Consider the following 71,039-nt stretch of genomic DNA (forward strand, 5'->3'; position numbering starts at 1 on the left):
CAATAGACATATCCACATCAGGCAGAAAAATCTGATGATTGCGAGCAGATGGCTGATATGAGATAGCGGAGTGAAGTTTGATCAGCCGCATTACCCATGGGGCGTAGAACTTCAAGCCAAACAGATCAGAGCCTGATGCAGCAAGTTGGCGAATGAAGAAGTCCTGTGCATTGAAGCATTTTCCATGAAGAATATAGAAGACCAAAGTCTTCATTGCACCTTCCAGCTTGGCATGTGGAGAGTGCCCTTTGATGGACCAGAGAGTTCGCCGTATGATGTGATAAATAGTCCTTGGCAGATACTCTAGGTCTTCAACAAAGAACTCTTTGGGATATTCAGCATCTTGGGGCAATGGCTTCATCATACTGAGCATCTGACTCATGTTAGGTTTAGGCTTCTGAAAGATGCTCTCCACAGCTTCACTGTGAAGTTGACAGCCAGATTCGTAGAGATCGCCGGGAGTGGGTAGACCAGTGAGCTCAATGATGTCAAAGGCTTTGGCTTCGTGATGAACATTTCCTGTCATCCACTCCAGGACCCAAGTCTTCGGATCTCTGTTATACCCGCGGATGTGAAGTGTGGCATAGAATTGGAGCAGCAACTCTTCATTCCAATGCTCTTGGTCAGTGACGAACGGCAGCAACCCAACCTCTTTGAAGCAATCCAGAGCTTCTTCCAGACAGGGCAGACCAGCTATTGCTTTAATGTCAAGACGCTTGTGTGGGAAGATGCAACCTTGATTGTAAAGAATGCAGGAGTAATAGCTTCGCTGCGGATAGCTCCAGAACCGATCAGATGATATTCCTTCCCTTGAGTAGGGGTTCCTGGAGCTATTGAAGAATGTGTTGTCTGCTCTGAAGCCATTGATATTGAAGGATCCAGGTGCTGATGCAGGACCTGGGAACCTGGGCAATCTGGGGATTGGCTTCTGTACCTGAGGCCTGTGCTCAACATGATAGTCGAACTGAGGACCGGCAATAGGTGCAGGAACAGAAGCAGTGGGAGCAGTGGCTTCGCTGACTTCTGGTGCTTTGGTTGGTGAAGGCTCCACATTAGCTTCAGCCATGACAGCGTCAGTGGCTTCAGTGGTGTTGGTGGTGGCAGCCTCAAGATTTTCAACCTCCACTTGATGAGCTGGAGGGTCGGTCACAATCACGTTCTCCTCGAGAACCGCTTCTTGGTGGGACAGTGGAGTAGCAGCTTGTGGGACTTCTTCTTCATCGGCTGATGCAGCCGGAATGTCTTCAGCAGTTTCAGCTTCAGACGCAGAGACTGGAGGCCTTGGTCCTTTGCAAAGCCTGCGCAACGCAGGCGACGCCTGTGTAGTTAGAGTTGGCTGGGCCTCAAAGTCTTCTTCCTCTTGTGGGCGATCAGCCCATGAAGCATCCTGAGCGATTGGCGTCAGAGGACGACCAATGCTGATGAGTTCGCTGTGCTCGAGCTGAGGAAGGACTGCACCATCTTCTACATGGTCATGGTGACCAATGTCTTCAACAGCGATGGGATCAGCTGCTGGAAAGTCTTTAGCTTCATGAGCCTCTGTGAAAGCAGGCTCATGGATTGTCAGTTGGCATTCAGCGTCAGGACGAACCATGGAAATGGGTTCAACAATCAAAGGCTCTGTGGGAGCAGCCCGTTCTTTCTTGGTCTTCCTCTTCTTCTTGGAGGGGGCAGTAGGAGAGGCTTCAGGATGTTTCCTCTTCCTAGCTTCAGCCTCAGCAGTCCTCGTCTTCTTCAGCTCTGAAGCAGTTGACCGGGCTTTTGGCTTCGAGCCAGTCATTCTAGTTGGGAAGACAATGGGATCTGCTTCCTGCCTTGGTGCGAGAGGTTCGGTCACAATGGGCTTCTTCTTCTACTTAGCAGCCATCCTGGGATCAATGCCCGGACGCCCAAGGGCCTTGCGCTTCTCAGCTTCGTTGTAGCCTTGCACACACTTGTCATCCAGGCTCTTCATGCGCTCCCAAGAACCCTGAGCTTCTGCACGTTTCTTGAGAAAGGCTTCTTTGAGCTCGTGCAGCATAATCTTGAAGTTTTTCACCTCTTGCACGCTGAGCTTGGCCATATGCTTCTTGAACTGAGCCTTTTCATAGTCAATCTTTTGCTTCAGTTCGACGATGCGCTGAGCGAGAGCTAGCTCTGAAGCAATGGCGCCATGGAAGGCGACACTGAGGCCAATGGGTAGCTGCAGATCTTCGAAGCTGATGTTTGGCGTGTCAAACCACTCATCAATGAAGTTGTGGATGATTGTCACGTCAAAGAGAGGCAGCTCATTAAAGATTTCTACTTCTTCTTTGCTCTTGATGAGTTGCTCAAGAGCGTCATCTGCAAGATCTTCATCACTTGACAGATCAATGGCGTCTTTGCGTAGAATGGCAGCAGCTGTCAGCTCGTGGCCGGTGTGTGGTAGAGGCATCTTGACCTTCTGGGGCTTGGAGATGCGTGACAAATCTTCAGACTGCACACTGTCTTCAGGAGGTGCAGTTGCCAGTGGCTTCGCCCGTGAGATTTTTGGTGCAGAGGCCGGCTTTGAAGCTTTTGGCTGCTTCAGCTTCTTTGGCTTCGGCGCTGCAGGCGCTTCATCTGATTCAGCGTCATCTACAGGCTCATTCACGGCTGTCCCTTGAACCACGATGTGAGTTATGAGACCTTCAAGATTGTAGAAGGGCCCAAGAAGATTGGGTTCAGCTTTGCGAGTTCCATCGGCACGGGGAGCAGAGGGACCAGGGTTGAAATCTAAACCCAAAGTCTTCTTGTTCTGCTTTGCTGAGTTCTGGGCAAACTGGAAGTTGCGCTTAAACAGATTGTCGTCACGACACCATAGCAGGGACGATGGGTCAGCATCCGCAGGTTGTGGTCCACGGACCATGCAGGGATAGAAGCCTTGTTCAATGGCTTCATCTCTGGTCCTGGGTTGAAGATTTTTGTAGAGGATGTCTCCCCATGGTCGCTTGATGGCATTCTTTTCAGCATATTCCTTAGTCACAAATCTGTACTTGAACCACTGTTCTGCCCAATAGCGTCGAATCCATTGGATTCGTGTCTTGCGCTGATTGTAATCCTCTTCAGGATCTGTCTTGTACAGCTCTGAGAGGTCATCGGGCAGATCTCTTAATGTTTCTCCTCGACGCTTTCTGCCACCCTTCCTTGCTGATTTTTCTGAAGCCATGAACTTTAAACTGAAAGGCTTCAATACGTTCAAAGGCTTCAAAGGTTTTCGCTTGCTGGACAAACAGGAACTGGCTTCGGGAGAATTTATGTGATACTGTAAGAATTCTGCAAATGAATGCAGACTATGAGAACCAAGGGATTCTCCCACGGACATGTACCTATGACAGCATTAAGGTGCGAGGGAAGGGGAAGAGGTCATATGCATTCTCAGAAGATTTTGAAGATAAATCAGTTTAGAAGACATTGACCTCATCGTGCGAAGACATTCACTCATAGATAAGGAGTTGGTTCCAGATTTGTACGAATCCACGGATCAGCACAAGTGAGGAATCTAACTACTTTGTGAAGCATAAGTGAATATAGTAGGCATGTTATGAGATGCAGTATGAAAGAGATCCAACTTGTGTGAATAGAAACTGCTTGTGGTAGAAAGTGATAAAGCTATAGGATCAAAGGGGCCGTAAAAAGGAGGTTTTATTTACCACACGAAGAACTGCTAGACGGAGTGGAAGAGGAGGCCGAGCAGTTTGATCATCCATGCCCTAACTTGGCGACGGAGGACACCTACGGCGACGGCGGAGAAGACGATGTACGCGGTCGGCGTGAAGACGGTGTTGCAGAGGTTGCGGCAGCAAAGCGCTTCATCGACGGCGTCATCGAGGGCTAGCGGTGGCGCTAGGTTTCGTGCGAGAGTGGAAGAAGAGATAATGACTGCTGTGAGGTGTGTATTTATAGGTACAGGGGCGGCACTGCATTATTACACAGGTGCCCCTGGCGATTCACATCTGAGGAACACATGGCCATCATGCAGCATGTCGGGGGTTGTTCCACGTCCCACGCACGCCTGGATTGTCGGGTGGTCGTTCCCACTTCTCCGGGTTTTCAGGTGAAGGAATGAGCATTGAAAACGGACTAAATGGTTGTCTCTGTATCTTCTGCTGACAAGGATGCAGAGAAGACATTCGACGGTTTCAATAGAATGCATATGATTTGGAGAGATAGAGTTTGAGATAGAAAGCATAGAGAGGTTAGGGTCCGATCACATTCACTTAGTTCAAAAGATTCAACAAGAAGACATATCTATAAGTGAATGCTATAGAGGACAGAACACTAGTATATATATGTATAATCAACATAGTGAAGATAATCATGAAGACATGTTGAAATTGAAGCCAAACCAAATGTGAAGACATAGCAAATGTAACGCCATGAGTGAAACACTTCAAACAGAACATTTTGGTGGTGGCGTTACCCACCGTATAGGAAGTATTAGACCCAGACACGGCGCACAATTATCGTGGCGTTCCGAAGTCAAATTCCACATTAATGTATTCACACTTAGAATGTATGTCTTCATTGATTGAAGATATACTTTACTTCATGTGTTGCACATCTAAGTCATCAATATGCATAAGTGTTAGGATGTGTGCCTGATCACAAGACATTTGTGGATTCCAGGATATTTAACTCACACCGTAACTTGCAAAATCTCTTCTCATCCAAGGGCTTGGTGAAGATATCTGCCAATTGCTCTTTAGTGTTGACGTGTATGATATCAATATCTTCCTTCACAACATGATCTCTGAGAAAGTGATGACGAATTTCAATGTGCTTTGTCTTCGAGTGCTGAACTGGGTTGTTGGCAATCTTGATGGCGCTTTCGTTGTTGCAGTAAAGTGGCACTTGCTTCAGATGAATGCCATAGTCCTTGAGTGTTTGCTTCATCCACAGAAGGTGAGCGCAGCAAGATCCAGCAGCAATGTATTCAGATTTAGCAGTGGAGAGAGATACACAGTTCTGCTTCTTTGAAGACCAACATACAAGTGATCGTCCCAGAAAGTGACATGTGCCTGATGTAGACTTGCGATCCACTTTGTCACCAGCATAATCAGCATCCGAGAATCCAACCAAATCAAACTCCGAGCCCTTTGGATACCATAATCCTAGAGTTGGGGTGTGAGCCAAATATCGAAGAATTCGCTTCACAGCTAAGTGATGCGACTCCTTTGGTGCCGCTTGGAATCGAGCACACATGCAAACACTAAGCATAATATCTGGCCTAGATGCACATAGATAAAGCAAAGAACCAATCATGGAGCGGTATACCTTTTGATCGAACTCTTTACCATTGTCGTCGGGACCCAGATGATGTTTGGCTGGCATTGGCGTCGTGAAGCCTTTGTAGTCTTGCATACCGAACTTCTTCAGGCAATCTTTGAGATACTTCTCTTGAGATATGAAGATGCCGTTGCGTTGCTATCGTATTTGAAGACCGAGGAAGAACTTCAGCTCTCCCATCATGGACATCTGATATTGCTCTTGCATCATATATCCAAACTCTTCACTGTACTTCTGATTGGTGCAGCCGAAGATAATGTCATCCACATATATTTGGCACACAAACAGTTCACCATCATATGTCTTCGTGAAGAGAGTGGGGTCTAGGGAACCAGGTATCAAGACTTTGCTCTTCAGGAAGTACTTGAGTGTGTCATACCAGGCCCGAGGGGCTTGTTTGAGGCCATACAGTGCCTTGTTGAGCTTGTATACCATGTCAGGATGTTTCGGATCTTCAAAGCCAGGCGGTTGTGCAACATACACTTCTTCTTCAATCTTGCCATTGAGAAAGACGCTCTTCACATCCATTTGATATAGAAGTATGTTATGATGATTTGCATAGGCCAGCAGTATGCGTATGGCTTCAAGTTGAGCCACAGGAGCAAATGTTTCATCGAAGTCAATGCCTTACACTTGAGTATATCCTTGAGCAACGAGACGAGCTTTGTTTCTGACAACTTGACCATGCTCGTCTTGCTTGTTTCGATATATACATTAGGTGCCTATTATATTGTGCTTCCGAGGATCAGGACGCTTAACCAGTTCCCATACATTATTCAGCTCAAACTGTTGAAGCTCTTCTTGCATAGCTTGAATCCATTCAGGTTCCATGAAGGCTTCTTCAACTTTCTTGGGTTCTGTTATTGAGACGAATGCGAAGTGCCCACAGAAATTTGCCAGCTGAGTTGCCCTTGAACGAGTGAGTGGACCGGGTGCATTGATGCTATCAATTATTCTCTCAATCTGCACTTCATTGGCAACACGAGGATGTACAGGGTGAAGGTTTTGCTTTTGCTGATCATTGTCATTGTTAGTGGAATTGTCTTCAGGCTGATCAGGTGCAGAGATGATAAGTTCCTCTTCAGGTTGAGCTTCAGAGGGTATGATTTCTCCGGTTCCCATAAGCTTGATTGATTCGCTGGATGGAACTTCATCTAGCACATTTGGGAGGTGCTCTCTTTGTGAACCATTAGTCTCATCAAACCGCACATCCACTGTTTCAACCACTTTATAATGAAAGAGATTGAAGACTCTGTAGGAGTGCGAATCCTTTCCATATCCAAGCATAAAACCCTCATGTGCTTTTGGTGCAAATTTTGAAGTGTGATGTGGATCCTTGATCCAGCACCTGGCGCCAAATACTCTGAAGTAACTGACATTTGGCTTCTTACCAGTAAGGAGCTCATAAGATGTCTTGTTCAGAAGCTTGTGAAGATAAACACGATTGATTGTATGGCATGCAGTATCAATGGCTTCAGGCCAGAATTTTCTTGGAGTCTTGTATTCATCAAGCATCATTCGGGCCATCTCAATGAGTGTTCTGTTCTTGCGTTCGACGACGCCATTCTGCTGTGGCATGTACGGGGCTGAGAATTCATGTGTGATGCCCAAGGTATCAAGATATGTATCAAGGCCAGTGTTCTTGAATTCAGTGCCATTGTCACTTCTGATGTGCTTTATCTTGGCGCCATAGTTGTTCATTGCTCGATTGGCGAAGCGTCTGAAGACATCCTGCACTTCAGTCTTGTAGAGGATTATGTGCACCCAAGTATATCTAGAATAATCATCAACAATGACAAAGCCATAGAGACAAGCAGTAGTAGTAAGAGTTGAGTAATGAGTGGGACCGAAAAGATCCATGTGGAGCAGTTCGAAGGGTCGAGTGGTTGTCATGATTGTCTTCGAGGGATGTTTGGCCCTCGTCATCTTCCCTGCTTCACAGGCACCGCATAAGTGATCTTTCTTGAACTTGACGCCCTCGATGCCTATGACATGCTTCTTCTTTGCAAGGGTGTGGAGGTTCCTCATGCCAGCATGCCCTAGCCTCCGATGCCAGAGCCAGCATTCTGAAGCCTTTGCTAGAAGACATACGGCAAGCTGTGGTCCTGCCGAGAAATCTACTACGTACAAATCATCTTTCCGATACCCTTCAAACACTAGAGACTTGTCAGATTCCATTAGTACAAGGCAGCGATATTTTCCAAATATTACGATCATGTTCAAATCGCAAAGCATTGAGACAGACATTAAGTTGAAGCCAAGGGATTCAACAAGCATGAATTTATCCATGTGTTGATCCTTTGAGATTGCAACTCTACCTAGACCCAGTACCTTACTTTTACTAGTGTCAGCAAATGTGATGTGACTCTTGTCGGATGGACGTAAGGTTGAGTCCATAAGAAGGCTTCTTTTGCCAGTCATGTTACACCCACTATCAATAATCCATTCTGAAGACACTGGTGTCGTACCCTACAGTGCAGTTAGGGGGATAGGCTTCACGAAGAGAATTGTGAAGCAAAAACATTTGACGAACTAGTGGGTTATGAAAGCTTAGATCCAGATTAGGACTAATAGGGAGAGTAGCAAGCGATTCAGGAACGAAGTACATAGTAAGACCATTCGGGCATTTGATCTTGCGCCCTACAAGATGTTTAAGGTCCCCAGCAATAGCGTCAGATGATTTTGGTTTTCTGCTGGAGACCTTTCCCTGCAAAAGAGAGTTAAGATTTCTTAGCCACCCACATCTTCAAGGGTGGCTTAGAAGCAATAAGTCTAAGTGCAGCGTCTGAGAACTTTGGCTTTGGAGCCCTAGCAAAAAGTCTTGCAGGCGGACAATAGTACTCATAAGAATAGGCAGAATAGTTCTTGGTCTTATGAACATGGCGGTTTGATGAACCGCGCTCATATTCATAGGCCTGAGTATGGTTTCCCTGCAAAACATTTGCGTTAGTGCGACTCAGGTGAGTCCTCTGTCTGTATGACGCCTTTGGACCGTATGAAGTCTGTGGTCTGAGGTTTGTCTTCTTCACGTGTGGTGTCATGATGACATTCATAGGAAAATTCTCCAAACACTTTTTCGGAACCCAGATCTTCTTCATAGGCGGTCCATTCCTGCAGTTAGTACCAATGTACCTGGAAAACACTTCACCATTCTGATTCTTAAACAGTTTATAGTTTGCATCAAAGGATTCATCAATGACAATGGGGTTTGCATAAGAGAAGCCAGATAGATTGGATAGATCTGCTGAAGATTCCTTTGCAGCAACCCATGTGGTTTTGGGGTACTGCTCAGGTTTCCAGTAAGAGCCATCAGCATTCATTTTCCTTACAAACCCAACACCCTCTTTCCTCGGGTTTCAGTTCAAGATCTGCTTTTTGAGGACATCACATAGTGTCTGATGCCCTTTAAGACTTTTGTACATCCCTGTTTCAAGCAATGTCTTCAACCTAGAATTCTCATCAGCAATAGCAGTGGAATCCTCAGTAGAGGGGTTAGTTCCCACATCAACAGTTGAAGATATTGCAACAGTAGCAGCAGTAGAACATTCAGCAACAGTAGTAGCATTATCACGCTCAATGCACTTAAGACATGGTGGTTCAAATCCTTCCTGAGCGGAGCTGATCTGTTCGGCGCGAAGTGACTCGTTTTCCTTTTGAAGATCTTCATGAGCCGCTCTCAATTTCTCAAGATCTTGCTTCCTTTGAAGATAATCATAGGAAAGCTTTTCATGAGTTGTTGAGAGCGTTTCATGACGACTTTCAAGTTCCTCATACTTAACGTGAAGATTTTTTATGTCTTCAATTAAGGACTCAGACCAAGTCATTTCAGCGCCTAACAGATCATCGCTTTTGTCTAACAGTTTTTGAATATGTTCCATGGCTTTCTGTTGTTCAGTTGCAATTTTAGCAAGTGTTTTGTAGCTGGGTTTTGAACCACAATCAGAGCCATCGTCACCGGATGTTTGATAGTGAGTAGTGCATGTGTTTACCTTGGCACCGCGTGCCATGAAGCAGTAGGTAGGAGCGGAGTAGTCCTTGTCATTTGCATCGGTGTCGGTGATGAGGTCATTGTCTTCAGTGTTGAAGATGGACTTGGCAACGTATGCTGTAGCCAGACTTGCGACGCCAGAATCGGACTCCTCCTCAGAATCCACCTCCGCCTCCTCAGAAGTGGACTCCTCCTCTGAATCCATTTCCTTGCCAACAAACGCACGTGCCTTGCCAGATGAGCTCTTCTTGTGTAATGAAGACTTTGAAGAAGACTTGGAAGAAGACTTTGAGTATTTCTTCTTCTTCTTGTCATCAAAGTCATATTCCTTACTCTTCTTCTTCTTTTTGTTCTCATTGTCCCACTGAGGACACTCAGAGATGAAGTGGCCAGGTTTCTTGCACTTGTGACATGTTTTCTTCTTGTAGTCATGAGCAGAAGCTTCATCATTCCTTGAGCTTGATCGTAAAGACTTTCTGAAACCTTTCTTCTTGGTGAATTTTTGGAACTTCTTCACAAGCATAGCAAGTTCCCTTCTAATGTCTTCAGGATCATCAGAACTGCTATCAGATTATTCTTCAGATGAGGAGACAGCTTTTGCCTTCAAGGCACGAGTTCACCCATAGTTAGGACCGTAGATATCTCTTTTCTTAGAAAGCTGAAACTCATGTGTGTTGAGCCTCTCAAGTATGTCAGACGGATCGAGTGTCTTGAAATCAGGACGTTCTTGAATCATCAGGGCTAGGGTGTCAAACGAACTGTCAAGTGATCTCAGTAGTGTCTTGACGACTTCATGCTTGGTGATCTCAGTAGCACCAAGGGCTTGAAGCTCATTCGTGATGTTAGTGAGTCGATAAAATGTGAGCTGGACATTCTCATTGTCATTTCTCTTGAAGCAGTTGAAGAGGTTGCGAAGGACACTGATTCTCTGATGTCTCTGGGTTGAGACGCCTTCGTTGACCTTGGAGAGCCAGTCCCAGACTAGCTTAGATGTTTCCAAAGCACTCACGCGGCCATACTGTCCTTTGGTCAGATGACCACAGATGATATTCTTGGCAGTAGAGTCCAGTTGAACGAACTTCTTGACGTCAGCAGCAGTGACACCTTCTCCAGCCTTGGGAACGCCGTTCTTGACGACATACCATAGGTCGACGTCAATGGCTTCAAGATGCATGCGCATCTTATTCTTCCAGTAGGGATATTCAGTTCCATCGAAGACGGGGCACGCAGCGGAGACTTTAATTATCCCTTCAGTCGACATAGCTAAAACTCCAAGTGGTTAAACCGAATGACACAGAACAAGGGAGTACCTTGCTCTGATACCAATTGAAAGTGCGTTATATCGACTAGAGGGGGGTGAATAGGCGATTTTTATGAAAGTCTTCAAAACGTGGAAGTTATGAAGACAAACGATAGAAATAAACCTATTACCATGCAGCAGAAGGTAGACTACACTAGGCAAACCATAGTCAAGTATTCAATAGAGTGAAAGCACAATGACTAATAGCAGCAATGTAGTAAGGATCAGGTAGGAAGATATTATGAAGTCAAAGAGAACACGCAGTCACTCAGTGAAGATAAAAGATAGTGCAATCATACAATGACTTCACAAGGACCAACAGTAAGTAAAGGGAAGGAAAGGATGAAACCAGTGACACGTTGAAGACAATGATTTGTTGGACCAGTTCCAGTTGCTGTGACAACTGTACGTCTGGTTAGGGCAGCTAGGTATTTAAACCTGAGGACACACAGTCCCGGACACCCAATCCTGAACACGCAGCTCAGGACACCCAGTCCTCACCGTATTCCCCTTAAGCTAAGGTCACACAGACCTCGCCCGATCACTCTGGTAAGTCTTCAAGGTAGACTCCCAAACCTTCACAGACTTCGTTCACCGGCGATCCACAATGTCTCTTGGATGCTCAGAACGCGACGCCTAACCGGCTGGAGGATTCACAGTCCTCAAGTGTAATAAGTCTTTAGATCACACAGACAAGAAGACTTAAGTGATGCCTAATTCTCTTTGGCTTTGGGTTCTTAGGGCTTTATCCTCGCAAGGAATTCTGTCTCAAAGGCTTCGAGGTGGGTTGCTCTCAAACGACAAAAGCCGTACACTAACTTTGAGCAGCTAACCGTTTATGGTTGTAGGGGGTGGGCTATTTATAGCCACTAGGCAACCCGACCTGATTTGTCCGAAATGACCCTGGGTCACTAAGGAACTGACACGTGTTCCAACGGTCAGATTTCAAACTCACACAGCAACTTTACTTGGGCTACAAGCAAAGCTGACTTGTCCGACTTTGGACAAGATTCGCTCTCATAGTCTTCACTCGAAGACATAGGTTTTGGTTAAGCATCACTTCAGTCATTCTAACTGGTTCTCTTGGACCCCACTTAACAGTACGGTGGTTCCTATGACTCAATAAAGAAGAAAAAGAACCACAAAAGATCTAAGTCTTCGAGCTCCATAGGCTTCATGCGATGTCTTCTCGTGTCATAGTCTTCAATGTGAATATCTTCATATACCACCTTTGACATCAATGTCTTCATACATTTTTAGGGGTCATCTCTAGTAGGAAAACCGAATCAATGAGGGACTTCTACCTGTGTTATCCTGCAATTCTCACAAACACATTAGTCCCTCAACTAGGTTTGTCTTCAATACTCCAAAACCAACTAGGGGTGGCACTAGATGCACTTACATTAGTAGACAACACCGTGAAGAAGAATTACCTAGTAAGGATGAAATTATTGGTCTTGCTTCTATTGCCGTACCTCCTAGTGATCCTTTAGAACAATATTTGCTAGACCACGAAAATGATATGTTTATGAATGAAAGAAGGGGAATAGATGAAGTATTCTTTAAATAGGAACCTATTCTGAAACACAATTTGCCTGTTGAAATCCTAGGGGATCCTCCTCCACCCAAGGGTGATCCCGTGTTTGAGCTTAAACTGTTGCCTGATACTCTTAAATATGCTTATCTTGATGAGAAAAAGATGTATCCTATTATTATTAGTGCTAACCTTGCAGAGCATGAGGAAGAGAGATTATTGAAAACTCTGAAGAAGCACCGTGCTGCTATTGGTTATACTCTTGATGATCTTAAGGGCATTAGTCCCACTCTATGTCAACATAAAATAAATTTGGAAGAAGATGCTAAACCAGTTCGTGATCATCAACGACGGCTGAATCCTAAAATGAAAGAAGTGGTAAGAAAGGAAATAATAAAGCTCCTTGAGGCAGGTATAATCTATCCCGTTGCTGATAGTCAGTGGGTAAGTCCTGTCCATTGTGTCCCTAAGAAGGGAGGTATTACTTTCGTTCCTAATGATAAAGATGAATTGATTCCTCAAAGAATTATTACAGGTTATAGGATGGTTATTGATTTCCGCAAATTAAATAAGGCCACTAAAAAGGATCATTACCACTTACCTTTTATCGATCAGATGCTAGAAAGATTATCCAAACATACACATTTTTTGCTTTCTAGATGGTTATTCTGGTTTCTCTCAAATACCTGTGTCGGCCAAGGATCAATCAAAGACTACTTTTATGTGCCATTTTGGTACTTTTGCTTATAGACGTATGCCTTTTGGTTTATGTAATGCACCTGCTACCTTTCAAATATGCATGATGGCTATATTCTCTGACTTTTGTGAAAAGATTTGTGAGGTTTTCATGGACGATTTCTCTGTCTATGGATCTTCTTTTGATGATTGCTTGAGCAACCTTGATCGAGTTTTGCAGAGATGTGAAGAAACTAATCTTGTCTTGAATTGGGAAAAGTGCCACTTTATGGTTAATGAAGGTATTGTCTTGGGGCATAAAGTTTCTGAAAGAGGTATTGAGGTTGATAAAGCCAAGGTTGATGCTATTGAAAAGATGTCATGCCCCAAGGACATCAAAGGTATAAGAAGTTTCCTTGGTCACGCTGGATTTTATAGGAGGTTCATTAAGGACTTCCCAAAAATTTCTCGGCCTCTGACTAATTTATTACAAAAAGATATGCCATTGTCTTTGATGATGATTGTGTAGAAGCATTTGAAAAACTTAAGAAAGCATTGATCTCTGCACCTATTGTTCAGCCATCTGATTGGAATTTACCATTTGAAATTATGTGTGATGCTAGTGATTATGCTGTAGGTGTTGTTCTAGGGCAAAGAGTTGATAAGAAATTAAATGTTATTCAATATGCTAGTAAAACCCTAGACAATGCTCAAAGAAATTATGCTACTACTGAAAAAGAATTCTTAGCAGTTGTATTTGCTTGTGATAAGTTCAGACCTTATATTGTTGATTCTAAAGTAACTATTCACACTGATCATGCTGCTATTAAATCTCTTATGGAAAAGAAAGATGCTAAACCTAGACTTATTAGATGGGTTCTCTTGCTACAAGAATTTTACTTACATATTGTTGATAGAAAGGGAGCTAAGAACCCCGTTGTAGACAACTTGTCTAGGTTAGAAAATGTGCTTGATGACCCACTACCTATTGATGAGAGCTTTCCTGCTGAGCAATTAAATGTCATAAATGCTTCCCATACTGCTCCATGGTATGCTGATTATGCTAATTACATTGTTGCTAAGTTTATACCACCTAGTTTCACATACCAGCAAAAGAAAAAGTTCTTCTACGATTTGAGGCATTACTTTTGGGATGACCCACATCTTTATAAAGAAGGAGTAGATAGTGTTATTAGACGTTGTGTACCTGAGCATGAACATGAACAGATCCTACGTAAGTGTCACTCCGAAGCTTATGGAGGACACCATGCTGGAGATAGGACTGCACATAAGGTATTGCAATCTGGTTTTTATTGGCCTACTCTCTTCAAGGATGCCCGTAAGTTTGTCTTATCTTGTGATGAACATCAAAGAATTGGTAATATTAGTAGATGTCAAGAAATGCCTATGAATTATTCACTCGTTATTGAACCATTTGATGTTTGGGGCTTTGACTATATGGGACCTTTTCCTTCCTCTAATGGATATACACATATTTTAGTTGATGTTGATTACGTTACTAAGTGGGTAGAAGCTATTCCAACTAGTAGTGCTGATCATAACACTTCTATTAAAATGCTTAAAGAAGTTATTTTTCCAAGATTTGGAGTCCCTAGATATTTAATGACTGATGGTGGTTCACATTTTATTCATGGTGCTTTCCGTAAAATGCTTGCTAAGTATGATGTTAATCATAGAGTTGCATCCCCTTATCACCCTCAGTCTAGTGGTCAAGTAGAATTGAGTAATAGAGAACTCAAATTAATTTTGCAAAAGACTGTCAATAGGTCTAGAAAGAATTGGTCCAAGAAACTTGATGATGCATTATGGGCCTATAGAACTGCATATAAAAATCCTATGGGTATGTCTCCATATAAAATGGTTTATGGAAAAGCATGTCACTTACCTCTCGAACTAGAACACAAGGCATATTGGGCTATTAAAGAGCTCAATTATGATTTTAAACTTGCCGGTGAGAAGAGGTTATTTGATATTAGCTCACTCGATGAATGGAGAACCCAAGCCTACGAAAATGCCAAGTTGTTTAAAGAAAAAGTTAAAAGATGGCATGATAAAAGGATACAAAAGCGTGAGTTTAATGTAGGTGATTATGTATTGCTATACAACTCTCGTTTAAGATTTTTTGCAGGAAAACTTCTCTCTAAATGGGAAGGTCCTTACATTATCGAGGAGGTCTATCGTTCCGGTGCCATAAAAATCAACAACTTCGAAGGCACAAATCCGAAGGTGGTGAACGGTCAAAGAATCAAGCATTATATCTCAGGTAATCCTATAAATATTGAAACCAATGTTATTGAAACCGTGACCCCGGAGGAATACATAAGGGACACTTTCCGGAACGTTTCAGACTCCGAAAAGGAATAGGTATGTGGTACGGTGAGTAAACCGACTCCAAAACACTTTTTATGGCAATATTTCTCCGTTTTGGAATATTTAGAAAAATAGAAAGATAAGAAGCAGTCCAGGAAGGACATGAGGCCTCCACGAGGGTGGAGGGCGCGCCCCTACCTCGTGGGCACCTCGTGTGCTCTCTGGACTCCGTTTTCTTACACGACACATATTTTGGTCGGTAAAAAATTCATTATATAATCTCCCAGAGGTTTTGACCACTGTATCACGCAAAAATCTCTTGTTCTTGTTTTGAGCTGTTTTCTGCCAGGGTTGTCAAAGCTAAGCATCATGTCGTCCCCCTCCTCCTCCAACAATGAGGGCAACGATGCTTGGCTAATGAAGATAGAGCTGAAGAGAGAGGAACCCATGGAGACCAACAAGGATGAAGGGATCAAGAAGGCCACGGAGGACCAAGCTCCAGCAACAGAAGACATCCTTCAACTTGATCACAATCTCCTTACCCCAACTGAGATCGAAGCTTTCAAGATGATCGAGTTAGCTCGTATACAAAATAAGTATCTCACACATGAAAATATTTTGTTGAAGGAGCATATCATCGCACTCAAAGGCATTATCCGCAATTTAGAAGACCTCCTACGCTCGATGTGCGACTACCCATCATCAACAACTCCACCTTCTTCACCAACAAAGGAGACATAATCACATGGGTATGCACTCCCCTTGGCAACTGCCAAGCTTGGGGGAGTGCCCCGGTATCGTATCACCATCACTTTTATCTTTACCGTTTTTCTTAGTTCGATCCTTTTGGTAATATCTTGATCTAGTAGAATAAAAGTTCTTAGTATGATCTAGTTGTGAGTTTTGCTTTTATAATTCCTCTATGTAATCGAGTACGTGAGCTATATAATAAAGATTAGTGTTGAGTCAAGGGTTTGATTATTTTGCCATGATCCTAAGGGAATAAAAGAAAAGGGAAAGAAATAAAAAGAAACAAAGAGATCATATGGATCTTATGGAGAGTAATGAGCTCACATAGAAAAAGTATGATGAATAAAAGTTGTTGAGAGTTGGCAAACATAGTTTTGGTCATCGTTGCAATTAATAGGAAGTAATAAAGAAAGAGAGGTCTTCACATATAAATATACTATCTTGGACATCTTTTATGATTGTGAGCACTCATTAAAATATGACATGCTAAAGAGTTGACGTTGGACAAGGAAGACAACGTAATGGGTTATGTTTTCTTGCATCTGAGATAAATTATATTGTCATGGATCATCCTACATGGTTGAGCTTGCCTTCCCCCCTCATGCTAGCCAAATTCATCGCACCAAGTAGAGATACTACTTGTGCTTCCAAATACCCTTAAACCAGTTATGCCATGAGAGTCCACCATACCTACCTATGGATTGAGTAAGATCCTCCAAGTAAGTTGTCATCAGTGCAAGTAATAAAAATTGCTCTCTAAATATGTATGACTTATTAGTGTGGGAGAAAAATAAGCTTTATACGATTGTGTGATATGGAAGAAATAAAAGCGACAGACTGGATAATAAAGGTCCATATCACAAGTGGCAATATAAAGTGACATTCTTTCACATTAAGATTTTGTGCATCCAACCATAAAAGCGCATGACATCCTCTGCTTCCCTCTGCAAAGGGCCTATCTTTTACTTTTATCTCCTACCTTGCATAAGAGTCATGGTGATCTTCACCCTTCCTTTTTACATTTTATCCTTTGGCAAGCACAGTATGTTGGAAAGATCCTGGTATATATGGCTAATTGGATGTGAGTTTTCATGAACTATTATTGTTGACATTACCCTTGAGGTAAAACGTTGGGAGGCAAAACTATAAGCCCCTATCTTTCTCTATGTCCGATTAAAACTCCATACCCATAAGTATTGCGTGAGTGTCAGCAATTGTGAAAGACTATATGATAGTTGAGTATGTGGACTTGCTAAAAAGCACTTATACATTGACTCTTTCCTATGTTATGATAAATTGCAATTGCTCCAATGACTGAGATTATAGTTTGTTAGTTTTCAATGAAGTTTACGATTCATACTTCAAATTGTGATTGAATTATTACTCTAGCATAAGAAATCATATGACAAGAATTATATAAGTTTCTATTCTAAGAATGATCATGATGCCCTCATGTCCATATTTTATTTTTATCGACACCTCTATCTCTAAACATGTGGACATATTTTTCGATTTCGGCTTTCGCTTGAGGACAAGCGAGGTCTAAGCTTGGGGGAGTTGATACGTCCATTTTGCATCATGCTTTTATATCATATTTATTGCATTATGGGTTGTTATTACACATTATGTCACAATACTTATGCTTATTCTCTCTTATTTTATAAGGTTTACATAAAGAGGGAGAATGCCGGCAGCTGGGATTCTGGGCTGGAAAAGGAGCAAATATTAGAGACCTATTCTGCACAGCTCCAAAAGTCCTGAAACGTCACGGAAAACGTTTTCAGAATATATAAAAAATACTGAGCGCAAGAAGTTCACCAGGGGGGCCACACCCTGTCCATGAGGGTGGGGGCGCGCCCCCTACCTCGTGGGCCCCCTAGTGGCCCTCCGATGTCCATCTTCTGCTATATGAAGTCTTTCGATGAGAAAAAAATCATAAGCCATCTTCTCGGACGAAACTCCGCCGCCATGAGGCGGAACCTTGGCGGATCCAATCTAGGGCTCCGGCAGAGCTGTTCTGCCGGGGAAACTTCCCTCTGGGAGGGGGAAATCATCGCCATCATCATCACCAACGCTCCTCTCATCGGGAGAGGGCAATCTCCATCAACATCTTCATCAGCACCATCTCCTCTCAAAACCCTAATTCATCTCTTGTATCCAATTCTTGTCTTCAAGTCCGGGATTGGTGCTAGTAGGTTGCTAGTAGTGTTAATTACTCCTTGTAGTTGATGCTAGTTGGTTTATTTGGTGGAAGATCATATGTTCAAATCCTATATGCATATTAATACCCCTCTGATTATGAACATGAATATGCTTTGTGAGTAGTTACGTTTGTTCCTGAGGACATGTGAGAAGTCTTGCTATTAGTAGTCATGTGAATTTGGTATTCGTTCGATATTTTGATGAGATGTATGTTGTCTCTCCTCTAGTGGTGTTATGTGAACGTCGACTACATGACACTTCACCATTATTTGGGCCTAGAGGAAGGCATTGGGAAGTAATAAGTAGATGATGGGTTGCTAGAGTGACAGAAGCTTAAACCCTAGTTTATGCGTTGCTTCGTAAGGGGCTGATTTGGATCCATATGTTTCATGCTATGGTTAGGTTTACCTTCATACTTTTGTTGTAGTTGCGGATGCTTGCAATAGAGGTTAATCATAAGTGGGATGCTTGTCCAAGTAAGGACAGTACCCAAGCACCGGTCCACCCACATACCAAATTATCAAAGTACCGAACGCGAATCATACAAATGTGATGAAAACTAGTTTGACGATATTCCCATGTGTCCTCGGGAGCGCTTTTCTCTATATAAGAGTTTGTCCAGACTTGTCCTTTGCTACAAAAAGGATTGGGGCACCTTGCTGCACTTTATTTACTTTTGTTACTTGTTGCTCGTTACAAATTATCCTATCACAAAACTATCTGTTACCACTTGTCAGTACTTGCAGAGAATACCTTGCTAGAAACCGCTTATCATTTTCTTCTGCTCCTCGTTGGGTTCGACACTCTTACTTATCGAAAGGACTACGATAGATCCCCTACACTTGTGGGTCATCAGGGCACTAGGGAGGGGGTCTTATAGGCTGCCCCCTAGGGCTACAATGGTAATATTACACGAGAGCGGGGCCCTAGTGTCAGTGTCTGGGAGCTGGCAGTGGGGGCCGCCGGGCCTGCCGAGTCCATCGGGTGTGGGTCTCGTCGAGTCCATCGGGCGCGGGTATGGCCGGCTGCTGGGTACTGTGGCACGCCACGCCAGGCGTCATGGGACGGTCAGCGCTGCCCCGCTATAGGGTTGCGCCTTCAGGACACCGCCCGCCCCGGGCGGGGGCGTGGGGTGCGCCGTTGTCACGCCCGCCGTGGCTGACATAAAGGGGGACACACTATAGCCACACTTGCTTGCCGCTGGGGGTTGACTTCTTGAGGATGGCCGGCATGTGCGAGCAGGCCGGGCCGGGTCGCTTCACCCAGCCGGCTCGTGCTGGGAAGCCGGCGGGTTGGCAAGCCGGATTGAGGGGCCTAGCTTGCCTCGATGTTTTGAAAAGGATCTGGCTTCCATTGCCTGCCCGAGGGCCATCCCTCAACACCCTACCTGTTTATACTACTTGTGGACCTTACCCGTGGAGCTTCAATATATGCTAGTTTGTGCTAGTTGTTGTTTGTGCTAGCTGCCGTTTATGTTAGCTGATGGGTGCTCCGAATATTTTATCCGTTATGTGTAGATGTTATTTGATGAAATGTGTCATGAGCTTGTCAATCTATGTTAAAGTTGTCACCAATTGCCAATTTCAATTTAGATAATTGTCATGTACTCATCTATCTGTTATTGAGTTGAGATAGATGTTTTTGTGTCAAATGTGCTATGGATGAACGTAAAATTACGAATAACTTGTGTACTGTTTGATCTACCCGTTGGGTACCTGTCGGGTATAGACATGGGTAAATTTTCATACCCAAGAGTATGGGCATGGGTTGACTGCACGGACATGGGTATGACATTGCTCTACCGCCCCATACCCTACCAATTGTCATCCTAACACATCCAAATAACTGTGGTTTGCATCTGCTCATCCCAGAAGTACATATGCGGGAAATAAACACTGATACAATGCGGACAACCAAACAACATGCATATGTTAGTTTTTTTTGTCTGTTTTTGCAGAACTAGATGAAATATGCAATGCATTGATGAGTTGAATGGGTTTAGGCGCATTTTCACTCAAAATAGTGGAACCCACCTCACCTTGAAACGCCGCCGCGGCCACTCCAATCCACGCCCACCCCTGCCGGAGCGCGACAGCTCTCGCTCTGGGAGCGAATCCGGCCAAATCCCCATCGCCGCAATCCATTCCGGCCTAGCCGCCGCCTGCTCGGCCGTTCCCACCCAGCAAGCCGACGCAAGTGAAAAGCAGCGGGATCATTGCCCGTCCCGTCCCGTCCCGCACCACACGCGCCCACGCGACAAGGCCGCACCGTGTGCCGATGCCACGCCAGTGACGACGCCACCCCACCTCGGCCCTGCACAACTAGCTAGCCGAGCAGCGAGCATCATCGTTGGCGCCCGGGTCCCCGCAGTAATAAAAGGAGCGCAGGGGTGCGCCGCGTCAGATGGCCGCCCCCTCGCTCTCCACCCCCCTCACCACGCGGGCGCCTCTGCTCCGCCTCCTCCGCCGCCGCCGCGGCCTAGCCCTCTCCGCAGCGCCGCCCAGACTCCCCGTCTGCTCCGCGCCGCCTCGCCACCGTCGCAGCGCTCTCTTCCTCGGACTCGGAGGTGCGTTCTCCGCTACTCTGCCCCGCCCGCTCGATCCACCACCGCCCCCGGCCCGTGCTGGCTCGGCTCGGCTGGTGGTCGCGCGCTTAGCTCTCAGTAGACGACGTGCGGATCGATCTGGGATCATGGCGGTGTGCTCTCTTGGATTTTCTCATTCTAGCGGCGCTCGCCTCTCGCGTGGGATGTTTCTGGTGATCTGGTAAAAACTGCCGCCAGTGAAATAGGTGTGGTAGGGGTGGACAGACGTGGAGCGTCCCACTCCCAGATGCTGGGAGACCGGATCGTGAACGTAGGCCAAGGAAACGACCATGTATGCGACCAGTAAACGAGATGGCCCTGACAGGGAAAGAAAGGGGATGGTGATGGACACAGTTTTCAAAGGCTTTTAGACATAATTTCCACGGAGTTTTCACTATAATATGGTGGTTTCCACCGGATACTTTCTCACTTAATCATGAGTGGCACCACGACTCCTGCTATACCACTTTCCCTTTTGTCAATTTACCGGCCATTCTACAGTTATGGAGTACAGAGCTGAATCATTCTTCACATCGCATATCTAGTGCAGTTTTGCCTACATTTAATCCTATAAATGTGTAATCTACGTGATGACAGTCCATACATTTGCTTGCTCGAATCTACTAGGTGCGGGTGGAAGACACAGAAGTGGGCTGGTGAGCAGAACCATGTCGGCTTCCATATATTCGACAAAGGTGGACGCCGAATCGGCAATGACCACGAATGGAAGAGATATGGAGCTGCTACCATTCGTGAATGACAAACATGAAGGTGTCATTATTGAGATGACCACCCCAATGGATCCACAAGTTTTTTCAGCTTCCTTGAAATCTTTGTTGTCGAAATGGAGGGAGCAGGTAGTTTCATCGGCCATGGGGAATTTTGTAGAAATTTGACTTGTTAAAAATGACATCATACTATATGATGCATGTGTATATTGTGTTGCGCAGCATAAATATCCTAAATGCATAGATTAATATTTGATATGAATCATATCCTACAAGGTGTTTGATATACAAATGTGATCGCAAAGGTCTTTATAAGGTATAACTAGTGTTAAGTGTTTTCAGCTGCATAATGCACTCCCTAAGAAGGCCTAGATCAAATTATTTCAACAAGGGAAGACTCTTTTTTTTAGAACATTGTCCCATTCAATTTGTATTATGATTAATAAATCAGTAATTGTACCTAAGACATGTCATAGATAGGTAAAGATTAGTGTATGTGGATGCTAATATCAGATTTAATTAATCATGGCTACGTCAAGGAGATGACGTTACAACTTAGACTGCATAGCTGCTCAATTTTCTGTAGGATGTTTCCACTGATTCTATTTCAAATTTTGTGATCTCATTGTAGGGAAAAAGAGGTGTGTGGATAAAATTGCCAATCAGCCTTGCCAACCTTATCCAATCAGCTGTAGAGGTAGCTAAACTCACATATTTCCAGATTTCTTTGGTAGCACAACTAGTCAGATGACTCTGTATTCTTAGTTTAACTTGTCACTAAACTATTATTTCTGGATTGAAATACTTAGTAGAATCGTGTAGTACTTGTTAACTGGAAATAACAACTTTTCTAGGTTTTGATATCAGTTGGTATTAATTTATAACTCTGTCTGAACGCAGTCTTTCCTTTTTCCTTCTTTAAAGAAATGATAAAAGAGTATCCTTCTCTTACTATATAAAATCCCAGGCAAGGTTTATGTACAAGAAGCTGTTTGAAGTAGCTCTGAATCGCTTTTGCTTCATTTTGGTTTAGGAAGGATTCTGGTACCATCATGCAGAAGAAACTTACCTAATGCTTGCGTACTGGCTCCCGAACACGCCTCATACATTGCCTGTAAATGCTACTCATCGTGTGGGCGTTGGAGCTTTTGTAATGAATGACAAAAGAGAGGTACCAAATGACTATGAAAGCACTATTTAAAGGATTCAGATAATCATGCCTGTGTTGCTACCTATCTAGCCTTTTAAAATTGACTTTATAGGTAAATTATGTATCTTGTGTCATCGCTAAGACTCAATACTTTTTGCAGGTATTGGTTGTCCAGGAAAAAAGCGGTGTACTTAAGGGCTCTGGTATATGGAAATTTCCAACTGGAGTTGTTGAACCAGTAAAATATTCTGCTCTGGACATGTAGAGATGTTGTTCATAGATCTTTCTTTACCACCTTCTCTCGTTACAATCGTAAAGATCTTGATACATGTAGGGAGAAGATATTAACATTGGAGTTGTAAGAGAAGTGAAAGAAGAGACAGGGGTATGTACTAGCATATGGGTAAACTAATCCTGACAGAATACTATTATAGCTACTCATACTCTTCTTTTTCTTCCTGGATGATGTATTAGGTTGATGCAGAATTCGTCGAGGTACTTGCCTTCAGGTAATGACTGAACCTCATGTTCTTTTTTTTTGTTCCCCCATCTCTTGAAGATCCATAGTATTATCAGGAAACTTGTGAAAGTCAATCTGATACCAACTTAGCAGTTAATATACATTTATGTGACACCTAAGCTGGCTTCTGGTACAGCATGCAAAATATGTGCGTGAGATGATAAGGAGGTTACTGAGATCTGCTGACACGAAACTCCATAACCTTCTGCTAGCAAGAATAATATAGGCAAAAATAAAAATGGAACACGTAGTATCAGAGCAAACGGTAAATGGAAATTAAACAGTGAAACCTTTTCTTTTGATCTATTTCAATGGCTCTACAGTTTTTTGGCAAGAACTATATGTTTAGCTTTAAGTGTGAACTAACTGTTGTCTCCTCATGTGGGTAACCAATGTGCAGGCAGAGCCACAAAGCTTATTTTGAAAAATCAGATCTATTTTTTGTGTGCATCCTAAGGCCACATTCCTTCGACATTACTAAGCAAGAGTCTGAAATCGAGGATGCTCAGGTGATTCAGATCTGCATTTTCAGCATCATGTTGTTTAATGCCGCGCTCAGAAAAGGAGACATCTTCTATTGGTTTATTTCAGTATCTTCTCAACTAGTAGTACTTCTGTGTAAACACTCTGTTGATGCTTCGCTTCTCAAATGCAGTGGATGCCGGTGGAGGAATTTGCGGCACAACCATTCGTCCAGAAACATGAACTGGTGAAGTATATTCTCGAGGTTGGCCTGGCTAAGACCGACAAGGAATACGCAGGATTTTCACCAATCAGCATAAAATCGGCGTTCTCAGAGAAACAGTCCTTGTTTTACATGAACAGGAGGGACCTGGAGAAAGCCTCAGGACCCATCATCAATACACAAAAAGATAGCTGAAATTTCAGTCAGAGTTAGGAAAGGGTCGAAGCACTCGTACCCAATTACTCTGCTGTTCGATTGGTAGCTTGTACGCCTGATTTTGACAGTATGATGCCTGCCCCCTACCATTATATCGATTCAGAAAGAGATATAACCTAGCAGAAGTGCAACGGAAGTTGTTGTACTCGGACATCAAAAAGGAAGATACTATTGCGTTGCGCGTGTTGTCAAATTTGTATCGACGAGCGTACAAATAATGGAACATATAAAAGATTTTTTGTTTTTGTTTTGGTTTTTGTTTCCCTTTGTTGTGCTGCAGCGTCTGTGTAAGACACCGTTGCCGTGTTAGCCCTTTTTTGACATGTCAATGTGAGATACCGTTGTTGTGTTACGTACCTGCGTTTGGATATTTACTTAACCTATGTTTTTTTTAACACAGTACAGACAGAAACGCTCATATACACGTGCATACACTCACACCTAAAAACGCACACACGCACACCCTACCTCTGAGCATTTTCAAAAGACTGGGCCGGCATATCCCTGGTGGGTTGGGGATACCATAGTCCCTCTAACCATCCAATCATAGATTAGTTCGCTACTTAACATATGTTTGTAGTATATCTTTGTATTGGATTTTTTTTGAAACTATCACGTCTTTATAGCAAAATCGAAAACTATACCACGTAATGCCAAAAAATCAAAACTATGACTCCGTCGGCCTCGTCTAAGCTGAAGATGGGCTTTTCGGTCTAATCTCCAATCTCCTCCATTTTTCACTCATCTTCACGTCCAAACTGCAGAATAGGTAGATCGTAGCAATCCTCGGCAGCCTACGGTCATTCTTTTTTTGCTATGGAATAGGTAAAATCTTGACTGGTGTTGTGTTTTTTTCCCGACTTCGGTCCAGCTGATTTTGGTCCACATGTCAGCCAGCCTAAAGTCAGGTGAGAATCTCAAGGCCTGTTTAGTTTTTAGCCACATATTGCCACACTTTGACACACCTCACCGTAGACAAGTTTGATTAAGTTAGGTGGGTTTTTACCACATCTAACACTTTATGAGCAGTGAACCTCGCATGTCATAGACACAAAAAATGTGATAAGATTCTCTTACTCAAACCAAAGTGTAGCTACAATTTGAGTAATCAAGTTAGGCAAGTGTGGCAAAAATAATGTGGCAACATAAGGGCATGTTCAATGCAAGGCGCCTAAACAGGCACTTCAACAATAATAAAAAAAGATTTTTTATCCTAGCGCCTGTGTGGAGTCCCATCATTCAACACACTAGATTATTGATGGCGCGTGTTGCTGCGCCCATCTATTTGTATAATGAAGTGTGAGGATTTTCTGTAAATATAAGATCACATGAAACATATTAAATTGCATAAATATAATTGTACATTATTCAGTAATATCAAGAACGGTAAAAGAAAGGTTCATACATACAAATTGGCTTGTATAACAACATACAAAACTATTTAGATAGTAAATAGAACTAATCAATACCGCCAAAGAAATAATCATTAGATTGTATATATGGTGCATAAATGACATCTTCACATGCCTCTACGAAGGGCCGCCATGTTTGGAAACAAAGAAGATATAGGTGACCCTAATGCACTTGGTCATTTCTTGTGGAGCGCATCACATTTATGGGACAAAAGTGTTGTCAAAGATTATAATTTTGAAATATCAATTAACGGTATTCTACAGACTAACATACAGGCAACGTGGAGATATATAGTAATCATATATTTCATTTTTGTTTTCTTCTTTTGTTAGAGAATAACCATACTGAAAATTGTATGTAACAACGTGGCAGACCATCAATTCCATTTGATACATGAAAAGCATTACCAAAATGAACCAGCATTGAAAGGGGTGTCGTTAGACTCGCACGAATTAAATAAGGTCCAAACTGAAATGTTAACCAATCGGGAACCGCCTGCATCACAGACAGAAAAGTAGAACTGAATAAAAGTTATAACAGAAATAAATATGAACATGCATAAAATGTCAGTGCACCTACATACTTTTAGTACCTTCTTCTTGAGCTGCTCAAGCTAGATATCATGGCTTGGTTATGCATTAGTACTAAAATAAATTTCAGCAAGGAGTCGATCAAATTTTGTTGAATGAGTACTACCTACAGAAAAGATGAAACTTGAATCCTCTTTGACAACATAACATTTGTTCAACTGGCAACAACCAAGCTTTCTGCAATTTTGTTAAAAAAGTTTGAGAATAGTCTAGCCTGATTGGCAAGCTCGCTTCTTGCGTAACTATATTTCATCTGACACAGAGCTATCCCAAGTTTGAGCTATGGCTCCCATTGCAGTGAAACCCTGTTCGACAATACAAAAAAGGTCCTAAATTTATACCTGGCTAGAGCTATTCAGAATTTATCTCTATGAATTATATACTAAGGGGAGACGTGCTAAAGAAATAGACATTTAAAGGAATCTGTAGCAAACATTGCCTTCTGCTTAAATTTTTGGCATACCTTCAATCTGTAATAAGCAACATGAGTATTTATGAGGAGTGGGAAAATAAAATGGAAGTATGGAACAGACCTTTGTGTTCTTGAGGCCAGTTTATTAAATATTATACATATTGAGTCTGTACTCTAGAGAGCAAAAAAAAAAACTTACCTAATTTATAATCTTCATGTAGTATTACTGCTACTCATAACTCAACAAGGTGAAAAATAAATTTTGGATGTTGACATATATTGCAACAGAATTCAAGATGCTCATAGACTCTAGTATACTGTACTTGATAATTTGCTTGCTCCGGCATATATAGCATTTGGTTTCGTTTCAGGCACTTAATCGGCTAATCTGTAGAAGAGGGGGAAACTGTAGGAAGAGCAAGTGGTAAGTACTAAATATTTCCAACTGAGAAACTTCAGAATCACGTATTAACGGTGGAACCAAGTTTGTGTTCCATTGCTATCTTAGCATCCATCTGAAACTCAATAGATGGTATACGCAAAAGTTGTTTGATTTATAAGATGGAAGGAATTGTTGAATTAGATATTAGAATTACACAAAGTAATCTGTTACCTTGATATTTAGAATAACAATATAAAACAACTGATTGCGTTTAGATTAGAACATCAAAATATTTACATGTAACAAATTTATGATTTGTCAGGTAGATGATTCAAAAGTTTTGTCCATGCTCGCTTAGGCCTACTCTTAAAGTAGATAAGTTAAACTACAGTTTGAGGGCTCGCCTATTAGTTTATCCACATGCAAACAAAGTGAAGTCATTAAGAATCTAGCAAAACTACATTGTAATCTGTTTTGCCATGGTTCTCAAAGCAACTCACATGCATAGTGGGAGATGAGGTCTACCGACACACTGATACAACAAGGCATGACTTTGCTGAAGTAAACAATAATTGAACAACTTATTTCATGCCTAACTCGATGGAACGAAAAGGAACAAACACACATAGAACCGATTCTACCAAAAATATGATAAATATAAACCTTCCTTGTCGTGTAATTAATCATCGTAAAATATGAACCAATGAAAGAAGCATGAAGGAATCACATAGTATAAAAAAATATGGGATCACCATAGAGTGAACATAGATAAGAAATTGATTTGGACCGAAGGGATTCCAAATGGCACACACGTCTAGAGGAAAATGCTCAGCTGACAAAAATTCCTAGCTAATAAATTATTACTGTAAGCCTGCAACAGCAACCAATACTGTCTGACAGTAACACTCCCTTCCACTTGGAGCAAAGATTCAAGTCTGCTTCATAAAATAAAACTCAGAGCGGGTAACTTCTTGTGTGCAGTACTGAAACATGATCACTAAGACACACTTCCTGCCTTTTCTAGCTGGTTGTTTCCACACAAGAAAGCTACAAAGAACATGACGTGCAGAACACACCTATGAGGATGATGGCATGATATCACTAAAGTTGAAAAGAGCAAACCGTAATTATATTTTGCAACAACCAATTACCTATATTAATCAAATGACACCATAGAAAAATTATTAGAAAGAACTACCAATACCTGAACATTAAGTTCCTCCATAAATATTTCCTTTACCTCCTCATAGCACAACGTTTTGACCTGCAACTGGCTCCACCAGAACAGAGAGAAATCGTAGATTGGATGAAATATCGTACGGGGGTGAGTGGAAGACAGAGATAAAAAAGTTTGCAAAGTTGTATGAAGGTGATTGACTGGTTACCTTGGGAGGAGGGGATTTGACGGCAACGTCTAGAGGAGGAGGGTGTCATGATGCATAGATAAACGCCCAAATCTAATCCTCTTGATCCAACCCAAATCCCCTTGATTCAGGGCCACAAGGCCAGTGGCGGCAACATACGGCCCTGGATGATAGCGGCGGTGGCGTTCCACATTCCGGATCTGAGCACTCAGGTAGACGGGGGGACGTGTTGTCGTGGTAAGCAAAACGACCGAGGGGGGGGGGGTGCTGCTACTTGGAAAGCTAGCGCTTAGCGGTGGACATTGCTGCTAGTCTGCTAGAGATCAAGAAAGAGGGAGGTGCACCATTGCTTGAGGCTGTGATAGGCGACGATGCAGGGAAGGCTGTGTCGCAGTAGGCTGTAGGATTCCTGCCCAGCCACCAGGATCGCCATGGCCGTCGCTCCCGCATCGTTCGCGACCTAGCTCGGTCGTCCATGGGAAGAGCCGCCACGCGAGCGAAAGAGACCAGGCTCGCGAGCAGGCCCAGTAGGCCCAATTGAATCTCAGGTACCCAAAAAAATCACCGGAGCAGCGGCCCGAGAAGGTTAGCGATCGTCAGGAAGCCTGTACGTGTGATTTGGGCGCGATTAAGAGCGAATCGAACGGCCAGAAAAGTCTAAAAGAGATAATCCAACTGATAAAAATGCTGATGGCCTGAGAGGGCTGGAAGGGTGCTCAGTTTTAATGTATCTAAATGTACGTAGGTGCTTGCCCTCTCGTCAACTGAGTTTGTGTGGAGAAAAGAACGGAGCGCTTGGTGCCTCGGCTGGCATCGATGCCACATATTTTCCTTCAATCGACCGGGATTCTGGAATAACTACAGGGAAATCAATCCTAGCACTAATCCTAGCAATCTTTTTTAGCGTCCGCGTTGGAGGTGCCTTAAGGAAAAGATACAGTCACGATTCAAACAACCCTTCAATCCATTTCTCCGTCTACGCCGGGGGAGCAGTGAGACCGACGTCGTAAGTGGGTGAGTCCATGACTAAATGTGTAGTGTGTGGTGAAAATTTTTCCTCTCCCTGAAAGTTCGACCACGACGCTATGTTCGGTCAGAGAAACCGACGAAGAAGAACATTTTCTGCTGTTTGTCGAGTTTGCATTTCTGATTGTGGACTGATCTGTTGCTTTTTTTTCATGAACACGCAAGATTGATAGGTGGGCTGATCTGTTGCAATACTTCTCTGAATATGTAAGGGTTTTTTCCTTATAAAAAATCGGGATTAAACCAGGCGGTGAAAGGAGCGGTTCGCCACTAGTAGTTCAAAACTTCAGATAGTCTTTTGGTAACTGACGGCGCTCGGCCGGCTTTTCCACCGTCTCCGCGACTCTTTTGGCGGTGCTTGCTCGGCTGCTCCGCCGCCGGCGCCGCACGGACCGCCGTCTTGCGCCGCTGGCCTTTGCCGCTACACAGCCTTCCCATTTCCCCTGCCCATCGGACGCTGGATGCTCTGCCGTCGGGATGCCTGGACCAGTCGCCACCTCGCCGCTCTCTGCCCGCCAGACACCTGACTGGGTGGCGCTGCGCAGCCACCACAGTATCTACCGCCGGTGCTAGAGAGGGAACCAGGCGTCCGTTGGCTGGACACGGTGATCCAGCCCCATCTAGCACCGACGGGGGACTTCGCCTCCGCCATTTGCTGGTCCTCCTGTGCACACCACCTGCTCGACCAAATGCCCCGCTAGACCAGGGAAGCTGATTCCATGTCCTTCCTGGCATCTGGCCGTGCCCGCCTCCTCCGGGGCATCTCCAGTCACCGGCCACCACAGCAAGGTGCGTGACCTATCCGACATCCTAACGTCCTCTCCTGTGACATAGTAAAAATTGTGCCGCTAATGTTGCGTTTTGCATTTTTTGAACTAGGACGCTACACCACATGCTTCCGGCGTTACAAGGCGCATTTCTTGCTTGATGGAATCGAGGATGCAGCGGAGAGCGCTGCCGGATCGCAGGAACCACCGGTGTCTCTGGCGAAGAGCCTGGCCTCTCTCGCTGAGGAGTCAACCATTGCTGCTCAGAGGCAGCGGAAGCCCCTGTCCCGGATGGAGCGGAAGAGGCTGGCCGAGCTCCGGATAAAAAAGAGGGTCAAGGCGCAGTATTTGAACGGCAAGTTTTACGATCTCATGGGTAAGGTGGTGGCTAGTGCCGATACGTTGGAGGATGCTTACGACATTGTCCGGCTGAATTCTAATGTCGATCTGGCGTCTCCAAGGGACGATGTTTGCTTCATCGCATTGGCTGAGCAGCTCAGAAGCGGAGAGTTTGATATCGCTGTGAATTCTTTCTCAGTAGCTGCAAAGAGGCAAGGAGGAGAGCGCATTGTTCTTCCACGGCTCAACTTGAAAGTTATCCAGGAAGCAGTTAGGGTGGTGCTTGAGGTTGTTTACAGGCCTCAGTTCTCCAAGATATCACATGGTTGTCGGAGTGGGCGAGGATATCACTCAGCTCTGAGGTTCATATCCACTGAAATTGGGTTTCCAGATTGGTGCTTTACTGTCCCTTTGTACAAGGAGGTGGATAGTGATGTGGTCTTGAAGCTTATTTCACAAATACAGGAAAAGATTGTTGATGACCAGTTAGTGGCATTCATGCAAGATATGTTTGATGCCGAGGTGATCAATTTGGTATTTGGAGGGTTTCCCAAGGGCCATGGAGTTCCTCAAGAAGGAGTACTTGCACCAATCCTGATGAATATTTATCTTGACAGTTTTGACCATGAAGTATTTAGGATTTGCATGAAACATGAAGGCCTTTATTCAGGGGCAAAAAATGTTACAGACAACCAGGGCTCCAAGTTGCGTCACTGGTTTAGAAGTCAAATGAAGGATGGGGATCTAAATAATGAAGATCAAACAGAGGGCCAGCCAAACGTGAGATTATATGCTTGCAGATACATGGATGAGATTTTTGTTGCAGTTGTGGGGTCCAGAGACATAGCAGAAACTGTAAAGTCTGAAGTTGTTGATTACTTAAGCAAATCGCTTTACCTGAAAGTTGATGATGGATTGTGTCTTGTGCCAGTAAAAAAGGACTCTCGGGGGTTGCAGTTTGCTGGCACCGTAGTTAAGGCCGCAACAAAAGAAAGTGCTGCGCTGAAAACTGTTCACAAGCTGAAGGAGAAGGTCCGTTTATTTGCTTGTCAGAAGCAAGAGATATGGGATGCTATGAATCTTAGGTTAGGAAAGAAGTGGTTGGCATATGGTTTGAGGAGGGTAAAGGAGTCTGAGATCAAGTCACTTGGTCTCAGTACTCCGTTGCTGGATCACATTGCACAATTTAGGAAAGAGGGCATGAAGACAGATCATTGGTTCAAAACTTTACTCAAGGTATGGATGCAGGACATCAATGCCAAAAATGAAGCTAATGAGGAGGTGCTCCTGTCAAAATACATTGCTGAACCAGCACTTCCGCAGGAACTCAGAGATGCTTTTAACAACTTTCAGAAGCAAGCTAATGATTATATCTCATCAGAAACTGCTGCTACAGAAGCACTGTTGTCCAGCTTGAAGAATAAGGAATCAATGTATACCTGCCCTGATGATGCTGCCATTAAGATTTATGCGCCTCTTAGTTATATCAAGAAGTGCCTCAATCGCTATGGTGTAACTAATCTTGAAGGTTTCCCTAAACATGTTTCAGCCCTTGTTTTGCAAGATGATGAGCTAATCATAAGTTGGTTTGCAGGAATAATTCATCGTTGGGTAAGATGGTTCTCTGAGGTTGACAATTTTAAAGAGCTTCAACTTATGTTAGTTGAATGTGTCAGGAAATCTTGCATTCGGACACTATCTGCAAAGTACCGAATGTACGAAAAATTGACAGAAAAGCGGTTTGAACTTGATGATTATGGCATTCCAATGGTCGAGGACTTTGAGGCAATGATAGCACAGCTAGAACCTAGTTCTTCCTCAGTTTCCGCTGATGAAGCTCTGACGTATGGCATTTCTAGTAGTGGCTTATGTGTGCTCACCCTCTCAAGAGTTAGAGTCCCTGCTCGGAAATTCAACTGCTTTGTCATGGGCTGCCAATCTTCATCACCAAGTTTGTACATTATTCATGTGAAGGAGAAACAGCGGTTTCCAGGATGGAGGACAGGTTTCTCATCATCAATTCATGGGAGTTTAAATGGCAGACGAATTGGGTTGTGTACCCAACATGTTAAAGATCTATATCTAGGGCAAATCTCCCTTCAGTCAGTTGATTTTGGTGTGCTGATTAGATGACTATAAGATGACCCTGAGGTTTTCAGTTTGAGAATATTGTTCCCTTTTATTGTTTGCAAATTTTAGCTGCTCCCATGATTCTCTGAAATAATTTCTTTTGCAAAGTAAATTTACTGTTTTAGATTAATTGACCGTTATTTCAAGAAGCACACATGTCACATGTGCAAAGAGTATTGGAAGATTTATAAACTCTGTCCAAAATTTCAAAAGTGCCTCTACAAATTCAGAAAGTATATTTGTATTTTGAGGGAAACATTGCTTTAACCTGATGCATCTCTATTCTGAATCTCCGTAAACTAAGTTCATTAGCTGCCCTCTTCTAATCACAATGACTCTCTACTGCTATTAAGTATTAACACTTACTTGCTCGAGGCTTCCCTTCAGGAATCGGTGAGCTAGAAAACTTTGGTGCCATCGTGCAAGTCTGGCCAAGCTTTGGGTGCTCTGTATGTGTCACTTTGATGACATGAAACTTCTCATATTCTTTCTCAATGGTTTCTTCAATCAGGCTGCTCTCTAAGTTTCCTTTGTGCCTGGGGTGTTCCTGGGCTTTCTGTATCATTTACATCTTGTAGGGTCCCATGATTAAACTGTACTGAATGTTCAGTGACGATTTTAAACTTGGACTTGCTGAATTTTCCTTCAGGGTCATGGTCACGGCACTCTGATTCCAAGAGGCTGGACGTTTGCTGTTCCAAGGTCATGAATTACATGACCATCCAAGTTCAATCAATAACTATGCTGCTGGCAAAGAAGGCATCAAGGGTTCACCGCCATGAGGGTCCGCCAATTGTTTTAGTCGCTCTCAAGGATTATCAGGTTAGTTGGGGTACTGATGTTCATATATATGTTTCATATTGATTATGATCTGGTTTCATCTCCAAAGAACTGAAGGAATGATTGCAAACAATATCAGCTAATGAACATGGAGTAGTCCAGGAAATCTCATATTGTCCATTTATTTGTTCCACCTGGAAATAAAGAAGCTAAACAATTAGCAGCTCTAAGAACAAGCATAACTTAACATCACATGCACGCTCTTGCTTCTTTACCATTTGTTTTGTTACTGTCTTATAATCTATTAAAGGTTAGTGCTCTCAACTTATGTCACTGGAATGCATTTGAATCTGGTTAGTTTTAGTTATTTCATACCGTGATGGATTGCAACAGATCACATTATTAAACACCAAATCATTTCTATGTAGCCATAGCAATGCCATCCCACCTGGATAAGGACCCAGGATGTCACCAAGGCCACATAGCTAAGTGCAAAACATGTTTGGAAGAGCAAAGAGTGGGCACGCATAAATTAGATGTCACCTGGATCTGTTTAGAAGAACGATGATAAAGGAGAAGATGACAAAATAATTTCGATCACACGTACAGAGTCACAGTACAGTACACCCACGGGTCGGTGGGTGGAAATAGTCCAAATAGTGTGTCTACCACACGGTACGTCAAATAGTGCAAGTAGGACCAACCGTGTGTGTCTGTGTGGTACCAAGGCAAATACAGCTAACTGGAAAGATGCTACCTACTGGAGGTCACTTCTAATTTGGAGCGTTCTTATCGCCAATGGTTTCTTCCTCCTTCATCAGGCCTATGGAACTCTGAGCAACGCCGGCCTGAGCTGCCATCAAATTTGCAAGTTGGGCGACCTCCCGTTTGCCGGAGTGATGGATGCCGCGGTGCACGTCCTCGTGTTCCCCTGGCCAAGGCAGGGACACATCAACCCCATGCTCCATTTCGCCACCGCCCTCGTCGATGCCGGCCTCCAAGTCACCTTCCTCCACACCGAGCACAACCTCCGCCGTCTTCCCCAGGCGCCTCTGCCACCGCGCCTACGCTTGCTTTCCATCCCTGACGGACTCCCCGACGACCACCCTCGCAGCTTCTTGGAGCTTCTGGAGTCCATGCGGAAGACCAGCAGCGCCGCATACCGTGCCCTGCTCTTGTCCGCCGACGCGCCGGTGACATGCGTTGTTGCCGATGGCACCATGCCGTTCGCCATCGATGTCGCCGAGGAGCTTGGCATCCCGGCGCTCGCCTTCGCCACGCACAGCGCCTGCAGCTACCTGGCGCTCCTGTCTATGCCCAAGCTCGTTGAGCTCGGCGAGACCCCCTTCCCTGCGGACGACCTGGTGTGCGGCGTTCCGGGGATGGAGGGCTTCCTCCGGCGCCGAGATCTTCCTCGTGGACTCTACTGCACTGAACAAGGCGAGGGAGACCCCTGGATGCTCAAGCTTGCCGAGGTCACCGCTCGCTCCAGCAAGGCATGTGCGCTCATACTCAACACCACCACGTCCATGGAGCAGCCAGCGCTCGCCCACATTGCGTCGCGCACAAGTGACGTCTTCGCTGTAGGCCCACTGCATGCCAGGTCAAGGCTCACCGCAAGCGCAAGCCTGTGGCAGGAGGACGACGGGTGCATGGCGTGGCTGGACAGCCACGAGGACCAGTCCGTCGTGTACGTGAGCCTGGGGAGCCGCGCGGTGATCACGCATGAGCAGTTCACTGAGTTCCTCTCCGGCCTGGTAGCTACTGGATATGCCTTCCTCTGGGCGCTCCGGCCGGACATGGTCCAGATGACCAGCTCCACGCTCCTCCGAGAAGCCATCGGGGTAGTGGAGGGCGGCAAGGCACACGTCGTCGAGTGGGCTCCTCAGCGGGACGTGCTGCGGCACCGGGCGGTGGGCTGCTTCCTGACACACGCCGGATGGAACTCGACGCTGGAGTGCGCCATGGAAGGCGTGCCGATGGTGTGCTGGCCCTTCTTCTCCGACCAGCAGATCAACAGCCGCTTCGTGGGCGCCGTGTGGAGGACGGGGCTGGACACGAAGGACGTCTGCGACAGAGGCGTCGTTGAGAGGACGGTGAGGGAGGCCATGGTGTCCGACGAGATCAGGGGGGTGGCCCAAGCTATGGCGCAGCAGTTGAGGCTGGATGTCGCGCAGGTGGGGTCGTCGTCGTCCGAGTTGGAGCGGCTCGTCCGCTTCATCAGGGAGCTCAGCATCAGGTCCTGTTGAAGCCCAGAACTAATGAAGACTAGCACAGCCTCTCACGCACTACATGTTCAGTTTCATACTTATTCAGTCTCAGAACTTATTCTAGCATTTCCCGAACATATATATGGAAGATGAGGAAATTGTAAGAGGAACTCAGTCTGTTGAGTTGACACCATTTCAAGGCAGTTCCCCGCAATTATGTTCTTGTGATCTAAATTCAAATGTACTAATTTTTACTTTGGTAGTCACTTGGTTCTACTTTGTAAGGGGAAAATTATGCTTATTAGTACCAGCAAATCCTCATGAGAAACACAGCTTCTTATGAGCATGCATGAGCATCTTTCTATTCAAGTACGACTGGTTAAGTGCTTATGTTCTATATATAGTTAGAGGCTTAGAGCATATAGTATAAACTGCGGTTTTGAAGAGCCCTCCCCTATGCAACTGTTACTGAGAAGGTGACAACCGCCAACGTTGAGCTGCTACAAAGGCAGGCTCAGAGACAGAGCAGAAGGTAACGCGCCGACGGCTCCAACTGGGGCGGAGGTTAACAGCAAAACCGGAGAGAACCCCATGGCATCGATCCGGTGGAGGGGCGAGGACAACCGGCAGCGCGGCCGACGAGCTGACGGCGGTGCGCAGCGGGGCGGAGGAGGGGAGGAGGATGCGCAGGCCTCGCGCGAGAGGAGCAGCTGCTGCCTGCTGGGCTTGGCCAGCGAACTACGTCCCGTCCATGACTCGTATCGGTCCACCCGTGTCCGACTCCGGTCGTGGCCACAAGCCCGACTTCGACTTGCTTTGCCGGTCCTGGTGTACGAGCATATATCAATTGAAGAGAGGGCCAGGCCATGGTGTACCAGCATCGCAGACAAGCGCTTTACGTTAGTTCCTGGTTTTTCGTTGGCGAAAGAGTTGGCCAGCAGTAGTAGCCGGGATCGATGAAGCTTCTTCCGGCCGCCCTCGGCCTCGTCCTCCTCCTCCTGCTCGTTCTGAATCCCAATGGCGTGGAGGCCCGGCCAGCCCCGGCCGGTGGCCATCAGAAGAAGGCGTCGAGCGCTACCTTCTTCATCTTCGGGGATGACTTCGCCGACAACGGGAACCTTCCTCTGACCGACCCAGTCACCAGGATGTCGAGGCAATGGGCCTACCCCTACGGCTCCAACTACATTGATGCCGATGGGTTTCCGCGGCCGAATACTCCGTCCGGCCGCTTCTCAAACTATAAAATCCAGTCGGATTTCATCGGTAAGTACTACTCATATTATAATCTCATGTTATGCTGTAATCTATGGTGCATCACAATTATAACCATACTCGTTGTTTTATTGATAACTTGCAGCAACAATGCTGGGATTGGAGGAAGCCCCTCCGGCGCATGCCCGCACGGCAGAGAAAACCTGCGACCCATCCGGCATGACCTTTGCTACCGGTGGTGCAGGCGTGTTGGACAGTACATCACACGAGGTCCCCGCCCTCGCCAAGCAGGTCGACACTTTTAGGAAGATGGTCAAGGACGGGACCATCACGGAGAATCAATTGAGTCGCTCCGTAGCGCTCGTGGCCTTCTTTGGCAATGACTATGCAGGCACTGGCGTCATTGGCATAAGTAGCCCCAGCGATGTGAGTATCATATCAACGCACAATGTATATATGCATACACTAATTTGATGTATCTTACTAACTTACAATTTTCATATATGCGATGTAGATTAATGCTTATATTGGAAAGGTGACAAAAGAGATTGCAGCTAATGTGGATCAATTGTTGAAGCTTGGGGTGACAAAGGTTCTTGTCAATAACTTGCACCCTATCGGTTGCACGCCATCACACACCCGAACCAACAACTACACCACGTGTGATATTTTTGAAAACTTGGGTGCATCAATCCACAACGATAATCTGAAACAAGTTATGGCATCAAAGAAGAATGTCTACATCGTCGACGTGTACACGGCCTTTGCCAATATTGTGGATCATGCGGCAGGTATGTATCTACAAGCATTCACAAGGGTCTCATTATTTTAGAATTATCTTAATCTAATTAGATGGGGTTTGATTGTGTGCTTAAAATACTTTATCTGAACATTTTCAATTTCATGTGCATTAATGTAGGCAAAGGCTCAGAGATGTCCAAACAATTCAAGCGCAAACTATTGCCGTGCTGCGAGAGTTTGAATTCGAATGGTTACTGCGGACAGCAGGGCGAGTCATCCGCGGAGCTTCTGTACACAGTGTGCGACAAGTCGAGCAAATTCTTCTATTGGGACGACATGCACCCAACACACGCAGGATGGGAAGCTGTCATGAAACAGTTGGAAAAACCCTTGAGGGAGTTTGTAAACCGAGCGTAGGCAGCTAGGCTTTATGTATTTGTGTAGATCTTTGTATCTATGCTGACAACCTTCTGATTGTATTTGATAGTTTCATGTATTTCAAAGACTGGGATTTTCCCGATTCCATGATGAATATTATACTGTATTTGCATCTTTTTTGTGAAGACTATATTTATAAGAAGTAACTATTGTCATATGTCACATCTACAATAAATATGTGTTCTAGCTATACAAATCGAGTACTTGCCTATATACGGCCCAATATATAAGCTCAAGGCAATTCCATACCGGTTGAATATTTTGTTGTCGGCTTTGTAGTCTACCGGGTTGGCGCCTTCTATAGATGACAGGTGCCTTGTCTTTGAACTCGGGACTAAGGAGGGTAAATTTGCCTATGAATATGGGTATTTGTGGGTATCCACTTCTTTATGTTCGTGTGCAGTGCTCAAACCCGCTCAACTAGTCGTGGGTATAAAAACATGGCATAACTCTATACCCGTGCAACCAGATCCAACAGTCCGATTGATGGGTTGATAGCTTTTTCTTCGAACAATCCATCGCGGTTCACTAACCTATTGCCATCTCAGAGTCCCTTTTTCCAAACATCCAAAGTTCACTAACCCAAGTCATGGCGCAGCAGCTGAGGCTGGATGTCACCGGGGTGGGGCCTTCGTCATCCGAGTTGGAACAGCTCGTCCGCTTCATCAGGGAGCTCAGCAGCATCTGGTCCTGTCTGAAGCCCAAGGTTACTGAAGACTAGCACAGGCTACGTTGGCCTCTCATGCACTACATGTAAAATAATGGCAATTCTTGAGTTGTGTGGACCGATCATGTTTTTCTCAGAAAAAACTATGCAGCGCGATCAACGTGCAATTCACTTGTGGAGATGCTTCATCAAAGAGTAATTTGATTTTTTTTTGAGAAATCTCGCCTTCTTTACTGCTCAATAATTAAAGGTACAATGTTTTGGTCATGAGGAGACCCTAACCAAACATGACGACCTATACCTAAATTACAACCAAACTTGGCGAGATTATGCGCTTCGAAATTAAAAACTCTACGTTCATGAGTGAAAGTACATGAAATCATATCATTTTTCCTAGCAATTATTTCCTGGATGATGGCACCATGATATCCTCCCGACCCTTGCTTAATGTCCTTCACCACTTTCTCACAATCTGAAGCAACGTGCATCATCTGAATTCCCAGGTCCTCTGCAAGTGCAAGAGCTTCTCTACACGCAAATGCTTCGAGAAGAGTCAGGTCAATAATACCTGCATACACAACAAGAGAAGAGCCCAGGTAAAGCCCGGTGCTATCCCTGCATACTGCTGTTGCCACTCCACAATGGCCATGCCGACCTACGGCTCCGTCGACATTGATCTTTGCTTTGTCCCCCATCGGAGGCAGCCACCTCTGGACTTCTGCCACCCTAGGACCCGAGCTCGCACCAGGAACCCTGCTTGTTGCTGGTTTAGGCAGTCCTCGCAAATCCATCAAATATGAGTTAATGAATGAATTTGTTTGACTTGGGCTCTGAAAAATAGCTTCATAGACTGCTTTCCATCTTGTGTACCAGATAGACCATAGGGTAACAACCATAGTTGTAAACTGGTCATGGCTCAACGACTCCTGCATGTCGAAGAGAAAGTTCTTGGCACCCGGCTCCTGATTATCTCCCATACGCTGCACCACCTCTGAATCTGACAAGGCCCAAATACAACGCACCATGGTGCAACTGATTAGTGCGTGTCTCCAAGAGTCTTCCCTCCCACACAAAGGGCATGCATCAACCGTAGACATGTTCCGTTTCTTTAGCACATCTGTTGTCGGCAGTGAGTGGTGTGCCAGTCTCCACAGGAATATTTTCACTTTAGATGGAACCAAGAACCTCCAAAGCGTAGTTCAATCTTCCTCCTGTCTTGAGTTATTCGACGCACCACTTCTCCCTTCAAGCCAGTCTTCCCGCTGCATTTTGGTTTTGATAATGAATTTGTATGCAGAGCTAATAGAGAAAACACCCTTCCTATCTGGGTGCCACGCCCAAAAATCCTCCATATTCCGTGTGCACACCAGAATTTTCAAAATAGTGTCCGCATCGACAGGCAGAAATACACTACAGATGTAGTTCACATTCCATTGTGCTGTAGCTGGAATTAACAACTCTGAAACTTTAGATGGAGGATCAGCCACACGACATAAAATTGGTCTTAGTGATGATTCTTTTGGTAGCCAATTATCTGTCCAAATATCCGTTGATTGCCCATTGCCAATCCTCTTGATGATACCTTGCTTCAAGATTTCTCTGCCGTCAAGAATTGCCCGCCAAATTTGAGAGGAGCGGGAACCAAGTTCTGCTGACAGAATAGACCCTTCTGGATAGTAGCTCGCCTTGAGAATCCTAGCACTCAATGATGTAGGCTCCTACAACAACCTCCACGCCTGTCGTGATAATAATGCAAGGTTAAAAAGTTCCAATTCTCGGAAACCTAGCCCTCCCAAATACTTGGGTCTCGTCATCACTTCCCAAGAAACCCATGCAGGTTTTCTTTTTCCTTTCTTACATCCCCACCAAAATTTCCTGATAATGCTGTTAATATGTTTGCATAGTCCCCGTGGCAACCTAAAACATGACATAGAATATACCGGGATCACCTATGCAACTGATTTAATCAAAACATCTTTGCCACCTACCGATAATATCTTACCCATCCATCCTTTGACTTTATCCCAGATGCGATCACTTATATATTTGAAAGTATCCTTTTTTGAATGACCTACATCAGTGGGCATACTCAAATATTTGTCAGTTAAAGATTCATTTGGTACTTGCAAATGCCCCTTCACCGCATCACGAACAATCTGTGGACAGCCTTTACTGAAAAATATAGAAGATTTTTCTCTATTCACCCTCTGTCCTGATGCCAAACAATATGTTTCCAGTAGGTTTGATACCTCCTCCGCTCTATTAACACTTGCCCTGAAAAACAACAGGCTGTCATCCACGAATAAAAGATGGTTCACCGACGGAGCCGATGGGGCCACCTTGATTCCACTGAGCTGTGATAACTGATTTTGAGATTTCAATAGGCATGAAAGGCCCTCCGCTGCTAACAAGAAAAGGTATGGAGAGATAGGATCTCCCTGCCGAATTCCACGAGATGGCTTAAACTCTTCTAATTTAGTTTCGTTGAACATAATAGAAAAATAAACAGAAAAAGAGTAATTTGATGTTCAACAGCACTGGCGGAGCTTAAGCAAGGCTGAATGGGCCATGGCCCGCCCAGCTCTGGACCTCCACCTCACATTTATAGCCAGACTATCCAGCCCATCAAGCCTGCTAGTAACAATCCCTTGCTGCCAGGCCAACCCAGCCCGCCCAGCTTTTCGGAGCAAGCTCCGCCACTGATATTTGCACCTATCATTTAAGCCTTGTAGGGTCCCATGATGCTTTGGCGTTAGTGTGATTGCAAGGTCTGGAGCTTCTTTTTATTTATTTGTCCTTGTTCATAGGTGTAGCATCCAAGAATATACAGATGATAAGCGGCAAAGAAGCGGTGAAATCTGAAGAGACAAATCATCATTGTAGGTGTTACTGCAGAGCAGATGTTGCTTTTTCAGAAGAAAACACATGGCCTTAACATTTCACTTTTCAATGCGGAGATTTATCTGTGGATGATAAATGTCAAAGAAAGGATTGTAGTAGTACAAAGAGGCAGACCCTCACTGGAAGTGTTAGGCCATCTTTGATGCCGATCCTTAAAATGTCCGCACACATTCGGATCATGTTGTTCGGACGTGTTATGTCATCCAATGCGAGTCTGTATCTGTCCGCAGGGCGGTCTAGACACACTTTCTCTCGCAAACCAAAGACAAATGTGGAGGCTTTGCAGGCATTTGGACCGTAGCCAAGCCCGCGTCTGGCCGCCCTGGCTCAACCAAACCCCCTCCCTTACCCGCGCGCGCTTCCAGTGCGAAACGGTCAGTGCCGCATTAATTTCGGACCAGAGCGGACTTGACCTCTCACTAGCGCCGGCATTGAAGCGATGCGTCGCAGAGAGAGCGCCACCTGATGAGGACACGAACCTGGGGTAGGGTAATAGGCCTGACCTATACGTCCTACCTAAGGTCCTTGTCCTAAGAATAAAGAAGTTCAAGAATCAGAAGAAGGGATCCAGCAAAGGTGTCGAGTGAAGTCCACTCGACCTACCATTCACTCGGAGACCTCTCTTTATCCAGGTCACTCGACCATGAAACCACTCGACATATAAGAAGACCTAAAGCCGCTCTACGCAGCAATGGTCGGGTATTTACTCATATATTTAATGATCATTTGTAGCACTTCAATACTGGCGTTACCTGTAACGCAACCCCTTTATGTACATTGAATCCTATGTAACGGAGGGGAGCTGGGGTCCTGGCGCACTCTATATAAGCCACCCCCCTCCTCTGGGACAAGGGTTCGCACCCTCTGTAACACACACGCTCATAATCCAGTCGACCGCCTCCGGGCTCCGAGACGTAGGGCTATTACTTCCTCTGAGAAGGGCCTGGACTCGTTAAACCTGCGTGTATAACTCCTCCATAGCTAGGATCTCGCCTCTACATTCCTACCCCCCATTCTACTGTCAGACTTAGAACCACAACAGTTGGCGCCCACCGTGGGGCAGGTGTCTTAGCGATTTGTTGGAGAAGTTGCAATTTTTCCGATCCCCTTCATCATGGTTTTAGGCGGAGGTTTGGCTGAGGGCCGCGAGATTCGTCTCGGCGCGCTCGTGTTTGTCGCCGATGACTCCGCTTGGCTTCAGGAGGCTCCACTCTACGTCGACGCACTCCCCGTCCACGGGGTAACCCACTTTCGCGCGTGCGTCCGCGGCGTCCTCCTGCGGCAGCCGTCGACCCAGTATCGGTCGGCTCCTGTAGCTTCCCCCTCCCTGTAGCCCGCCGGAGCAAACGTTCCGATCGATCGAGGCTTCAGCGGTGGGTGAGGCATGCGGTGGCTCGCCAGTCGTCCACCCCCCAAGTCACGGCAATCGAGCCCGACGAAACTCTCTACGACCTGTTCGACTGGCTCCATAGAGACTGCATCCGAGTGCCACAGTAGCGACCCCGCGGCGGAAGTCTTGATGGTCAATGGACCACGTAGTCCTCCTGGCTTCACCCGCGAAGACGGAGGCGATGGTGGCAGTGATCCGTCGCATGTCCACGAAGAGTACCGACCCGAACCCCTCTCTTCGCAGAGGAGGGAGGAACTTCACCGCCGGAACATGGATGCACTTCACACTCCCATCATTGGAGAAACCCCTGAGGCCCAGGCCTTAGAGGAGGCGCGCCTGGCCAACTTGGTTGAGCGCAGTCGACTGGAGAACCTCCAGCGCGCACTCGACGAGCATGCTCGACAGCGTGCTCCTGAATCTAGTCGACGTCAACTTTTTCCACCTCCGACTCAGGTATACCGAACTCCAATCCAGAATCTCGCAGCTGCGGCCCGAATAGCGGAGTCAATCCAACCTTCCCAGTCAGAAGCTGGTCGAGGTTTGGTGCAGATCCGGGCCTTGCTCCGAGCCGCGGGAGAGCAGAATACAGTTGTATCTCAGTCGCAGAATAGGATTCACAGCAGATCCGTCGTTGCAGACACAGTCCAGTCGGCTCACAGCCCAAGATCGCCCCCGAGGCGTGAGGGACATGGAGACCGACGAGATCAGTACAGAAACCGTGAGCAGTATGATCATCAACTCGATCATGATGATCGTCGTCGAGTGCCCACGCCTCCTCGAAGGAGTGGATCATACGTGCCTCGGCAGCTGGATGACAGACGCCCTCACAGTGGTGGGCGAAGAATTCCAGTCGACCCCAGGGAACCGGGCTTTGATGCGAGATCTATTCTCGTTCAGGGTCTGGTCGACAGGAACAGAGCTCACAGAGAAGGCCCCGACAGAGATTTTCCAACCAGCAGCAGAGTGCATGTCTCAGGCCCAGAGTGCTTCAGCAGAGCCATCAGGTCTGCGGTGATTCCTCCCAACTTCAGATTTGTGACTGGAGTCAGTAAGTTCACTGGTGAGTCCAAGCCAGACACTTGGCTGGAGGATTACCGAGTGGCTGTACAGATCGGTGGCGGCAACGATGAAGTGGCCATGAAGCATCTTCCTTTGATGCTAGAGGGCTCGGCCAGGGCGTGGCTGAATCAGTTAGCTCTTGGTAGTATTTATACTTGGGAAGATCTTGCTCGAGTATTTGTCAGAACATTTGAAGGTACTTGCAAGCGGCCAGTAGGGTTGACAGAATTACAATGTTGCATTCAGAAACCGAATGAAACTTTGAGGTATTATATCCAGAGATGGATCACGTTGCACCACACAGTGGAGAATGTGTCAGATCACCAAGCAATTTGTGCCTTCAAAGAAGGCGTTAAGTATCGGGAGTTGAATCTGAAATTCGGTCGGACAGGAGATGAGTCTGACTCAGATGATGGAGATTGCCACCAAGTACGCCAATGGTGAAGAAGAAGACCGACTCCGGAGTGGCAAGCACAAAGCAGCCACCCACGAAACCGGAGGAGGAAACTCCAGTTGAAAGCAGAAGCGCAAAGCCGAGCCAGCCGCTCCTGGTGAAGCCTTAGCCGTGACTCAGGGGAAGTTCAAGGGGAAACCTAAAGGACCGTTGAACCCCAAGAAAGTAAAAGATCAAGATGGAAATGATGTGCTGGATTTACCATGCCACATTCACACCAAGAAAGATGAGGAGGGTAATTTCATTTACCCAAAGCATACCACTCGACAGTGTCGACTCCTAATCCAGCAATTCCGGGAGAAACAGCCCAAGGAAAAGGAGAAGGAAGTAGACAAAGTTGAGGATGAGGAGGAGGACGATGATGGTTACCCCCACGTCAATTCCACTCTGATGATTTTCGCTGATGTTGAGAGTAAGAGTCGACTGAAAGTCATCAACAGAGAAGTAAACATGGTAGCCCCGGTGACACCCAGTTATTTGAAGTGGTCTCAGACTGCCATTACATTCGACCAGTCTGATCACCCAGCGCACATAGCCACCCCTGGGAGGCAAGCATTGGTGGTCGACCCAGTGGTCGAAGGCACCCGATTGACTAAGGTTTTGATGGATGGTGGCAGTGGCCTGAATATAATATATGCGGAGACGTTGAAAGGAATGGGCATTCCGATGTCCAGACACAGTGAAAGCAATATGAGTTTCCATGGAGTCATTCCAGGCAAGAAGGCTGCATCACTCGGCCAGATTGCTCTTGACGTGGTTTTCGGTGATTACAAGAATTACCGCAAAGAAAAGTTGACATTTGAAGTTGTGGATTTCCAGAGTGCTTATCACGCTATTCTGGGCAGGCCAGCTTATGCACGTTTTATGGCTCGACCATGCTATGTGTACCTCAAATTGAAGATGCCTGGTCCTAAGGGTGTGATCACTATCACTGGCAATAGAAAGAAGGCAGAAGAATGCTTCCAGAAGGGCTCGAAGATCGCCGATGCGCAGATGATAGTAGTGGAATTGCAGGAATATCAGAAAAATGCAGATCCGAGTGATTTGCTGCGAGCTAAGAAGCCTGCCACAGATTCAGCATTTCAGTCGTCCGGTGAAACGAAACCAATTCATGTTCACCCGACTGATCCCAATGCTGCTCCGACCCACATTTCAACAACACTCGACTCCAAATAGGAAGAAGCGCTCATCCAGTTCCTCCGTGAGAACTGGGACATCTTTGCATGGAAACCTTCTGACATGCCAGGTGTTCCTAAGGGAGTGGCTGAGCATCGTTTGCGAGTCGACCCAAAAGTGAAATCAGTCAAAGAACATCTTCGACGGTCCGCCATACAGAAGAGGAAGGCAATCAGTGAAGAAGTGGCTCAGCTTCTGGAAGCTGAGTTTATCCGAGAGATTTACCACTCCGAGTGGTTAGCTAATGTTGTCATGGTCCCAAAGAAGGATGACTCATTTCGCATGTGCATCGACTTCAAACATATCAATCGGGCCTGCCCGAAAGATCACTTTCCTCTCCCTCGCATCGACCAAATAGTCGACTCGACTGCGGGGTGCGAGCGTTTGTCCTTTTTGGACGCTTATTCCGGGTACCATCAGATCCGTCTGTACGGACCCGATGAGATAAAAACAGCTTTCATCACCCCATTTGGGTGCTTCTGTTATGTCACTATGCCGTTCGGTTTGAAGAACGCTGGAGCCACATTCATGTGGATGATTCAGAAGTGCCTGCTCACTCAGATCAGTCGGAATGTGGAAGCATACATGGATGACATTATGGTCAAGTCACGTAAAGGTTCCGACCTACTGGCTGACCTTGCTGAAACCTTTGCCAACCTCAGAAGGTATGATGTCAAGCTTAATCCATCAAAGTGCATGTTTGGAGTTCCAGGCGGAAAATTACTCGGTTTTCTCGTCTCCAAACAAGGGGTCGACGCTAACCCAGAGAAAGTGGGTGCCATACTCCGGATGAAACGCCCTGTGCGTGTGCATGATGTCCAGCAGCTTACTGGTTGTTTGGCCGCCCTAAGTCAATTCATTTCTCGCCTCGGTGAAAAGGCACTGCCTCCTTACCGACTGATGAAGAAGTTAGATAAGTTCGAGTGGACTCCTGAAGCTGATGCAGCATTTGCAGAGCTTAAAGCCCTGCTTTCCACCCAGCCGTGCTTGCTGCCCCAATCAGTAAAGAGCCTTTACTGCTTTACATTGCAGCCACTGGACAAGTCGTCAGTATAGTACTTACGGTCGAGCAGGAAGAAGAAGGAAAAGCTTACAAAATTCAGCGCCCAGTATACTATGTTTCTGAAGTTTTGACTCCATCAAAGCAAAGATATCCACATTATCAGAAGCTTGTTTATGGGATCTATATGACCACAAAGAAGGTTGCGCATTACTTCTCTGATCACTCCATTACAGTCATCAGCGACACTCCATTATCAGAGATTCTGAATAATAGAGATGCAACCGGTCAAGTGGCAAAGTGGGCGATTGAACTCCTTCCCTTAGTTATCAAGTTTGAGGCAAAGAAAGCTATCAAGTCCCAAGCAATAGCAGATTTCCTCGCCGAGTGGATAGAACAACAACTGCTGACTCAAGTACACTCGGAGCACTGGACCATGTTCTTTGATGGTTCCAAGATGCTGAATGGTTCCGGTGCTGGGGTAGTACTGGTATCCCCCCGAGGAGACAAGCTCAGATATGTCCTCCAGATTCACTTTGATTCCTCCAATAACGAAGCAGAATATGAAGCACTCTTGTATGGGTTGCGTATGGCCATTTCACTCGGCGTCCGTCGCCTCATGGTCTATGGCGACTCAGATTTGGTAGTCAATCAAGTGATGAAGGAGTGGGACGTCAGAAGCCCAGCCATGACTGGTTACTACAACGCAGTGAGAAAGTTGGAAAAGAAGTTTGAGGGGTTAGAGCTCCATCATATCCCCCGACTGAAAAATCAAGCAACAGATGATTTAGCAAAGATAGGCTCCAAGAGAGAAGGCATTCCCAGTAATGTGTTCCTGGAGCATATTCATACACCTTCAGTTCAAGAAGATCCCTTCAATGAAGAACCCCCGCAGCCTAAGAGTGCCACAGATTCGACTGAAGTCGAGGTCCCAGCCGTGGTCGACTTGGTCATGGAGGTGTTGGTCATCACTCCCGACTGGACAGTACCATACATTGCATATATCCTTAGGAAAGAGATCCCATAAGACGAAGAAGAGGCTCGACAGATCGTCTGTCGATCCAAGGCCTTTACTGTAATAAGAGGACAACTGTTCAGAGAAAGTGCAACTAGGGTTAGCCAGAAATGCATAACACCAGAAGAAGGCTGAGTGATCCTCCACGACATCCATTCGGGGACCTGTGGTCACCATGAGTCCTCTCGGACCATTGTGTCTAAAGCATACCGAGATGGATTCTATTGGCCACGAGCAAATGAAATGGCGAAAGACATAGTCGACAGATGTGAAGGCTGCCAGTTCTACTCCAATATGTCGCACAAACCTGCATCATCCCTGAAGACCATCCCACTCGTCTGGCCCTTTGCGGTTTGGGGATTGGACATGGTTGGTCCACTGAGGACTGGTAGGAGCGGCTTCACTCATGTGCTTGTAGCAGTCGATAAGTTTACCAAATGGATTGAAGCCAAGCCTATTAAGAATCTTGAAGCTAGTACTGCTGTCAGCTTCATCAGAGAGTTGATTTTCAGATATGGGGTTCCGCACAACATCATCACTGACAATGGATCGAACTTCGATTCTGATGAGTTCAGAACCTTCTGCGCCTCACAAGGCACACGAGTCGACTATGCTTCAGTCGCCCATCCCCAGTCGAATGGACAAGCAGAAAGAGCAAATGGCCTAATTCTCAAAGGACCGAAACCCTGACTAATGCGAGATCTCAAGCACGCAGCAGGCGCCTGGGTTGATGAGCTTCCATCAGTTCTTTGGGGATTGAGGATAGCTCCTAATCGGTCGACTGGCCGAACTCCATTCTTCTTGGTCTATGGGGCTAAAGCTGTTTTACCGAGTGACTTGCTTCATAATGCACCACGAGTTGAGCTCTTCTCTGAAGATGAAGCAGAACAAGCTCGGCAAGACGCAGTCGACCTCCTGGAGGAGGAAAGAGAGATGGCCTTGATCCGGTCGACCATTTATCAACAAGACTTGCGTCGATTCCACGCTAGACATGTGAAGGGTCGAGCCTTTCAAGAGGGAGACTTGGTTCTTTGAGTGGATCAGCAGAAACCACACAAGCTCGCGCCAGCCTGGGAAGGTCCCTTCATTGTCACCAGAGTGCTCCACAATGGAGCATACCACCTTTACAGTATCGAGCATAAGAAGGATGAGCCATGGGCTTGGAACATGGAGCTGCTCCGCCCCTTTTATACTTAAGTACTCGTTCGAATAAAATGTAATAAGAAATACCTTTGTAATTTGTTTATCAAAGACAAGAGCCTTACAGTCCTCTGGCACGATTGTTGTTGCTTTTGTTTACATCTGAAAACCCCCAGTGGGTGACTTAGCTGCGAATCTGTTTCACCTAAGTTCGGAAGAAAATCCTACCGAGTGGTGAGCCAGCCTCCCACTCGGGGGCTTAGCTGCGAACCCGTTTCGCCTAAGTTTTCAAAATCCTACTGAGTGATGAGCCAGTCTCCCACTCGGAGGCTTAGCTGCGGTCCAGTACTCGCCTAAGTTTGTAAAATCATACCGAGTGGTGAGCAATCCTCCCACTCGGGGGCTTAGCTGCAGTCCAGTACTCGCCTAAGTTTGAAAAAATCCTACCGAGTGTTGAGCAATCCTCCCACTCGGAGGCTTAGCTGCAGTCTAGTACTCGCCTAAGTTTGTAAAATCCGATCGAGTGGTGAGCAATCCTCCCACGAGGGGGCTTAGCTGCAGTCCAGTACTCGCCTAAGTTTGAAAAAATCCTACCGAGTGGTGAGCAATCCTCCCACTCGGAGGCTTAGCTACAGTCCAGTACTCGCCTAAGTTTGTAAAATCCTACCGAGTGGTGAGCAATCCTCCCACTCGGGGGCTTAGCTGCAGTCCAGTACTTGCCTAAGTTTGAAAAAATCCTACCGAGTGATGAGCCAGTCTCCCACTCGGAGGCTTAGCTGCGGTCCAGTACTCGCCTAAGTTTGTAAAATCCTACCGAGTGGTGAGCAATCCTCCCACTCGGGGGCTTAGCTGCAGTCCAGTACTCGCCTAAGTTTGAAAAACTCCTACCGAGTGGTGAGCAATCCTCCCACTCGGAGGCTTAGCTGAAGTCTAGTACTCGCCTAAGTTTGTAAAATCCTACCGAGTGGTGAGCAATCCTCCCACTCGGGGGCTTAGCTGCAGTCCAGTACTCGCCTAAATTTGAAAAAATCCTACCGAGTGGTGAGCAATCCTCCCACTCGGGGGCTTAGCTGCAGTCCAGTACTCGCCTAAGTTTGTCAAATCCTACCGAGTGGAGAGCAACCCTCCCACTCTGGGGCTTAGCTGCAGTCCGGTACTCGCCTAAGTTTGAAAAAATCCTACCGAGTGGAGAGCAACCCTCCCACTCGGGGGCTTAGCTGCAGTCTAGTACTCGCCTAAGTGTGAAAAATCCTACTGAGTGGAGATCAACCCTCCCACTCGGGGGCTTAGCTGTAGTCCAGTACTCGCCTAAGTTCGAAACACATCCCTATCCGCAAGGACGGCGAGGTGCAGGTCAACTGCAACCTTCTCCTTTGGAGCTAGGCCACAAGTACAATGTGCGCTCCATCCCTATCCGCAAGGACGACGAGGTGCAGGTCGATTGCAACCTTCTCCTTTGGAGCTACGCCACAAGTACAATGTGCGCTCCATCCCTATCCGCAAGGACGACGAGGTGCAGGTCGACTGCAACCTTCTCCTTCGGAGCTACGCCACAAGTACAATGTGCATTCCATCCCTATTCACAAGGATGACGAGGTGCAGGTCGACTACAATGCGTGCTTGATACGTCTCCAACGTATCTATAATTTTTGATTGCTCCATGCTATATTATCTACTGTTTTGAATGTTTATGGGCTTTATTATACACTTTTATATCATTTTTGGGACTAACCTATTAACCCAGAGCCCAATGCCAATTTCTGTTTTTACCCTATTTTAGGGTTTCAAAGAAAAGGAAAACCAAACGGAGTCCAATTGACCTGAAACTTCACGGAACTCATTTTTGGAAGGAAAGAAGCCCAGAAGACTTGGAGTGCACGTCAGGGGATCTGCGAGGAGGTCATGAGGCAGGGGGGCGCGCCCTCCACCCTCGTGAGCCCCTCGTGCTCCCCCTGACGTATTTCTTCCGCCTATATATCTCCATATACCCTAAAAACATCCGGGGGGCACAATAGATCGGGAGTTCCGCCGTCAGAAGCCTCCGTAGCCACCGAAAACCAATCTAGACCCGTTCCGGCACCCGGCCAGAGGGGGCAATCCTTCTACGGTGGCCATCTTCATCATCCCGGTGCTCTCCATGACGAGGAGGGAGTAGTTCTCCCTCGGGGCTGAGGGTATGTACCAGTAGCTATGTGTTTGATCTCTCTCTCTCTCTCTCTCGTGTTCTTGAGATGGTTCGATCTTGATGTATCGTGAGCTTTGCTATTATAGTTGGATCTTATGACGTTTTCTCCCCCTTCTACTCTCTTGTAATGAATTGAGTTTCCCCTTTGGAGTTATCTTATCGCAATGAGTCTTTATAGATTTGAGAACACTTGATATATGTCTTGCCGTGCGTATCTGTGGTGACAATGGGATATCACGTGATTCACTTGATGTATGTTTTGGTGACCAACTTGCGGGTTCCGCCCATGAACCTATGCATAGGGGTTGGCACACGTTTCCGTCGTGATTCTCCGGTAGAAACTTTGGGGCACTCTTTGAGGTTCTATGTGTTGGTTGAATAGATGAATCTAAGATTGTGTGATGCATATCGTATAATCATACCCACGGATACTTGAGGTGACATTGGAGTATCTAGGTGACATTAGGGTTTTGGTTGATTTGTGTCTTAAGGTGTTATTCTAGTACGAACTCTAGGGCTGTTTGTGACACTTATAGGAATAGCCCAATGGATTGATTGGAAAGAATAACTTTGAGGTGGTTTCGTACCCTACCATAATCTCTTCGTTCATTCTCCGCTATTAGTGACTTTGGAGTGACTCTTTGTTGCATGTTGAGGGATAGTTATGTGATCCAATTATGATATTATTGTTGAGAGGACTTGCACTAGTGAAAGTATGAACCCTAGGCCTTATTTCCACACATTGCAATACCGTTTACGCTCACTTTTATCATTCGTTACCTTGCTGTTTTTATTATTTCAGATTACAAATACCTTTATCTACTATCCATATACCACTTGTTTCACCATCTCTTCGCCGAACTAGTGCACCTATACAATTTACCATTGTATTGGGTGTGTTGGGGACACAAGAGACTCTTTGTTATTTGGTTGCAGGGTTGCTTGAGAGAGACCGTCTTCATCCTACGCCTCCCATGGATTGATAAACCTTAGGTCATCCACTTGAGGGAAATTTTCTACTGTCCTACAAACCTCTGCACTTGGAGGCCCAACAACGTCTACAAGAAGAAGGTTGTGTAGTAGACATCAAGCTCTTTTCTGGTGCCGTTGCCGGGGAGGTTAGTGCTTGAAGGTATATCTTTAGATCTTGCAATCGAGTCTTTTAGTTTCTTGTTTTATCACTAGTTTAGTTTATAAAAGAAAACTAAAAAATGGAATTAAGGTTACCTCATATGCTTCATCTTTTTAATATCCATCATGAAATAAGGATTCCGATAATTGTGCTCAAGTTCTAGAAGAAGAATGCATTAGAATGTTTGGCACTAAATATTTGAATGATGAGCATGATTGCAATGTTGTTAGTATGAATTCCTTGAATATCTATGATGCTAATGATATGCAAAGCCACAAGCTTGGGGAAGCTATGTTTGATGAAGATGATATTTTTTGTCCCCCAAGTTTTGATGAGCAAATTTATTATGATGAAAGCATGCCTCCTATCTATGATGATTATTGTGATGACACGTATGCTTTAAAGAATAATGATAACAATGAAACTTGTCATCTTGATTTCAATTTTCAATCCCATGATAGTTACTTTGTTGAGTTTGCTCCCACTACTATTCAAGAGAAGAATTTTGCTTATGTGGAGAGTAGTAAATTTTCTATGCTTGTAGATCATGAAAAGAATGCTTTAGGTGCTGGTTATTGTAAGGGCATAGTTATCTCTACGGTGTTTTGGTGATTGATGACAATGCATTTGCGGACTAATCGGGTGCTTTGAGTTCTTTCAGATATTCATCCTTCGGCACGAAACGATTATTTCCCCTCGGCGCTCTACTCAAGACGGTGTAGCTTCCTTCGTGACTTTGTTGGTGGACTAAGTTTCGTAGTAGTCACCGTACTATCAAGAGGGGATCTGCTTCGGTATGGTTTGGGTGGAATCAACACGTACACGTTCTTCTCTTACCCACCGTTTCTTTCCGTCTCTCTGGTTCTCCTCTTTTCTCCTCTGTGCGTGTTTTCCTGGACCCAGCGGTAGTACCGCAGGCCACAGCGGTAGTACCGCTGAGACTCACTAAGCGGCAGTACCGCTCCTCGGAGCGGTAGTACCGCTTTATGTCCTCAGCAGCAGTACCGCTGCGGCTCTATGTTCCTACCGCCTCGACTCGAGTGCGCATTTTCTCGTGTCAGGTTTTACGGCACTAGCTGCAGTATAGCGGTAGTACGGCTGAAGCTCAGTAAGCGGTAGTACCACTTCTCGGAGCGGTAGTACCGCTGCTTGGCCTCAGCCGCAGTACCATTGTAGCTCCATGCTCCTACCGCCTCGACTCGAGTGCGCATTTTCTCGTGTTGGGTTTTATGGTACTAGCTGCGGTAGTAGTGGCGGTAGTGCTGCTTGTGAGCGGTAGTACCGCCCTGCCTCTGTGGTAGTACCGCTCTGGGTCCCAGCCCCAGCCCCTTCTCTTCTAGCGCGGCAGTACCACTGAGGGGGAGCTGTAGTACCTCTTAGGAGCGGTAGTACCGCCCTGCCCCCGCGGTAGTTCCGCTCTCTGCGGGGCTGAGTGGGGGGTAACGGGTGGATTGTTCTCCCCACTATAAAAGGGTGTCTTCTTCCCCCCCTTTGACCTACCTCTTCCACCATTAAAGCTCCATTATTGCTCCAAGCTCCATTTTCGCCCGATCTCACTCCCTAGCCAACCAAACTTGTTGATTTGCTCGGGAGTGGTTGAGAAGGCCCCGATCTACACTTCCACCAAGAGATTTTTGATTCCCCCACTCATCCTTAGCGGATCTTATTACTCTTGGGTGTTTGAGCACCCTAGACGGTTGAGGTCACCTCGGAGCCATATTCCATTGTGGTGAAGCTTCGTGGTCTTGTTGGGAGCCTCCGATTAAGTTGTGGAGTTTGCCCCAACCTTGTTTGTAAAGGTTCGGTCGCCGCCTTCAAGGGCACCAATAGTGGAATCACGGCATCTCGCATTGTGTGAGGGCGTGAGGAGAATACGGTGGCCCTAGTGGCTTCTTGGGGAGCATTGTGCCTCCACACCGCTCCAACGGAGACGTACTTCCCCTCAAAAGGAAGGAACTTCGGTAACACATCCTCGTCTTCACCGAATCCACTCTTGGTTATCTCTTACCTTTACTTGTGCAAGATCTTTAGTGTTTGTTCCCTTGCTTGCTTGTGTGCTTATTGTTGTTGCATCATATAGGTTGTTCACCTAGTTGCACATCTAGACAACCTACTTTGATGCAAAGTTTAATTTGGTAAAGAAAAGCTAAAAATTGGTAGTTGCCTATTCACCCCCTCTAGTCAATCATATCGATCCTTTCAATTGGTATCAGAGCCTCGTCTCTTTATTAAGGACTTTACCGTCCAAAGAGTATGGTTGATACCGTAGACGGAGCGGAGGAATACTCCGGTGTGAATCCTATCTCATCTACGGGCGATGGGGGAACTTCGGTCTCTCGTGAGGAGTTCAATGTAGCCTTGGAGACATTGAAAACCTCCATGACGACCGAAGTTGAAAACATGTTTACTAAATTTCTTGAGGGGCTTAAACTATCCACCGCACCATTGAAAGTGGGGGATCCCACCAACAAGGTGTCGGATGCTATCCCCGACAAGGGGGAAGCTAGTAGTGAAAAGACTCCTTCTTCTAATGGCAAGAATGGCACCGACATCTTTGCCCATGTGGAGCCACCACTTGTGTATGGTGGACCGGTTCCTTCTACTCATTTGAATCATGCCGGTCCTCCTCCTAAGATTGTGAAAAATGAGGATTTTGATTCTTGGGTTTACCGCTTTAAACATCATTTAAATCATGTGAACACTAATCTTTGGAGAATCATTGAAGAAGGTTTCTACCCACATGATCCAAGCAACTTCACTCCTCGAGAAGCCGCGGACAATCAGTTCAATGAGAATGCTCTCTTCATCATTCAAGATGCAATTCCACCCGAAGACCTACCTCATCTTCGTCCCTACGCCTTGGCCAAAGATGCATGGCATTGTGTCGTGTCTCTCTACCAGGGAAGCGCAAGCATTCAACGCTCCAACTATGAAGTGGTACAAGATGAGGCTGATGAGTTTGCAATGAAGGAAGATGAAGAACCTCGTGAGCTTTATCGGAGAGTCACCAAACTCGCGATCTCACTACGAGATCACGGGAGTAAGGACACGGATGACAATTGGATCAAGCGCAAATTTCTCAAGGCAATGATGCCCTATCACAAGGCCATGTCCTCCGTCATTCGCCAAAGACCGGACTTCCACACTTTGACCTCAAGCGAGGTGTTGGATGAGTTTGTGGCCATGAACATTTTGGACAAGACCGCCGACAATGCGGTGCTCCGTTCTCAACGGGGAAAGAAGCCCAACCTTGCTTTGAAGGCCAAGCTCATCGTGGAAGAAGAAGAAGAGGAAGAGGAGGAGAGCAACCCCGAAGATACAAAGTATGCATATCATGAACACATGGCACTTGCTTCAAGGCAATTTTGGAGCAAGAAAACTCGAGGAACAACTGTAGCAAAAACACCTCGAGTGGCACGAGGGGCAAGCAACGTGTAAGAACGTGCTACAATTGCGGCAACGTGAGTCATTTCGTTGCGGAATGCCCGTATGAGAAGAGGGAAGACAATGGTGGCAAACTCATCCGAAAGGACAAGGCCAAGTCGTTCTCCAACAAGAACAACTTCATCAAGAAGACTCCTCCCAAGGCCTTGGTTGTACAAGAAGAGTACAATGAGGATGATGACGATGATGAAGATGATGAGTCGGTTGCCATGGCCTCCGTCGCCATTGCCACAACGTCACGGGTGTCTCTCTTCGACTCACCTAACGAGAGCATCAACGCCAAGTGCCTCATGGCGAAAGCCACCAACAAGGTAACCTCCAACATCAAAACAACCATCATTAATCATCCTTCCCCATCGGAGAGCATTAATGAAGTTGAGGGAGCTAATGTGGAGGCTAACGAGTTTGAGGCCTTTATGGGCAAACTCAAGGGAAAATCCAAGAAGCACTTTGTTGCTCTCTTGGAACAACTTGGTGAGGCCAATGACATGATCGAGGCTCACGAAGACACCATCTCAAAGATGGAAGGGCATAGTCGTGACTATGCCGATGAGATTTCGGATCTTTCCAATGCTCTTGAGGAAGAGCGTGGTCTTCGTTTGGCTCTTGAGGAGTCATACAACGTTGATCATGCTAAGTTAGAGAAAGATTATGATCATGCCCTCGTTGTTTCTCGTGTGCTAAATTCCGAGAAGGCCAAACTCGGAGTTGATCTTGCTAGACTCAAAGAGGAGTTTGATATACTTGACAAGGCCCACAAGGCCTTGAAGGGTATTCACGCTAGTCTCAAGGAGTCTCATGATCAACTCCAAGTGAAGCTAACTAAGGAGAAAGCAACTTTTCCTCATATGGTTTTAATTGATAATGCAAATGCTACTAACCCATGTTGTGAGCATATACATCTTGTTGAGGAAAATGCTAAGTTGAAGGAGCAACTTGAGAGAGGCCTTGCGACTTGCATACAAGGCAAGAAGAACCTCAATGATCTCTTGATCAACCAAAAGGGAGGTGTGGCGAAGGAAGGGGTTGGGTACGTCCCCGACTCCAAAAACAAGAAGAAGAATGACAAGACCAAACGTCCTCCTCCCCTCATGCAAACCTTTGTGAGGGCGGGAGAAAGTGTCCCCGAGGAGAAGAAGAAGAACAAAGTCAAGAAGGGCAATGTCACCTCACCCAACAAAGCCGGTGATTTCAATCCTTCTTATGTGTTGTGCTGTGCTAGTGATGGGCATGTTTATGCCAAATTTGTTGGTCCTCTTCATGAGCACATTGAATGGTCTATTTGGGTTCCTAAGACCCTTGTTACTAACATCAAAGGACCCATTACAAAATGGGTACCTAAAACCAAGCATTGATCTCTTGTAGGTGTTTGCTTCCGGTGGTGGATCATGGTTGCTCGATAGCGGAGCTACAAATCATATGACCGGAAGCAAGGACTTGGTGGTGGACGTGCACAAGGTTCCATCTATGCCCACCAATGTCGAGTGGGGTGACGCCTCATCTTCTAAGGTATTGGGACTTGGCAAGGTGGTCATCTCTCATGATCTCACGATCGAGAAGGTCATGCTTGTTGAGTCCCTTGCATACAATTTACTTTCCGTACGTCAACTTGCAATCATGGGCTTTGCCACTTTCTTTGATATCGATACCGTGGCCCTCTTGTGGAGCAAGACTCTTAAAGTAGCCTTTGTTGGGCATGTCGAGAACGGTCTATATGTGATTAACTTTTCGGAGCGACCCACTAAGACCGCGACATGCCTAATGGCTAAAGTTGATGTGGGATGGCTTTGGCATCGCCGTTTAGCCCATGCCAATATGAGATCTTTGCAAAGTCTCCTAAAGGGGGACCATGTCCGTGGACTGACGAATGTTAGTTTTGCTAACGATCGTGCTTCAAGTGCCTGTATCGAAGGAAAGCTACATGAGAAGGCTCACCCTCCCACGACCATCATTTATTCAAAGAGGCCTTTGGAGCTCCTTCACATGGATCTCTTTGGGCCTCCATCCTTCGATAGTCTTTGAGGTAGAAAGTATTGCTTGGTGATTGTGGATGACTACTCAAGGTACACGTGGGTGTATTTCTTCAAGAGGAAGAGCGAGACCCAACAAACCATCATTGACTTTGCCAATGAAGCACAACGTCAACACAATGCAAAGATCTTGACAATAAGAAGTGACAACGGCACCAAGTTCAAGAACTACACCTTGGATGAATTTCTTAGTGATGAGGGAATCAAGCATCAATATTCCGCACCATACACCCCTCAAAAAAAACGGTGTTGCGGAGAGGAAGAACCGGACGTTGATGGATGCGGCAAGGACCATGATGGCGGAGTTCAAGTCTCCGTACAACTTTTGGGCCGAAGCCATCAACACCGCGTGTCATGCATCAAATCGGCTCTACCTCCGCAAGGGTTTGAACAAGACCCCTTATGAGATACTCACCAGTAACAAGCCCAACCTCAAGTACTTCCGGGTATTCGGGTGTAAGTGTTTCATTCTCAAGAAAGGTGTTCAGTTGTCTAAATTTGAGGCTAGAGCTTATGAGGGCATATTTGTTGGTTATGCTACAAACTCTCATGCTTACCGTGTCCTCAATAAATCCACGGGACTTATTGAGGAGACGTGTAACGTGGAGTTTGATGAGAATAACGGCTCCCAAGTGGAGCAAAGTGGCACTTGTGATGTAGGTGATGAAATTCCTCCTCAAGCCATAAGAAGAATGGGGGTTGGTTTCATCCTACCCATTGAGGAACCCCTTGTGGCCGAAGGAGAAGGACAATGCTCCACTCAAGTGGAGCCATCACCAACCCAAGGCCCACACGCTTCCGAAGAACAAAGTGAAGGCCCTCAACCTCATGAACAAGACCTAGGGCAAGATCATACTCAAGACGGTGTTGACACACCAAGTGATGCTCAAGGTCAAGTTCTCTCCCCCGAGCAAGTTCAAGACCAAGAACAAGTTCATGACGACGCTCAAGATGATCAAGTAACCGCTCCTCAACTCACCACCGAGGAGGAATTAGAGCGTAGTGCCGCCAAAGTTGCTTCCAAGCTCTCCACCAAGGATCATCTCATGACGAATGTGCTTGGAAGCTTAAGAAAGGGGGTAAGCACTCGTATACAATTAGCAAATTATTGTGAGCATCACGCGTTTGTCTCTTGTGTGGAACCTCACAAGGTCCATGAGGCGCTCGAAGATCCGGATTGGCTCAATGCCATGCATGAAGAACTCAACAACTTCGAGCGCAACAAAGTGTGGAGATTGGTGCCAAGGCCAACGGGGAACCACAATGTCATTGGAACCAAGTGGATATTCAAGAACAAGCAAGATGCCCATGGGATTATCATTCGCAACAAGGCTTGTTTGGTAGCACAAGGCTACTCCCAAGTCGAGGGTATCGACTACGGTGAAACCTTTGCTCCCGTTGCTCGTCTTGAATCCATTCGCATGTTGATTGCATATGCTTCTCATCATAACTTTAAGTTACATCAAATGGATGTGAAGAGTGCTTTTCTTAATGGTCCCATTAATGAATTGGTGTACGTCAAGCAACCCCCCGAGTTCGAGGATCCCTACTTTCCCGATCATGTGTATCAACTCGATAAGGCACTCTATGGCCTTAAACAAGCCCCACGTGCGTGGTATGACCACCTTACCGAGTTGTTACAAGACCGTGGGTTTGAAGTTGGGATAATCGACCCCACTCTTTTTACTAAGAAGGTCAAAGGGGAGTTGTTTGTGTGCCAATTATATGTTGATGATATTATCTTTGGTTCTCCTAACAAAGCTTTCAATGAGGAATTTGCCACTCTCATGACCTCAAAGTTCAAGATGTCCTCCATGGGGGAGTTGAAGTTCTTTCTAGGGTTTGAAGTGAAGCAAAGAAGAGAAGGAACCTTCATCAATCAATCCAAATACACTCAAGACATGCTCAAGAGATTCAAGCTAAGTGACGTCAAGCCGGCTTCCACCCCAATGCCCACCAAGTGCCAACTTGATCTAGATCCCAATGGTAAAGTGGTGGATCAAAAGGTATACCGTTCCATGATTGGATCCTTGCTTTACCTTTGTGCATGTAGACCGGACATCATGTTGAGTGTGGGAATTTGTGCACGGTTTCAAGCCGCACCTAAGGAAAGTCACTATGTGGCCGTCAAACGAATCTTTCGATATTTGGCTCATACCCCAAACTTTGGCTTATGGTACCCAAGAGGATCAAACTTCAAGCTTGTAGGGTACTCGGATTCCGATTGGGCGGGAGACAAAGTGGATAGGAAGTCCACTTCCGGAGGATGCCAATTCCTTGGTTGCTCGTTGGTAAGTTGGTCTTCCAAAAAGCAAAGTTGTGTGTCTCTCTCGTCCACCGAAGCAGAATATGTTGCGGTCGGTAGTTGTTGTGCACAACTCTTATGGATGAGGCAAACTTTAAAGGATTACGGTGTCACTTGTGACAAAGTGCCTCTTTGGTGTGACAATGAAAGTGCCATCAAGATTTCTCTCAACCCGGTGCAACACTTCAAGACGAAGCATATTGAGATTCGGTATCACTTCATCCGGGATCACATTAGGCGAGGAGAGATCGAGCTCAACTATGTCAACACTCATGACAACCTTGCAGATATTTTCACGAAGCCCTTGGATGAAGCAAGATTTCGCGAGTTAAGGCATGAGCTAAATATCATTGATTCGAGCAATGTTGCTTGAACCCGTGCACACCCTACCATGCTCAATTTGTTGTCTAGTTTAGGTGTAGGCATGGACATAGGGGGAGTGTTGTTCTCTCAATGAACTCTCCCTCCCCCCATTATGCATAAATTGATCAAGTCTTTCACTTTAGCCATTGTTGATGGCACGTGTGCTTAAAATACGAGTTTTGGTCATGGGCCCAAGGTTAAAATCTTCGCGGCGCCATACCTCTTGACTCAAACATAGGTGGCTTCGCCCACCGCCCTCTCTTGAAGAGAGGTTTCTCGGCCTCTTGCTGGTGTGTTCTTTTGCTTTTCGTTGCGGGTTTTCTGTTTTTTTAGCTAAGCCATGTAGTCTAGTTGCCGCGGTGTGCTGGGCGGTACTGCCGCTGCTGGCGAGCGGTACTACCGCTGATAAGCGGTACTACTGCTGGTGATGGACGGTACTACCGTGGTAAGCGGTACTACCACCACACCAGTGCTGCTTATGAGCGGCACTACCGCTACCCAGCATGGTACTACCGCTGCGGGGCGGGGCCAGGGGTTTTTATCGGGGCAGGGGGAGGTTTTGTTCTCCCCCATACCCATTCGCTCGCCCCCTCGTGCCTCTCCCTCTCTCCAGCACCGTTCCGCCGCGGAAGGGCTCCGGTGGATCTCCTCCTCCGGGGCGTTCCTCTCCATTTCCTTCGGTGGAGTCAATCCCCACCTCGTCCTCTTGCCATGGATGCCGGTATTGCCCACGTTCCTTCTCTCTTTTGGTCTTGCTTTTAGATCTTGTGCTTAGGGGCAATGGTGGTTGCATCTCTAGATTTTTGGCTAAATCTAGGCTTGAGTTGGTTGGAGAAGGCAACTAGATCACCTAGATTGATGTTTGGTGGGAATATTTTTGAATTTGGTAGGCCGGTAGTGCCGGATCTGTCCACGGTAGTAGGAAACCACTGTTTCACCGCCTCGCGCTTTGAAACTGTTGTGTATTCGCCTCAAGCCGTACTACCGCTCCCTTTGGAGCGGTACTACCGCTTGGCCTAGGGCGGTACTACCGCTCCCTTCGGGGCGGTACTACCGCTTAGGGCGGTACTACCGCGGGCTGGTCACGGTACTACCGCTGCATGCCAATTTCCATCATTCTCCTACCTTCCCTTGATCTTTTGTTGTGTTTGTTGGCTTATGCTCGTTTCTTCTGGTTGTTTTGCCTCCTTTTGTGTTTGGCTCCAGGTGATGATATTTCCGAGCAGCAAGGTCGCCGTATCAACCCCGGGCGTGCCACCTCCAAGCGCTACTGGACCTCAGAGCCTGCCGGTGGTTCCTCGAGCACCCAACCGCCTCCAGCAAGTGCTTCTGCAACTGTTCCTCCACCTCCTCAGCAATCGAAGCGAGCCGCCAACAAGCCAAAAGGGAAGGCTGTGACTGAGATGACCAGCAAGGAGTTTTGGGAGAAGCGTCGCCGCAACCCTTATACGGTGGACCAAGAACCCACTTTGGTCAACCGTCCGTTCTGGAACCATTTTCAGTTTGCCATCTACTTTGATGTGATCAAGGCCAAGAAGAATCTCTATGTTGATGTTCGCTCCATTGACACCGATGCTATGGAGAAGGATCCAGAGTACTTTGGAGAAGCCTTTCAGATGTGCACTCAGCTGAACATTCTCAGGATCATGCAGTTCAACAAGGATTTCGATGCGGATTTGTTGGCTCAATTCTATGCCACCGTCCATCTTGGAACAGATAGCGACAGGACTCTGACTTGGATGACCAATGGCAAGCGGCTTTCTGTCAAGTGGGGGGCGTTCATGGAGTTACTTGATGTGGTGGATAACGGGCTTGAGACTCCTGTCGGTTTTCGTCCTCACCGCCATGTTACTTCCACCCACAAGCAAGCCCTTTGGCCCTACTGCACTGTGAAGGTTCACCCTGTCACTGAGAAGAAGACCTACGAGCTGTGTCCGTATCTGGACATTCTTCATCGCATATTCCGTGAGACTCTCTTCCCTCGCATTGGGAATCTGGATCAGGTTCACTCCTACCTCGTGGACATGCTCCTTTTCTGTCAGCATGAGAAGGAAGCAAACACTGGAGAGAGCCTGGATATCTCTCATGTCATGTGGTCTGAACTTGTATCTGCCGTGTCAGAGCGCAAGTGTCCTATCTATGGTCCCTTCATCATGAGGCTCATTGAGAGGGCCTGGGCACAGACTTATCCCAGAGTGCTGCTAGAAACTGGAGAGTTGGTGTCACATGAGATCAAGCGTCTGAGGAAGAAGGATAACTGGTCAGTGCCTCACACAGGGGGTCCTTCTGCTACTGCTGCCACGGGGGCCCCGTCTGCTGCTGCTGCTGCCATGGGAACTGAGGGTGAGGCTGCTCCTGATGCCCACGATGAGGACGTTAGCCACTCCAGTGCAGAACCATCTTGGCCCAGAAGCTCAAGAGCAAGATGAAGAAGCTCTTCTGCATGGAGTCCCATGGTCATTACATGACTCATGTGGCGGAGAAGAATGCCAGGACGCGCCACAAGGAGATCATGCGTCAGTTGGGAGCCACAGTTGTCAGTGGGTCTGAGGGACAGATCACTAAAGAGGAGGACTGGATTCATCAGAACTGTCACTGGACCGACTCCGATGCCGAGCACTTTTCAACCCACGATGCAGATGCAGAGATGTGATGTTCAGGACCTTCCTCGCCCATCACCTGGAGTCGTAGTGTTCCTCTCTGCCCTTTTTGGTGTCTCGATGCCAAAGGGGGAGAGAGTTTAGGGATTTGTGTTTGCGAGTGTGTCTTTGTGTCGTTCTTTTGCTTTGCTTGCTCGTTGTTGGTTTTGTTTGGTTTTGTGCTTGTGAGACCTAAGTTCCAGACATATGGTGTAAGACATATGCTACCTTTGTTATCTTATCTATGTGTTATGCACCTCGGTATCTTATAGCTTGCATGCTTATCCTATCATATATGTTGTTCTCATACATCTTGTTTAGGTTGTTGGTCTCTAAAATATAGGGGGAGCCGTGATCCTAGTATGTGTGTCGTGCAGTCCAAAGCACTTATCTAGTGTGCACAACATCTAGGGGGAGCCTGTCTATTTTTTAGAGGCGTGGGTTCTCTTGCATTCTATGTCATTACTCTTTTCTGTGCAAATCCCGTGTTGTCATCAATCCACCAAAAAGGGGGAGATTGTAAGGGCATAGTTATCTCTACGGTGTTTTGGTGATTGATGACAATGCATTTGCGGACTAATCGGGTGCTTTGAGTTCTTTCAGATATTCATCCTTCGGCACGAAACGATTATTTCCCCTCGGCGCTCTACTCAAGACGGTGTAGCTTCCTTCGTGACTTTGTTGGTGGACTAAGTTTCGTAGTAGTCACCGTACTATCAAGAGGGGATCTGCTTCGGTATGGTTTGGGTGGAATCAACACGTACACGTTCTTCTCTTACCCACCGTTTCTTTCCATCTCTCTGGTGCTCCTCTTTTCTCCTCTGTGCGTGTTTTCCTGGACCCAGCGGTAGTACCGCGGGCCACAGCGGTAGTACCGCTGAGACTCACTAAGCGGCAGTACCGCTCCTCGGAGCGGTAGTACCGCTTTATGGCCTCAGCAGCAGTACCGCTGCGGCTCCGTGTTCCTACCGCCTCGACTCGAGTGCGCATTTTCTCGTGTCGGGTTTTACGGCACTAGCTGCAGTATAGCGGTAGTACGGCTGAAGCTCAGTAAGCGGTAGTACCACTTCTCGGAGCGGTAGTACCGCTGCTTGGCCTCAACCGCAGTACCGTTGTAGCTCCGTGCTCCTACCGCCTCGACTCGAGTGCGCATTTTCTCGTGTCGGGTTTTATGATACTAGCTGCGGTAGTAGTGGCGGTAGTGCTGCTTGTGAGCGGTAGTACCGCCCTGCCTCCGCGGTAGTACCGCTCTGGGTCCCAGCCCCAGCCCCTTCTCTTCTAGCGCGGTAGTACCGCTGAGGGGGAGCTGTAGTACCGCTTAGGAGCGGTAGTACCGCCCTGCCCCCGCGGTAGTTCCGCTCTCTGCGGGGCTGAGTGGGGGGTAACGGGTGGATTGTTCTCCCCACTATAAAAGGGTGTCTTCTTCCCCCCCTTTGACCTACCTCTTCCACCATTAAAGCTCCATTATTGCTCCAAGCTCCATTTTCGCCCGATCTCACTCCCTAGCCAACCAAACTTGTTGATTTGCTCGGGAGTGGTTGAGAAGGCCCCGATATACACTTCCACCGAGAGATTTTTGATTCCCCCACTCATCCTTAGCGGATCTTGTTACTCTTGGGTGTTTGAGCACCCTAGACGGTTGAGGTCACCTCGGAGCCATATTCCATTGTGGTGAAGCTTCGTGGTCTTGTTGGGAGCCTCCGATTAAGTTGTGGAGTTTGCCCCAACCTTGTTTGTAAAGGTTCGGTCGCCGCCTTCAAGGGCACCAATAGTGGAATCACGGCATCTCGCATTGTGTGAGGGCGTGAGGAGAATACGGTGGCCCTAGTGGCTTCTTGGGGAGCATTGTGCCTCCACACCGCTCCAACGGAGACGTACTTCCCCTCAAAAGGAAGGAACTTCGGTAACACATCCTCGTCTTCACCGAATCCACTCTTGGTTATCTCTTACCTTTACTTGTGCAAGCTCTTTAGTGTTTGTTCCCTTGCTTGCTTGTGTGCTTGTTGTTGTTGCATCATATAGGTTGTTCACCTAGTTGCACATCTAGACAACCTACTTTGATGGAAAGTTTAATTTGGTAAAGAAAAGCTAAAAATTGGTAGTTGCCTATTCACCCCCCCCCCTCTAGTCAACCATATCAATCCTTTCAGTTATATTGTTGAATTCATTCATGATGCTACTGAAAATTATTACGAGGGAGGAATATATGCTTGTAGGAATTGCAATAATACCAAGTTTCCTTCTATGTGCTTAAAATCTTGAAGTTTTGCTTTCTTTACCTTCCTATGCTAATTGATTATTGTTTCCATAAGTTGTTTGCTCACAAAATCCCTATGCATAGGAAGTGGTTAGACTTAAATGTGTTAGTCATATTCTTCATGATGCTCTCTTTATGTTTCAATTCTTATCCTTTATGTGAGCATCATTGAAATCATCATGCCTAGCTAGGGGCGTTAAACGATAGCGCTTGTTGGGAGGCAACCCAATTTTATTTTAGTTCCTTGCTTTTTGTTCCTGTTTAGTAATAAATAATTCATCTAGCCTCTGTTTAGATGTGGTTTTATGCTTTTAATTAGTGTTTGTGCCAAGTAGAACCTTTGGGAAGACTTGGGGAGAGTCTTGTTGATCATGCTGTAAAAAACAGAAACTTTAGCGCTTACGAGAATTGCTGCCATTTTTATTTGGAGAGTGATATTTAGTTAATTCTTTTTGAAGATGATTAATAGATAAATTCCTCAGGTCCATCAATTTATTTGAGAATTTTATGAGTTCAAGAAGTATATGTTTGATCCAGATTACTACAGACTGTTCTGTTTTTGACAGATTCTGTTTTTTTCATATGTTGTTTACTTATTTTGATGAATCTATGGCTAGTAAAATAGTTTATAAACCGTAGAGAAATTGGAATACAGTAGGTATAACACCAATATAAATAAAGAATGAGTTCATTACAGTACCTTGAAGTGGTGATTTATTTTCTTATACTAACGGAGCTTACGAGTTTTCTGTTAAGTTTTGTGTTGTGAAGTTTTCAAGTTTTGGGTAAGGATTCGATGGACTATGGAATAAGGAGTGGCAAGAGCCTAATCTTGGGGATGCCCAAGGCACCCCAAGGTAATATTCAAGGATATCCAAGAGCCAAAGCTTGGGGATGCCCCGGAAGGCATCCCCTCTTTCGTCTTCGTTCATCGGTAACTTTACTTGGAGCTATATTTTTATTCACCACATGATATGTGTTTTGCTTGGAACGTCAATTTATTTTGTTAGGATTTTCTTGCTTTTATTTAGAACAATGTTTTGCATCTTTTATTTCAATAAAAGTGGCATTGATAGCCTTTACTATGCCTATGTTACAAGTCCACATGTTGCTGTTTGCAAACAGAAAGTTTACCGCTGTTGCAATAATTCCCTAGAAAAGTAAGAATTTGATAAAATGTTGAAACCTTTTGCATATTAATATCTGATAAATTTACTACAGTTGGAATTTTCTTTCATAATTTTTGGAGCTAGGGAAGTATGGATGTTGCAGCATTCTTTACAGACTGTCCTGTTTAGGCAAATTGCTGTTATGTTTGCATTGTTTGCATATGTTTGCTTCTTTAATGATTCTATTTGAGGATAGGACAATTAATTATGCAGAGGCATTTAGTATGCAATGTTGAATAATAATTTTAGTGATTTTCTACAGTAGAGTATGATAAGGTTTTGGCAATGGTTTATACTAACTTATCTCACGAGTCCTTGTTGAGTTTTGTGTGGATGAAGCTTTTGAGATTTAGGGAGACCGTGATATGAGAGGAATTAAGGAGACACAAAAGCTCAAGCTTGGAGATGCCCAAGGCACCCCAAGATAATATTTCAAGAGGTCTCAAGCGTCTAAGCTTGGGGATGCCCCGGTTGGCATCCCACCTTTTTTCTTCAACAACTATCGGTTAGTTTTGGTTGATCCTAAGTTTTTGCTTCTTCACATGATGTTTGCTATTCCTAGATGTCATTTTATTTAGTTTTGCTTTCTGTTTGAATAAAATACCAAGATCTGAAATTTTTAAATTTTAGAGAGTCTTCACATAGTTGCATAATTATTCAACTACTCATTGATCTTCACTTATATCTTTCGGGGTAGTTTGTCATTTGCTCTAGTGCTTCACTTATATCTTTTAGAGCATGGTGGTAGTTTTATTTTGAAGAAATAGATGAACTCTCATGCTTCACTTAGATTATTTTGAGAGTCTTAATAGCATGGTAATTTGCTTAAAATCCTAATATGCTAGGTATTCAAGATTAGTAAAAACTTTCATAGAGTACTGAATACTAAGAGAAGTTTGATGCTTGATGATTGTTTTGGGATATGGAGATAATAATATCAAAGTCGTGCTAGTTGAGTAGTTGTGAATTTGAGAAGTGCTTGTGTTGAAGTTTGCAAGTCCCGTAGCATGCACGTATGGTAAACGTTGTGTAACAAATTTGAAACATGAGGTGTTATTTGATTGCCCTCCTTATGAGTGGCGGTCGGGGACGAGCGATGGTCTTTTCCTACCAATCTATCCCCCTAGGAGCATGCGCGTAGTGCCGAGGTTTTTGATGACTTGTAGATTTTTGCAATAAGTATGTGAGTTCTTTATGACTAATGTTGAGTCCATGGATTATACGCACTCTCACCCTTCCATCCTTGCTAGCCTCTTCGCTACCGTGCATTGCCCTTTCTCACATTGAGAGTTGGCGCAAACTTCCCCGGTGCATCCAAACCCCGTGATATGATACGCTCTTTCACACATAAACCTCCTTATATCTTCCTCAAAACAGCCACCATACCTACCTATCATGGCATTTCCATAGCTATTTCGAGATATATTGCCATGCAACTTTCCATCATTCCGTTCATCATGACACATTCATCATTGTCATATTGCTTTGCATGATCATGTAGTTGACATCGTATTTGTGGCAAAGCCACCGTAAATAATTTTTCATACATGTCACACTTGATTCATCGCAATCCCGGTACACTGCTGGAGGTATTCATATAGAGTCATCTTTGTTCTAGTATCGAGTTGTAATCATTGAGTTGTAAATAAATAGAAGTGTGATGACCATCATTATTAGAGCATTGTCCCAAGTGAGGAATAAAAAAAAGAGAGAAAGACCATAAAAAAGGAGAAGGCCCAAAAAAAGAGAAAGGCAATAAAAAAAGAGAAGGCCCAAAAAATGAGAGAAAAAGAGAGAAGGGACAATGTTACTATCCTTTTACCACACTCGTGCTTCAAAGTAGCACCATGATCTTCATAGTAGAGAGTCTCTCATGTTATCACTTTCATATACTAGTGGGAATTTTTCATTATAGAACTTGGCTTGTATATTCCAACAATGGGCCTCCTCAAGTGCCCTAGGTCTTCGTGAACAAGCAAGTTGGATGCACACCCACTTAGTTTCTTTTGTTGAGATTTCATACATTTATAGCTCTAGTGCATCCATTGCATGGCAATCTCTACTCCTTGCATTAACATCAATCGGTGGTCATCTCCATAGCCCATTGATTAGCCTCGTTGATGTGAGACTTTCTCCTTTTTGTCTTCTCCACATAACCCCCTCATTATTCTATTCCACCCATAGTGCTATATCCATGGCTCGCGCTCATATATTGCGTGAAAGTTTATAGGTTTGAGATTACTAAAGTATGAAACAATTGCTTGGCTTGTCATCGGGGTTGTGCATGATGAGAGTATTCTTGTGTGACGAAAATGAAACATGACTAAACTATATGATTTTGTAGGGATGAACTTTCTTTGGCCATGTTATTTTGAGAAGACATGATTGCTTAGCTAGTATGCTTGAAGTATTATCATTTTTATGTCAATATGAACTTTTGTCTTGAATCTTTCGGATCAGAATATTCATACCACAATTAAGAAGAATTACATTAAAATTATGCCAAGCAGCACTCCGCATCAAAAATTCTGTTTTTATCATTTACCTACTCGAGGACGAGCAAGAATTAAGCTTGGGGATGCTGATACGTCTCCAACGTATCTATAATTTTTGATTGCTCCATGCTATATTATATACTGTTTTGAATGTTTATGGGCTTTATTATACACTTTTATATCATTTTTGGGACTAACCTATTAACCCAGAGCCTAGTGCCAGTTTCTGTTTTTTTACCCTATTTTAGGGTTTCGAAGAAAAGGAAAACCAAACGGAGTCCAATTGACCTGAAACTTCACGGAACTCATTTTTGGAAGGAAAGAAGCCTAGAAGACTTGGAGTGCACGTCGGGGGATCTGCGAGGAGGTCACGAGGCAGGGGGCGCGCCCCCTGGGCGCGCCCTCCACCCTCGTGAGCCCCTCGTGGCCCCCCTGACGTACTTCTTCCGCCTATATATCTCCATATACCCTAAAAACATCCGGGGGCACAATAGATCGGGAGTTCCATCGTCAGAAGCCTCCGTAGCCACCAAAAACCAATCTAGACCCGTTCTGGCACCCGGCCGGAGGGGGCAATCCTTCTCCGGTGGCCATCTTCATCATCCCGGTGCTCTCCATGACGAGGAGGGAGTAGTTCTCCCTCGGGGCTGAGGGTATGTACCAGTAGCTATGTGTTTGATCTCTCTCTCTCTCTCTCTCTCTCTCTCTCTCTCTTTCTCGTGTTCTTGAGATGATTCAGTCTTGATATATCATGAGCTTTGCTATTATAGTTGGATCTTATGATGTTTTCTCCCCCCTCTACTCTCTTGTAATGAATTGAGTTTCCCCTTTGGAGTTATCTTATCGGATTGAGTCTTTATAGATTTGAGAACACTTGATGTATGTCTTGTCGTGCATATCTGTGGTGACAATGGGATATCACGTGATTCACTTGATGTATGTTTTGGTGACCAACTTGCGGGTTCCGCCCATGAACCTATGCATAGGGGTTGGCACACGTTTTTGTCCTGATTCTCCGGTAGAAACTTTGGGGCACTCTTTGAGGTTCTATTTGTTGGTTGAATAGATGAATCTGAGATTGTGTGATGCATATCATATAATCATACCCACGGATACTTGAGGTGACATTGGAGTATCTAGGAGACATTAGGGTTTTGGTTGATTTGTGTCTTAAGGTGTTATTCTAGTACGAACTCTAGGGCTGTTCGTGACACTTATAGGAATAGCCCAATGGATTGATTGGAAAGAATAACTTTGAGGTGGTTTCGTACCCTACCATAATCTCTTCGTTCATTCTCCGCTATTAGTGACTTTGGAGTGACTCTTTGTTGCATGTTGAGGGATAGTTATGTGATCCAATTATGATATTATTGTTGAGAGGACTTGCACTAGTGAAAGTATGAACCCTAGGCCTTATTTCCACACATTGCAACACCGTTTACGCTCACTTTTATCATTCGTTACCTTGCTGTTTTTATTATTTCATATTACAAATACCTTTATCTACTATCCATATACCACTTGTTTCACCATCTCTTCGCTGAACTAGTGCACCTATACAATTTACCATTGTATTGGGTGTGTTGGGGACACAAGAGACTCTTTGTTATTTGGTTGCAGGGTTGCTTGAGAGAGACCATCTTCATCCTACGCCTCCCACGGATTGATAAACCTTAGGTCGTCCACTTGAGGGAAATTTGCTACTGTCCTACAAACCTCTGCACTTGGAGGCCCAACAACGTCTACAAGAAGAAGGTTGCGTAGTAGACATCAGTGCTCCGTCCCTATCCGCAAGGACGATGAAGTGCAGGTCGACTGGAGTCACCACCTCAGAGCTGCATCTCAAGCACAAAGATTATTCCGAGCGAAGAACAAAGTCCACTCAAAGGCAAATGCAAGCATATTCAAAAATAAACCAAGTTCGGATAAATCCTAAAGTACCGGACGACAGATCAAAAGTATTCGAGCATCAAGCCCGAAGAATTTTAATGGTTACATAATCACTCAGCATTCCGAGGCAAATAAAAGTGAGGCATAATGTTTTTTCGGTCATGCATCAGGAGAAGGACTGGCTGGGTCGCAGAAACTGTCAAGGTCAATGTTGTCTGCAATGCGAGTGGCGGCATCAAGGAAGGTGTCCATGAAAGACTGGAAAGTGTGCCTCTTCGTGTTAGCAACCTTGAGTTCTGCCAGCTTGTCTTCTTTGATGTCCTTGTAGTGCACTCGGACCAAAGACAACGCGACATCAGCACCACAGCGAGCGGATGACTTCTTCCATTCTTGCACACGCTCGGGGATTTGATTCAGTCGAGTTATCAGGGACTCAAGGTCTTGAGACAGTTCCGCCTGAGGCCAGACTTCAGCATCAACCTGAGTCATCGCAGCTTTCAGGCGGGCAAGATAAGCAACCGCACTGTCCATACGAGATTCCAACCGCAGCACGTTCATCGCAACATCATCCTTGA

General features: G+C 45.6%; 4 protein-coding genes across 5 annotated transcripts; all 4 read left to right on the forward strand.

The window, feature by feature from the left end:
• The first annotated feature begins 20,267 nt into the window (after positions 1-20,267).
• Positions 20,268-24,194, forward strand: LOC125518752 (nudix hydrolase 2). Its single transcript, XM_048683607.1, has 9 exons — positions 20,268-20,632; positions 21,278-21,507; positions 22,010-22,075; positions 22,412-22,549; positions 22,689-22,766; positions 22,863-22,913; positions 23,003-23,037; positions 23,449-23,557; positions 23,704-24,194. Exons 1-9 carry the CDS (start codon positions 20,470-20,472, stop codon positions 23,926-23,928), a joined length of 1,095 nt encoding a protein of 364 aa, XP_048539564.1. The 5' UTR covers positions 20,268-20,469; the 3' UTR covers positions 23,929-24,194.
• A 5,202-nt stretch (positions 24,195-29,396) lies between these two features.
• Positions 29,397-32,463, forward strand: LOC125518674 (nuclear intron maturase 4, mitochondrial). Its single transcript, XM_048683498.1, has 2 exons — positions 29,397-29,925; positions 30,016-32,463. The coding sequence occupies exons 1-2, from the start codon at positions 29,856-29,858 to the stop codon at positions 32,373-32,375; spliced, it is 2,430 nt and encodes an 809-aa protein (XP_048539455.1). The 5' UTR covers positions 29,397-29,855; the 3' UTR covers positions 32,376-32,463.
• Positions 32,464-32,679: 216 nt separating this feature from the next.
• LOC125518675 (myricetin 3-O-rhamnoside 1,2-glucosyltransferase UGT709G2-like) lies at positions 32,680-36,271 on the forward strand. 2 transcript variants are annotated; one of them, XM_048683501.1, is made up of 3 exons: positions 32,680-32,821; positions 33,022-33,194; positions 33,974-36,271. In XM_048683501.1, the coding sequence occupies exons 2-3, from the start codon at positions 33,078-33,080 to the stop codon at positions 35,399-35,401; spliced, it is 1,545 nt and encodes a 514-aa protein (XP_048539458.1). In that variant the 5' UTR covers positions 32,680-32,821; positions 33,022-33,077; the 3' UTR covers positions 35,402-36,271. The 2 variants fall into 2 exon arrangements, with proteins under 2 accessions (XP_048539458.1, XP_048539457.1); XM_048683500.1 differs by having other exon boundaries at positions 32,696-33,194.
• Positions 36,272-36,318: 47 nt separating this feature from the next.
• Positions 36,319-37,838, forward strand: LOC125518676 (GDSL esterase/lipase At5g03600-like). The gene is made up of 4 exons (XM_048683502.1): positions 36,319-36,625; positions 36,720-37,000; positions 37,089-37,365; positions 37,494-37,838. The coding sequence occupies exons 1-4, from the start codon at positions 36,319-36,321 to the stop codon at positions 37,730-37,732; spliced, it is 1,104 nt and encodes a 367-aa protein (XP_048539459.1). The 3' UTR covers positions 37,733-37,838.
• The last annotated feature ends 33,201 nt before the right edge of the window (positions 37,839-71,039 follow it).

The sequence above is a fragment of the Triticum urartu genome, chromosome 7, assembly GCF_003073215.2.
Source record: "Triticum urartu cultivar G1812 chromosome 7, Tu2.1, whole genome shotgun sequence".
Taxonomy (NCBI): domain Eukaryota; kingdom Viridiplantae; phylum Streptophyta; class Magnoliopsida; order Poales; family Poaceae; genus Triticum; species Triticum urartu.

Excerpts from the sequence above, each read along its gene's own strand:
- LOC125518752 (XM_048683607.1), top strand. The coding sequence starts at position 20,470 with ATGGCCGCCCCCTCGCTCTCCACCCCCCTCACCACGCGGGCGCCTCTG. Across the intron at positions 22,767-22,862 it reads CAACTGGAGTTGTTGAACCA|GGAGAAGATATTAACATTGG; the intron begins GTAAAATATTCT and ends TGATACATGTAG. Across the intron at positions 23,038-23,448 it reads GTCGAGGTACTTGCCTTCAG|GCAGAGCCACAAAGCTTATT; the intron begins GTAATGACTGAA and ends ACCAATGTGCAG.
- LOC125518674 (XM_048683498.1), top strand. The coding sequence starts at position 29,856 with ATGTCCTTCCTGGCATCTGGCCGTGCCCGCCTCCTCCGGGGCATCTCC. Across the intron at positions 29,926-30,015 it reads TCACCGGCCACCACAGCAAG|GACGCTACACCACATGCTTC; the intron begins GTGCGTGACCTA and ends TTTTTGAACTAG.
- LOC125518675 (XM_048683501.1), top strand. The coding sequence starts at position 33,078 with ATGAATTACATGACCATCCAAGTTCAATCAATAACTATGCTGCTGGCA. Across the intron at positions 33,195-33,973 it reads TCGCTCTCAAGGATTATCAG|GCCTATGGAACTCTGAGCAA; the intron begins GTTAGTTGGGGT and ends CTCCTTCATCAG.
- LOC125518676 (XM_048683502.1), top strand. The coding sequence starts at position 36,319 with ATGAAGCTTCTTCCGGCCGCCCTCGGCCTCGTCCTCCTCCTCCTGCTC. Across the intron at positions 36,626-36,719 it reads AATCCAGTCGGATTTCATCG|CAACAATGCTGGGATTGGAG; the intron begins GTAAGTACTACT and ends GATAACTTGCAG. Across the intron at positions 37,366-37,493 it reads TATTGTGGATCATGCGGCAG|GCAAAGGCTCAGAGATGTCC; the intron begins GTATGTATCTAC and ends GCATTAATGTAG.